Raw genomic sequence first — 72,089 nt, forward strand, 5'->3', positions numbered from 1 at the left:
AAAGGTCTACGGCATCCAGTTAAAAGAACTGAAATTTTAGACTATTTGGGTGCATCTAAAGCTGACATATGTTTTATCCAAGAAACACATGTCGATGATACCATTTTGCACTATATGAAGAAAAAGTGGGTGGACAATATTGTCTCATCGCCTGCCCTTCGTAAGAAAAATGGGGTTGCGATTTTCTTTGCTAAGAGATTACACTGTCAGATTATTAGTAAATTTACAGATACAGAAGGTAGATTTATTGTTGTTAAAGTTAAAATCCATGACTCGACCTTCTTTTTGCTTAATATATATGGCCCCACGGCCGATGACCCATCGTTTTGGTCTAACTTATCTACTGAAGTTCTGAAGTTGGGACAAGTTCCTTTGATTGTTGGAGGGGATTTTAATGTGATCATTGATCCGCTACTTGATAGACTTTCTACTACCAAGTTTAGGCCCCCTAAAGTTTTTCATGCTTTCAAAACTTTCCTTAGTACAACCAAATTGGCTGATGTATGGAGACTACACTTTCCCACTGAAAAATGGTTTTCTTTTTTCTCTAATCCTCATAATTCTCATTCAAGGATTGATTATTTTTTGATTTCACCCTCCTTACTTCAGTCAGCTACAAATCCTGTTATAGGCACTATAGACATTTCAGACCATGCTTTAATATCATTTGTCTTAAATATCTCCTCTACTTTTACTAAACAAAATAGGCGGCGTATGAACTCAAGTATTGTCCTTACTGATAAGCATAAACCTAAACTATTACAAGCTATACAAGACTATTTTTTGTTCAACCGTGAGGATTCTACGTCAATTGTCACCAGATGGGATGCATTTAAGGCTTACATCAGAGGTACCACGATTTCTATTACGGCTCATGAAAACAAACAATTTAACGCTAACATTAAGCATTTGGAAAAGCAAATTGCTAAATTTGAGCGTTTGTTTATCTCTTCTAATGACCCCCAGTACAAACTTACACTTCAAAAACTCCGCTATGAATATAATGCCATCCTTAGTCAAAGAGCAGGTGTTCAACTTTCAAAGTCCAATGCTAGATTTCGTTTTAACATCAATAGATCAGGAAAACTCCTTGCAAATTACTTACGAATTAAAAGAGATAAAACTCAGATTACCTCAATACGAGGTACACAAGGCAATGTAGCTATTTCTCATAATGATATTGTACAAGAATTTTTAAATTTTTATTCCACCCTTTATAGTAAACCTGACAACTGCCCTGAATCTTTAATTGATTCTTTTTTAAGTAACTGCAATTTACCCCATATTTCCTTATCAGATAGAACAGGTCTAGATTCCCCAATTACATCTGAAGAGATTTTGCTTGCCATTAAGTCACTTCCCAAGAATAAATCCCCAGGTCCGGATGGTATCCCAGCAGAATTTTACAAAGAATTCCAATCTCATCTCCTCCCTTATTTGAATACCCTTTTCTCTCATTTTGGATCCTCTGGTACTATTTCAGGCTCTTTCACGGATGCCTTAATTATTGTTTTGCCCAAACCTGATAAAGATCCTACCTTAGTCTCTAATTATCGCCCCATCTCCCTAATTAACCAGGATTGTAAGCTTTATGCGAAAATTCTTGCCACTAGATTAGCTCCTGTACTCCATTCCATTATTCATCCAGATCAATCTGCTTTCATGAAAAATAGATATTCTGCTAATAATACTAGAACTCTATTACACATTATTGAACAAAGTTCTCACCTGTCCTCTCCTGCGGGAGTGATGGCCTTAGATGCTGAGAAAGCATTTGATAAGATTCACTGGCAATTTTTATTTAAAACTTTATTGTCTTTTGATTTTGGTGCCCCTTTTATTCGCATGATTTCTGCTTTATATTTCGCCCCTACTGCTCGTCTGTTCATTAATGGTCAAATTTCTAGTCAGTTTTCTCTTTTTAGAGGAACTAGGCAAGGTTGTCCCCTTTCTCCACTGTTATTTCTTTTAGGCATTGAACCTTTTCTTAACTATATTCGCCTTTGTGATGACATTCAGGGTATTACAATCAATGATGTTACTGTTAAAACTTTAGCATATGCAGATGATGTTTTATTATTTATTAATAACCCTCTTTCTTCTGTTCCTTCCCTATTAGACATTATTGCTCAATACTCTATGGTTTCAGGTTACAAATTAAATGTAAGCAAAACTGAATTTTTTCCTTTAAATGTGTTTTGTACCTCAGAGATGCTCCCAAACACAGATATTCTTTGGCAACCAACCAAAATTAAGTATTTGGGTATTCTATTTGCTTCATCGCTGCCAGCTACATTAAAACTTAATTCTGATTTCATAATTGACTACATTAAAAACAAAACGTCCAAATGGTCTGCCCTTCATCTCACTTGGTGGGGAAGAATGGAATCTATAAAAATGAATATAGCGCCTAAAGTTTTCTACTCTTTAGCAATGATCCCCACCCAATTTCCTCTTAGTTTTTATAAATCTATTGACACACTCTTATCTAAATTCCTTTGGTCTAACAAAGTCCCTCGTATTGCTTACAAAAAGTTAAAAATTCCTAAGGCTCAGGCTGGTTTTTCCCTGCCAGACTTTCACCTTTACCATAAAGCTTTTATTTTAAAGCAGAGTACCCTTTGGTTTCACACTTCACATATGGTAAAGCCTCCAATTGGGTTGGATATTGAAGCCTCCATTGTACGACCCTTTTCTTTGCCTTCATTGATGTCAATGTCTTCCACAGCGAAGGTTGTTCATCTTTCCTCTATCATTAAGTCCTCCAGATTGATAATTAATGATTTAGATTCTAATTTTGAATTACCCCTACTTTCCACAATCCACTTGTCTTTGTGGCACAGTGCATTACTTAAATTGAACAGAAACATTACCTTTTGGTCCTCTTGGATTTCAAAGGGAATTTTATATCTTAAGGATGTTTTTAATGGTAATGCTTTTATTCCCTTTGAGCAGATACAGTTAAAGTTTGGTCTTCCAGCTACTGACCTTTTAAAATATCAATTCTTATGTAACTCTATTTTGGATTCCTTTCCTAATGGTATTCCCTCGTCCACCACAAATGACCTATTAATTTACCTTACAGCTGCAACATCGTCCCCTAAAGCTGTCTCTGTTTTTTATAAAAAAAATTCTACCTCACAGGGCTCCAATGTTCAGATTATTTCATCGTTCTGGAACAAGGAACTTTCTATCTCCCTGTCAGACGATTCATGGTCCTCTATATGGCTTGACAGTATCTCTGGCTGGCTCCCAGTGTCCCTTTATCAAACCAATGCCTATATATTATTTAATACTTTGTGGACTCCTTCACGTCTATTTCATGCTAAACTGTTACTTTCTGATGTTTGTTGGCACTGCAATGCTAGCCCAGGTTCACTTCGCCATATGTTATTTGACTGTCCAGTTATTATGAAATTTTGGTTGGAAGTTTGGAGTGTTATTTTAAAAATTTTACCTTTACAAGATGATATTTCCTTTAATTTATTAATTTGCAAATCGATTGCCCTAACTTATCCCCTTTCTGAGTCAGAGGCAAAATTGTTTAATTTTCTGATAACAGCTGCCTTAAAATCCATCACTTTCTGTTGGAAAGATGCTTCTTCTCTTTCAGTCCATGCTTGGTGGTCGTGGATTACCTTTACGAGAAGAGGTGCACAGCTATCTCTTAAAGGCGTTACTCATAATTCACAATCATTTCAGTCGTTTTGGTTTCCTATTGATTCATATGTTTTGCAATGATATTGTTAAATATTTTCTTATGTTCTATTTTTGCATTACAATTTAATACATAAGATAGAACGAGTTAATGCCTGAGAAGGTTATGGCAGCAAGGAGTCAAGGGAACCCCCTCTGCCGGCTAACAATGCAGGCCGAATACTTCAAGGAGCTACCGGCCCCTTCCCTGCTGTTCGAAAATACTGGCCGAAATATTTATCCAAGCATAGGCCAGCCTCCCCAACAGAGGTTGGCTGTAAAGAACAAGATCGGTGCATAGCACCCGGAGCAGTCCACTGAAGTCACTGCAGGCTGCTCATTGGACCAGCTCCTGCCTAAAGCCACCCTTTGGAGTTTGTGGGGTGCAGTGTATTCATTAAGCCTGTTTCACGTGGGCCTACTCGTCCCGAGATACCCGCTGAAGTTCCTTCCCTCGATGGCCCTGTGGTCTCCCTGGCCGTGCAGTGGCCTAATCATAGGCTGACACGTCGGGTCCTTTGAGGAAGGAGGAGCAGTGGGGCTTTCTGTGGGCTGAGGTTCACTACTGGTGTCATCCCTCTCCCCACCCACCACCCTTCGTGGTGAGTAGTGTCACCCATGTACACTTGTCAGCAGCTCGGTGCAGTGCAGGCTTGGATGAGAGCCACCTGCAGTAATGAGCATCAACTCCGCGGGGCCAACTCAGCACTTCATCCTTTTGAAGTTTGCCCCAAACTGGGTAATCGCACCAATTACTTACATGCGCAAAGCTGTTTTGGGTTTGTCATGCACATTGTATAAATGGTTGTCGTTATTATAAAATGCTGATGCGCTCACTGTTCCTGCATACCCCTTTTCAGTACGGCTCCCTGGGTGTGTAAAGCAGCCATGCACACAGAGTAAGAATGAGGGGCCATCGAGGCTGGCTGTTCTGGTTCAGTCTCTGACATATGATATCAAAAAAGGAGGAGTAAAGGGCTATTACTACTTCTGAAGAAGTAGAAGGTCCAGCTACAGCATGCCCTTTAAGGATACGTATATGCAAAGATTGCTGTGCTGTTCCTGATGGGAAAGGTAGAAAGTTGATACAGTCAGTGATGCGGAAGAAATGGTCGGGTAACGAGTGGTTAACCCTGGGGATCCATTTTGTTGGATTTAATGCCCTCAAACACCCTTTCAGGTGTCATGCTTCATCATTTGGGCCTGCTCCTCGTTGGGTCGGCGGTGCAATACCCAACGGGCAACACCTCATAGAGGGGCTCTTTGGCGGAGATCTTTTTCCAACTGCCGTATGGATGAAGTGCGGGTATGGGGCCAGAATGGAATAGTAGACGTAGTGGGTAGAAGGTGAATTAAAATAAAGCTAGGGGTACCGGGAATGATTTATTCAGGTGGTCCGCTGCTTTAGTTAAAAACAATATTCTAGAGGAGGTTTCTGGAGTATTATGCTTCCGGAGCTCCTCAAGAAATTATTATTGTCTGGTCAACATGTTTCTTGCTGGCGTCAATTAAACAAGCGATTTTTCAGGACCTATCTAATAATTTAGCTGGTATCTAAAGGTGAGAACTGTCTACTCTAAATCCCTAGTTTGTGGTGTGTGTACACTAGTGCGGGTACAAGAGAATACTTAGGGTTGAAGGGAAAATTACTATATTACCCTTCTTCTATTGTATTAAGCTGTCATAACCTGTAGAGGAAAGAGGAAAAGCATATCACATATGGTTTATTTACTTGAGTGGGTTCCATGCCAGTGTATTGTTCCACTAGCGGGTCTAACCACCTAACACAAGTGTGCATGCACTCTCAAAAGTGGAGACTCAGTGAGAGTGGTGTGGGAGGGAAGAAGAAATTATTTAAAAACATAATGCACAAAGAACGTGTTAAAAAATACCAACTTGGTATTATGTAGCAGCAAGCTATCAAAACTCAACTAAATTTTTAAACGGTTGAACAACAACAGTATCCAGCGGGTAAAGCTTCAGGTTAGATCTTCCACCTTAAGGCTATGTATAGGGAGGAATCTTAGTGCCTATTCATAAGTATGCCGTGGCTGATTTGATTGCATAGTATACATATCCAGCACATGTACCAATATTCTGTATGACTTATGAACATCTTGGTATATAGTGTCTATGTTGGTGTATTGTCAGACCTTTGAAATAATTAGTATACATAGAGAACTTGATCCCTTGTTATAATGACACGCTCTATGTATAGGTAAAATAGTGTGTTAAAGGTACATTCGACGGTATGGATGAGACCTGGAGTTTCTAATTATAGTATCTCCCTATAATTTACAACTTGTGGGTCGCGTCTCATAATGGTAAATGCAGTATTCTAACTATACTTTCTAACTGTTGGGGTAGAGAACAGATACTGGATTAGATCACCTGTAGCCCAGAAATGGGTAAGAGTAACAGAGTCAGGTGTCAGTTAGGCACCAAGGGAGGGCGGAACCAGTGTAACAGCGAGCAACTCATGGGATTGTTGGTTCCCCGGCAGTCTAAGGTGAAGGCCTTGCTGGTGGAAGTGAAACCTGAAAAGTAGTGGTACCCGTTAAATGAAGCTTATTCCGTTAAAAACGTATTCCAGTATAAACTTCAAAACGGTCAAGCAATCGTTCTTGTTTAGCATAGCTGAATTCTTATATGAGGCTTCAAAGTGGGGAGGTCTGTCAGGACGACTCTGTCTGACTTTTAAAGACCCGCGCATTCGAACCAACATATTGTGCTGCTGGGAACAGACTTCAACAAGGCTGGTCCGCCAAGACGAATCAGCTCAGGAACTCCCAAGTAAGTCCCCCAAACTCCTGGCCTGTCGACTTAAGCAGCACAATAATTTGGGATAATGCGCGTTTCGCTAACTAAAGTAGAGATTCGTTTCCTTATAGGACATGGCCCAGCTTAACGACTACCAGATCTGCTTCAACCTCCCCAGCAGCGCAATATTATTGTTTTTAAAGCGCGGGTCTTCACCACATAGACAGATTCGTCTTGGCGGACCAGCCTTGTTTAAGTCTGTTCCCAGCAGCGTAATATGTTGGTTAGAATGCGCAGGTCTGCATTCTGTCCATCAACTGTTGTTTTTGCATTTGTCACCCCAAGTGGGATGGGTATGCTCAGACGTGAGTCCCATGCTCTCCACACCACTGGAGTCAAGCTATCCTGGCCGAAGACGGCTGATAGACAGAAACCGGTCCTAGGATGCTTGAATCCGGTCCAGGAAAGACATGGCTTGGCAGTTCAGGATGGTCTGTTCCCATGAGGCACAGGGTCAAGGCTGATTTGCATATGGCCATGTCTGAACTGGGTTGGTGTGGAGTGCAAAAAAAGATGGATTTAGGCCCAGATCTCTGTACTGGGGTGAATGTATGACATTGTTCTGCATTCTGTCCATCAACTGTTGTTTTTGCATTTGTCACCCCAAGTGGGATGGGTATGCTCAGACGTGAGTCCCATGCTCTCCACACCACTGGAGTCAAGCTATCCTGGCTGAAGACGGCTGATAGCCAGAAACCAGTCCTAGGATGCTTGAATCCGGTCCAGGAAAGACATGGCTTGGCAGTTCAGGCTGGACTGTTCCCATGAGGCACAGGGTCAAGGCTGATTTGCATATGGCCATGTCAAAACTGGGGTGGTGTGGAGTGCAAAAAAACAATGGATTTAGGCCCAGATCTCTGTACTGGGGTGAATGTATTACATTGTTCTGCATTCTGTCCATCAACTGTTGTTTTTGCATTTGTCACCCCAAGTGGGATGGGTATGCTCAGACGTGAGTCCCTTGCTCTCCACACCACTGGAGTCAAGCTATCCTGGCTGATAGCCAGAAACCGGTCCTAGGATGCTTGTATCAGGTCCCAAAACAACAGGTTCACAAAGTCAGCAACTCGCAGGGTAAACAACAGAGGAGTTATATAGCAGCCCTGAACTTCTGGAGCAGTAGGACGTGTTCCTGTCGCAGCGCGTAGTGTAGGGATTTTAACGCGTCGCAAGTCCGTTTCCAAGAAAGTTGCCGAAGAATATTAATTGAACATTACACAAGTAAGACTGTTCTGAGTTTTCATGTAGAAAATCTGTTGTTTTAATACTGCGCTCGCTCTGAGGAGCCCCGTCTCCTTTTAGTGCATGCGCAGTGTTCAAGTTGAATTCTGAAGAAAAAAGAGGAATTCTAGAGCCAGCACAAGTCGTCGGCTTAGCGCTACCTGAAGAGTTAAAAAGGTTTTGTTTGGTTAATTTGACGAAGCTGAGTTTTCAAGTTACATCGCGACTACGAGTCAGAAGTAGTCAAGGATGTAATAAGCTGGTTCAATAAAATAATATCAACAAAAATAAATACAGAGTTCCCCGGGTGCAGTCAACTGAAAGACTGTCATTAGCCTCTCCCTTATTCAGTCAAAAAGGAAAGGGTGAGTGTTGTGAACCCTTTCTCGGAATTTGTAGGGGTACCTCACACAGGTCACCGGTTGGACTACATTTGTAATCCCACCCGGTGATCGTCCAGCGTCATCATCGGTACCCTGCCCCTGCGACAGACTGGCGGTGCAATGCCTGTCGGGCAACAATAGATGTTGCTCTTTGGCGGGGATCTTCTATTCCTTCGCCAAAGGGTGTGTGGGTGTAAGGGGCCTTCACAAGGGGGGTTTTTTGGTGTTTGTGCAAGAGTGAGCGTGAGTGAGATAAAAAAAGTCAGTAGAGTCCAAAAATTAGAGTTTTAATAGCATGGCTCACTGCTTTATTAAAAAATATAAGGGGTATAGAGGCGGAACAATCAAGGTAGTTAGCCTCATTCAACCCTTAGTGAGTAAATGGTCAACATGTTTCTCGCCACGAAGGCAATTCGTCAGGACCAAAGAGTGCTCATATAGTTGCAAGGGATCCCCCCGTGATCAGAGGGATCCAGTATACGACCTGGTATGTGTCGTATGGCAATCCTTCCTCAGGACCCTTCCCAGAACCGTATACTTTACTACGGAAGCTTCCTCGAGCCGACCTGGTGGGGCCAGAACTTGGTGTGAAACACCTTGTAGTTCTTGGCAGAGGGCGTCTAGGCACCTACCCCTCCCACTTTGGACGATACGACAAGAAAATAATAGAAAGAGAACTTCCATATAGTGACACATCAGGTACTCCAGTACGTGCAGAGAGGCAAGAATAGCCCAGCATAAGGTGACTTGCGCAGTGAAGTAACTGTAGAGCACAGTACAATTTAGACTTAAGTTTTGAGTGAAGCAGAAGAATACTTACCATACACCTAGAAGCAGTTCTTGGATACGATAGGTGAGGACCCTGTAGAAAGAAATAATAAGAGTTAAACGCAGGAAGCATTGAACAAGAAAAAGACCATATTAATAAGACTAGTTATATTGCAGCCAAGAACAGATAGAAAAAAGAAGAATAGATTAACGAAAGAAGAGGAGCAAAGGCACACCAACACATGGGTAGGTTCAGGAGATAGGAGATAAATAATAGAGAAAGAGAGGAAGAGAGGACAGGTGGAGAATTAACATAATATTTATTTTGCAGCAACGCTAGCCAGACGAGAAGAAGATACAGAAGCTAAGAAACAAGAAGAAGTCCACATAGGTGTGCAGTCTCTTCTCTGTCCAATTCCCCTTCCCCCCGTGGGGCTCTACTGGCTACTCATTCTATATTGTGCATGGCTGGAGAGTCCTGTGGTGGAATTGGGACCCTGCGTCGTTCTGCTCCTGTGTCGAGTGCCGGCAGTGGAGAAAAGGCTGGTTCTGACAGCTTGAATCCGGTCCAGGAAAGACATGGCTTGGCAGTTCAGGCTGGACTGTTCCCATGAGGCACAGGGTCAAGGGTGATTTGCATATGGCCATGTCTGAGTCATGAGTGCAAAAAAACGATGGATTTAGGCCCATATCTCTGTACTGGGGTGAATGTATGACATTGTTCTGCATTCTGTCCATCAACTGTTGTTTTTGCTTATAGTGAATACAGCATGTCTTGAAGAGACAGCGCAATCTAGGCCTACGTGAGACCTAAAAAAGAAAAGATCAAGCTGCCTAGCCCAACGCAGTCACTATGACTGTAAAAATGCCTATTGTGGGTTTTGCTAGTGTTTCTACGATAGTGTGTAGAAGTTTGTTTTTATCCTGTCTGCTTTTCTTTATATACCAGGTATTGACATTTGCCATTGTATAATTTTAGGTAGATACATTGTTATATTATAGTGTTTGTTTTGGTTATTTATTAAAAAGGGGAAGATGTTGTGGTAATGTGTTCTAGTGTTCCACTTTCCATGTTCCTTGGGTTCTCTCCATGGAACATGGAATGCAAGTTGAGGGGGGTTGGAGATTCCAGGAGGGACAGTTATTCATGGAGGTGGCCAATAAACCTACAGCGTAAGCTACTTGTTGATAGAGTCATTCATTTATTCACCACCATGTCTGCCCAAAGTACTTTGCAAGACTGCATGTCTGCTGTTGCACTCTGTATGAGTACTAATTAGCTAAAGTTGACTTAGGAAAAAAATGGAAGTCCCTGCTTTTCCAACTGTCTGTTCCAGTAGCTGATTGATTTCTAATCTTGGCGCTCCCATAACCATGTGAATAAGATTTGGAATTTAGGTATTATGTTTGACCATTCTTTGTCGCGTATCCTACAGATTAAAAGGTCACTTCTACATGTTCCTTCTAGCTGTGTATGCTCAAACAATCCTTCCTTAGTATAATAACCCAGGATATCGATCTAAAAATATATCAAAATTAGCAGTTTTATAGAAGAGAGTCCAAGCAAATATCTCCGGCATCAACATCCTCCTAGCCGCTGTCCAATGGTCACTTCGAATCCCCAAGACAGAAGGTTCCGAGGGCTATGTTGTACCATTTATACCTAATTACATTAATATGGTCTTACATAAAGCAACATATAACACAACAATTAAATGTTCATGCTAATTTACAGTAGTCCACGAAATATTCGGATCTTGCCTGGTATCCTGCAGTAAGTTCCATCTTGGACTGAGTACTGTCTTGACCCACCACTTGAGACCTGTACAAAATGCAGCAGCTCGACTCTTGCCACTGACTGTTGCTAGGCTTCCCATGGCCAAAAGCAGAATCTTTAAGTTTTGCCATCTGTTACAGAACTGTAAATAAGAGAGGACCGCTTTTTTTTTCAAAAGTCCCTCGCCTGTATGTCCTTGCAACATCACTGAGCGCTACCTCAGCTAGACTTCTTAGACTTCTTTAATCAACCCAATCTCCGCAAGCAGACAAACATTATTGCTTATTTGATCGTACAACACTGAAACTCACTTCTTCTTGCTTTATTGCTAAATCGAACCATTTGCTCTTTCCAAACTATCTGAAAACTTGGATTTTTTTTGGCCATCTGGTTGCCTCTGTCTTATTTATAACCCTGAGTTCATCTAATTATACCAGCACCAGGGAACCTTTGCAGATAACCCTGCCCTTGACAAACAGAATCATTACAATTTGAAAAAGCAATCAAACAAAATGTTCCATGCTCCATGCCCAGAGGGCACTTTGCCAGTCAGTTTCACTGGACTGGAAGAGGAAAAGAAATCTATCAATTGGCACATTACGCATGAGCACAGCTCCTAACTGATCCTCAAATATGCTAAACCAGTATTTCGAGTTCAGCTGTTGTGCAACAATTTTTCAAACATATTAATAGTTAATAACTTATTCAGCACAACAATTCTTGTGCAATATATCTTTTAGGCATGAAGAAATTCACATTAAGGAAATGATGACTGTGTTGAGGACGACCATGGTAGTAGTAAAGAGTGCCCAAAGTCCTCCAGTCCAGTCCTTTCAGTCTTATGGTATTCAATGTAACGCATACTTGTAAAACAAGTGGTTACCAGGCGCTCTTGAGTCAATACTTGGGTAGCAGCTAGAGTTATTAGGGTCCGAGTAAGGATTAAATGGCAAAGGTTTGATTCACAAAGCTAGTTAGTTGCTCGTGGAACTTCACCTATATTTGTATTATTAGGTTATTGCTTATGATTAGTTTCTAACTTGTTATTGACATTTTATTACCCTGGAAACAAAGATTCGTAAAATATAGAGTAAGGTAAGTGTAAATATGAAAGACAGAGGAAAACTGCTAAAAACTGGACAAGAGATTTCAAGTCAAATTAAGTTAACTTAACCCGACATATACAATAGCGTGACAAGGTTAGCTATATAATTGTGTCAGGTACTAATGATAAAAGCTACAAATGACTTATAGTAGTCAGATATGTGTCAGAAAATTAAGCACAAAAATATTGTGTTACAAAAATATTGCAGCCAGGCTATCGAATACACCACATTCTCCGTGCTAAATTTGTAAAAGAATAAATGCCGAGGCCCAAGATATTACTCTGAAGCCAGCGGCCTGTGCTATTGAATGTCAGAGTGCTGAATACCTAGGCTGCGTAGTCTTGATTCCACCTCATGCCTCTTTAGTCCAACACTAGATACTGCCTGACCCTTTTTCTGACTTCATACAGGCTAGTTTTTATCCCTGCTTTCTCGCTTTATTACTGTTTTGTCATGTTTGTTTTCCTCCTTTTTCCCCCTTTTATGTATCTCTCTCTATTGCTGTGGGTCAAAGTGTGATCAAGAAAAATAAGTTCAGATTCCCAAAACTGAGTGCTAGTGGGCCCACCTGCAAACAACCACTCAAATTAAGCACTGCATATTGTGAAGGAAAGTGTAGATGTACTATTCGTATTGAGAAGGTACTTTTCAATGTACAATTCTAGCTGGTTATCCCCACTTTTTGCTCTATGTAATGCTGTTTCTGACTAGTCTGACTGGGATTCTGCTAATCAGGACCTCAGTCTCTGTCCTTTCTCCCCTAAATTGGTTTGGTAAGTACTTAGGTACATCCCAGCTTGGACACTTATGCAGACTTATCAGTTCCTAGTATATGGTGCTAAGGTACCCAGAGCATAGGTACACCTGGGTTCCCCCATTGGCTGAAGCATGCATTATGCCACCCATGGGAGACCACTCAATTGGTAACTATAGGTCTGCCATTGCAGCCTGTGTAAGCTGGTGCTAGCACCACTTACAAAAGATATAGGTTTACCTATATCTAAGGTCACTGCACTTAAAATCTATAAGTCACCCCAAGAGCAGGCCTTTCAATCCTGAAGGCAGGTGATTGGTTGTAAGTGTGAGGGTGCCCCTGTATGAGCAGGACAACCCTATGACCTACGGAACCAATTCTCCTGGGTTGTAAGTGAGACAGCCATATGTCATATAGAGGGGCACCGGGTCATTGCGCGGTGACCATACCAAAACTGGCTGTAACTAGTCCTATCATGTTTGGTATCAAACATGTTGGAATCATATCCCCCAACCGTAAAGCTCCTTTGGGAGGCCCTCGGTGCTCCCGATACCAGTTTTCCAGAACCGGACAGAAAGCCAGGACTGCTGCTGCCCAGAGACACGTTTCTGCCCTCCTGCTGCTGAGCCAAGCTTGAGCAGAGGATGGTGGAACAATAGGTATCCTGTCACAGGGAGGTGTGACCACCTCCCAGACAGGATTTAGTGTTTTGGGGCAGGGTGGGAGCGCTTGCCAGCACCACATAGTCTGCGTGTTGGGCACACTTGGTGCCCTCTATGCATAGTCCAGTTCAAACCAGTTCAGGGAGCTGTTGGCTCACACTCTGGTGCGAAACTGGACAAAGGGCAGGGGAGTATCCTCCCCCTTGTCCAGCCTCTCCTTTGGGAGGGATCCCTGAATCATTCCAACCCTTTCCTTAGGGTATTTAAGGGCTTACCTGCGAGTGGGTCCCTAGATTCGTCATGGGACAAGATTCATTTCAGACACCACTTCTTCTTCAACCATCTGGGCACTCTAGACTTCGCTGGCTTCGCTCTGGGCATCAAGGCTGCAACCGGGAAGACTCCTGTTGCTCCTGATCTCCTCGCCCTGCTCATCTGCTGCAACGTCTATACCTGTGCATCATACAGGAACCTTCCAAGGCCTGTGGGCATCCAAGACACCTGAAGAAATCTCCCTTGAAGTGAAAGAGTCAGTTCCCTGCATCCACAGACACTGCAACTAAGCTGAAGGGTCTGCTGATCCTGAGCTCCCAGGGACTCCAAAATTCTCAGCAATACAGGTGGTGGTTCTTCACATCTCTCGAGGCCTGATCTGTCCTCTCACCAAGTTTTAGGCTAGTATCCCTTGTTGGAGTTGCAGGAACCAAGCCCCTGTGCACAGGGTTGACTTGCAGTTGCAAAGGCTTGTTGACTTCCTTCTACCAAGATCTTCGGACTTCAAGTGGCCCTAACCACAAGCATCTCCAATGACCATGATCTTCAACCTTACTACCACACTTCCATTGTTGGCCTGCTTCTTTGGTGAGCTGCTCAATGTCCTCTCATGGCTCTAGTCTAGTGCCTCCGGCCTGTGGGTCCTTTTGAGGATCATCTTCATTTTCTTTGGACTCCTCTGATTGCTCAGGGCCTTCCCTGACTCCCCTGCTTGTGACGAGTCACCTGGATCTTGCTGGTTCAGACACTGCACCTTCTTCGCTTTCCCCGTTGTTTGCAGTTGCCAAGGCTTGTTGGTGCTCCCGACGGACACCGACCCTTCAGGTCTCGACGTCCGACGTGGGACAGCTCGTGAATGGCTCCTGGTCTTCCACAGCATCACATTATATGGGTAAGCCTTATTTTTGAATGTTTGCCAATGGTTTCAAGACTCGTATTTTAAAGAAAAGAGGTATATTATTTCCAACAATTCACAGTGTTGAATGAATTTGTTTGATATTTAGTTTCCCCAAACAAATAGGAAGTGAAACACAGCATTTTATCTTTCTTTCACTGCTGGGAAGAAAAAGTTTACCCTTGCCGGACCATCCTTGATGTAGGCAGCTACTAATGAATCCACCAAGTGTGCGAAAATAGACATTGTAAATTCAGAACCCTGTTATCAAAAAAGCTACACTGACCAAAATACACTTTATTTTTCTTTCTTTATATGTCTTTTTAAACCTTTGTAATACAAATGAAAATCACATTTTAGAATGCATGCTTTCAATTTCTTCATAGTGTGCTTTTCATTTAAAATCTGATTTATAAAATACATATTGTTGCATGAAATACATTTTAGATATTAGCACATTATCCTCAACAAAAACACATATTTCTCAAAACCTTGACAGCCTCAGGCAATCAATGAATAGTAAATAGATGACGTTCAAATGCTCTAAATCTTTCCAATGAGTACATTTAAAAACTAAGAGGCCGAAGGCACATTGGAGCAAGAGGCTAGCTTTTGCTTCAATCAGTTCTTGTTTACCAAACATCATTGGCATTTAAGACCTCACAAGGTGTAAGGCCAGTGCTACATAAATACCAATACATATAATACATCAGTAGGTGGTCAAAACGAAGCATCAAGACACTTTGATCTCCCTTTGTGGTTTTTAGGATGCTCGTAGTACCTCACACAGTTCTAAGTAGCGGGTCCAAGTAGATAGCACAAACTAACAAGTATTGGCAAACCCAGCAAGATGTCTTGCATTTTTGGTTCTGACTAAAACATTTATCATCTTGCTTTCACTATGTGATGCATTTATGAAGGGAAGACTTTAATGTCAAATAGTTCAATATACTTTTGAGACTTAAAATAGTGCCTCATGCACGCGCAATAAAAGCACATCAGAGGAGGTGAAATGGCCCACCAAACCGCAAACAGCATAAGGTGAGACTAATGCTACACAGGGCAGAGTCAGAGCACAATATAAATATATTTTAAAGAATTTGGAACAATATTTCATGCAGATGGTGCATTGCCACATCTTAAAATAAATAATAAAATGAACAATTATATAATGATTAAATAAGAAATATCAATAAATAAAACACAACGGTGATATGGATCTTAACAGGAGCCATCGTGGTCCGCGCCTTTGGTTTCACATTATAGTAAAATAAAAATATGTCTCCCCCCCCCCCAAAGAAAAGTTCTCATTCACATTTTGGTTCAGCACTAGTAGTCTTTTGTTTTGTAGAGATTATAGTAAAAATGTAATGTACTAACCCTACAATGATCTTAGATGTTTCAATTGTTGACAGGGCTGCCAGCCAATTCAGGGGTAGGATGTACATGTACAGCACATTGGAATTACACCCATTGAGCGGACAGATAGTCCCCCATGGTCGTACAGCATAGCCCCCTTGGTATGGCACAAACATTGCAGTCCTTTGTGGCCATTCAGAGGACTGAATGTAACCACCTGGGGCCATTACTATCAGATAGCGCCTGAAAGAGGAATGGAAGAATGTGCCACCCTTCCACTTTGACCAAAGGACCTCTGTGTGAATACGCGCACGCCATGGTTCGGGGGGGATATTTGGGATGCATGCCAAGCTGAATTCAGCACTGAGGAAATAGGTAATAGCTCCAAACGTAACTGGTGCTATGTAAAGCGCTCTGATACTCGATTCGGGTCAAGTTCGCGCTATAAAAAACTGTGTGGAAATTTAAAAAATCAGACTTCATGGGGAAGAGCAATAATGCTTTGAACAGGCAATCTGTGCTGGCAGTGCAGGCAGATCTCAGCCACTACATTTCCAAAAACAGTAGTCATTCAAAGCACCTGAACTGTGCACCAATGTTAATGGCATTAAACGTCTATTGAAACTGGCGGTGTTGACCCGCAATACATAAATACAGGTCAGATAACCATACAGGTAATAGTGCAGGTCCTTGGTGCAAGCAGTTTCCACCCCTAAGGATTTCGGTGCTAAAAGCAACCACAAGATAGGAGGTGGCATCATGCTAATATCACCGAAGTTCTGATGGCAGCGACCCTGGATGAAAGTAAAGGCGCCCCATTAGTCCCACGGAGCTTGCCTGGTAATGCGCTACCTCTGTGCTTCAATTCATTTTCTTGGCTATGGTATCCAGACTTTGGGAGAACCTCAAAGACTCAGCACCAGATGCATTTCTGACGCTCATCCATCAGGTGGTCCGTCAGTTTAGGTTACGTTGTCGCTTGCTGCACTTGAATCTCCCAGAAGTTAACCCAGTACCTTACCAAATACAACTCCAGCATACTTTACTCCAAATAACACTGGTGTGGTTTCAGTCATTTGCTAGTGGTCCGTTCCTTTGCATGCAGTTATTCGGTTTGTGTGCCCCTGTACTGTTCTTGTATGAAAGCTCAGGTAATTAATGCGATCATTTCACATCTCTGTGTGTGTAACCAGAGGGTCGCTGATTTGAACCCTGATTGGTGCACAGGACAATACTAACATGCAGTTATAGTGCTACGAGGTTCTATCGTGTGGCAGAAAGCACTGTGAATATTTAAGTCAGTTTAAAAAATATGTTACACATAATGTTGAATAGACCATATACAGTATAAAATAGGCTGCTACAAAAATGTCTACAAAGAGATCTAATTTTAGAGCTTACAGTGCTTTCAAAAGTTATACGATTAGCATAGTTGCCAACATTTGAAAAAAATTCCTGGGACACTGCTGCACAGGGCTGCTGCAGATAGAAAGTTCTTGTTTGCGTAACTGTGTGTAATAAAGAGGAACCGTTTCTGCAACAATATTACCCTGGACAGTCTCCAACTTACTGGGACTGTCCCTGCAAAAACGAGACTGTTGGCAACTATGGTTTAGTAGTACGCTACCAAGCTCTACCTAGGTAGAACCTTTTTTATAGGTTTTCATTATGGATTTAAGTTACATATTGCATGATAAGAACGCGTTCCAGGACAGGTAACGCTCTTATAGTATCTCTCAAAAAGAATGACTCTTTGTCACCATGAACATTAAGATGATGCTTTCAATTAAAGCTCCAGGGCCACTTTTAGGTTTGCTGATTAACCAATTGCACATATTTTCCAGTTCTTTCAGATAGCAGGCAGTCTGGAGTGAAGTGTTTTTGTCTTTAGCTGTCTGTAATAACTTCTGTAATAACTTCTCCTTCACAATACAGGAGGACAGCCCCACTGCTTTTTCAGACAACCTTGATGAAACTCAAGCTTGGCATAAACCCTTAAGGAACATATGATTTTTAACAAAAAGTAAGGGAAACTTTTCTGTAAAATTAACCCTTCAGGGACATATTTTCTAACAAAAAGTAAGGGAACCTTTTCTATAAAATTACAGAAAAAAGTTGGGAATGGGATTCTCATTAGACCCTATCCACTCCGACCCCTGTACCTAACTTAGACTGATGTAATCTGCGTAACAAAGTTCAGACAGTGCTCTTTGGAGAGGGGAGTCTAGGGAGAGGTTACTTTTTTATACCCAGGGATAAAACCCTCTACTACACTAGTTAGGGACGGAAACCATACCGAAAAAACTCATCCAAGCACTGAGCAACTAAGCCACAAGCCCAGAGCTTAATAGGAGCAGTTGGCTTCGGGTGGGGCTCACCAGCACTCATTTGTGTTGCCCAGCATGTATTTTTCCTTATTAGACTTTGACCCAGAGCAAGAGAGACACAAAACAAAAGGGGGAAGTGAAAGAGGGAAATACAGTGATAAAGCAGGGAGGATAAAGAACTGAAAGAGAGTGATAACGGGGCAGGGTGCGTCTGCTGGTGAGCTTGTGGGGGGGGATTTGACACCTCCAAATAAATCCATTCTTAGCCTGGTAGTTAGGCCTGTGGGCCATGAGTCAGATCTGTATGGTTTTTCTCGTCGTCCTCATTTTATTAGAAGGTTTTAACTTGTTCATAGTTTTAATCAGGAGCTTAAGTATATAGTGACAGGTTTACCAAAAAAGTAGTAACTCTGTACCCGTTTCATTTGCAGTAGTAAACTTGAAATCTGTGCTAGTCTCAGGTTTCCAGGTGTTTACTGGCAATCGCACACCCAATTGGTGATGGGTTGTATGCTTGCGTACACTACAGTCTAACCAGTGACAGCTGCTTGGGGTTGCATTCCAACCCATCGTTTTCCACCCACTGTGCCACTCTAGACAGAGGCCCACCTAACACAGTACTCACCCCACTCATGGGAACGGTCCACCCCAAACCCTGTTCATCTCACCTATCCAACCTGCGGGTCGCTGCTTTTTTAGCTGGGAAATTTAAAATTGACGCCTCTCTAATCTCACTCACTGAGTGAGCTACATCTCGGGGGCATAAGATGGAATCAAGACTATCCTCATTGGTATTCAGCCCTCCTGGCATGCGAGGAGGGCTGAACATTCAGTCAGTCACAGCCTTCTGAACAAAGGTTTGGGCCCGGCCCTTATTGTTTTGTTAATTTTAGGCACTGTACAGGCGTAGCGCGGTGGTGCACATTTGCTCATTTCTGTGTAACCTGCCTGGGCGCGTGTGGGGATTGTCTCTGGCTTCGGGCCACACGTGAATGTCGAAATGCATCAACACGACCTTCGCAAAAGGCATTTACAGCGCCTGCCTGCACTGGTATTGATTGTTGTGACTGTTATCTCCACGCGGGAACAAGTAATATTAGCTGCACCTGCTCTGAAGCTGCCAGGCTCGGAGCACCCTCGGGCACCGACCGAAGCGAGCTGTGAAAATCACCTGCGAAATGGCCTCGCTGGTGGTCGTGGCCGGCCTCCTCCCCGCCCTGCTGAGCTGTCTGGGACCCTGGGCTGAAGCGAGTGACGGTAAGAGCCAGGGTGCCCTGGGGAGGTGCACAGGGGGCGTGAACCCCCACCTGCTGCTCACTACAGAACCCGGCGCGCGATGCCTCCCGGAAATGTTCGGTGCCAGGGATTCAGTGGGAAGTACATTTAATAGTCTTTAACGTGTTACATGCGCTGCTTTAACACTTCGCCAGACCCCTTCCATCTCCTACAGCCGGCCCTCTGCACACCAACGCCCCCCCACCCTCCCCCCCAACAAACAACTTTGCTTCAGGTGCTTTTGTTCAGAGTCCAGTCACTGCTGTATTTAGACAAGGGCTTATTTTTTATTTAATTTAATGCATTTTCATAAAGCGCGGACTTTACCCGAAGGTGTCAGAGCACTGTGCAATAGAACCAGTTACGTTACATGAGAGAAATGTTACAGGAATGGAACAAACAAAAATAGCAGGCCATAGAATCAAAGCGACGCAGGCATAAAGCACACAATCTCAAGCACAGCAAGCACAGACTGTACAAGCAAAAATATGAATATATATGACAAATTTTACAATGACTAAAGAACTTCCTGGCGAAAAATAGCAGGCCATAGAATCAAAACAACGCAGGCAAAAGGAACACAATATCAAACGCAGCAAGCACAGGATGTACAAACAAAAATATAAATATAGGTGACAAATTTACAATGACTATAGAACTTCCTGGCGGGGTCTGAGAAGGAGGGAATTAGTTCTGAAAGTGTCTTTGGAATAAAAGAGATTTGAGGTACACTTTGAAGATCTGGATGGAGATGATGGGAGCTGTGAACACGAAGGGGGCTCATTGCTGCCTCAGCAGCAACGGGGGCGCCACATATTTTTCCGCCCAGGGCGCTATCCTCACAAGGGCTGGACCTGCATCCAGGTGAAGATTTTAGGGCCCCCCACTGAGTTGCTCTAGATGCCTGACAGTGGGTCAAAAGGTGTTCAGAGCACATGGACATCCGATTCATAGCCTCTATGTAGCACGCCCAAAGCAATGCTCACATATGCCAGTTAAACTTGTGATTCGCTGCAATTGTGTGGGTAGGGTGGGTGCCAATCTATGGAAAATTTAGTGCACATGGTCAAGCCACGTCCTTAATTGTACAGGTCACGCCGTTTTTAGAAACCCCACCCTTACTTTTTGGTGAGACGGGAATGATTTCTGCAAAGGAAGATAGATTTCGTGACATAAGAGTTATCAAGATGGAAGTGTACATTCAATGAAGATAGAGTGTGCACTGACAGACATTTGGAGTAGGTATTAGCAGTAAAGAATTGTGAGGAAGGTGAAAACAATGTACATGAGAATGCGGAGATTAGATGGTAGCTCAGCTCTGAAGGAGAATAGATAAAGATTAGCAAAAGGGGTAAGATTTCAGGACAGACAATGAATTGAACGATAAAATCAGGGGATAGAATGACCCAGATGACTGATCAGAAGGTGTTGCTTCTATAAACTCTCGTAAAGCGGCCGGTGTGTACGTGTACGTGGGTGTGCCTGTGTGTGTGTTTTCATTTAACCTGGGGACATTTAGTGTCAGGTTTCCTCTTCTTCTCGGGTTCCTGAGACGGCCAGCTGTCTTGGGTATTGGCACAGCATGGGGTCACTTTAAATGTAATCCATGAGTGTACCACGGAGTGGATTTACATTTGTGAGCTCATTTTTGGTAATGGAAGGCCGGGATTGGCTCAGGATTTTAGATGGTGGCACTGGAATGCATGTTTGGCTAGGATTTTAAAATAAGACCCCAGTTTGAGGTTCTTTTCTAATATATAACAAAGGGTTTTGGGTGAGTCAGCTATCTTGGGGTTGAAGCTGCCCTCCTCTAGCGCGTTCAACCAGAGAGGCAATTTTTGTGTGGTGAGAGGAATAAAAATCGATTTAGCTGTCATCCACTCTTGGATGCTGGCTTCTCATCCATTGATTGATTTTGAAAATGAGTTTATCAGGAATCCATGATGCTTGTCTTGGCATACATGGGTGTAAGGTTTGGCATTGGCAAATTATATTAAGATGGTGACTCTTTCAAAATAGTAGAAATCACAATAAGAAATCATCACATAAAACAATAATCCAAATAAAATTTAGATAAAAAACATTTTTTCAAAGTGCATTCAACAGATCTTCTTTTATATCTATAATAATATTATTTTAAAAAAAAGAAATCCTTTAAATTATGAAGCTGCCCTCCTCTAGCGCGTTCAACCAGAGAGGCAATTTTTGTGTGGTGAGAGGAATAAAAATCGATTTAGCTGTCATCCACTCTTGGATGCTGGCTTCTCATCCATTGATTGATTTTGAAAATGAGTTTATCAGGAATCCATGATGCTTGTCTTGGCATACATGGGTGTAAGGTTTGGCATTGGCAAATTATATTAAGATGGTGACTCTTTCAAAATAGTAGAAATCACAATAAGAAATCATCACATAAAACAATAATCCAAATAAAATTTAGATAAAAAACATTTTTTCAAAGTGCATTCAACAGATCTTCTTTTATATCTATAATAATATTATTTTTAAAAAAAAGAAATCCTTTAAATTATGAATAAGCCTCCACATATAAATGGGGGGGTGCATAGATGATCGGCTCAAACTTTCTTATAGATATACAAGCAATATATAGACGTGCGCTTTGAAGTGGAGTGGTATGCAGGTGTGTAAGATATAAGATGTGTATACTGGAACACTCCTACAGGATATGTATGAACTTATACACTGTGATTTCTTTTTTTAAATAACATTTTTATAGATATAACAGAAGATCTGTGGAATGCACTTTGAAAAAATGAATTTTTTTATCTACATTTTATTTGCATTATGTTTTATGTTAGGTTCACAAATTGATATTGAATAAGGAAGGAATATCATTGTTAGTCCTGAAGAAGGTGGTCTTATCCATTTATTCCCACCGAAACGCGTTGACGCAGAAAGTTTGGTTACATTTGAATTGGGACAAGAAGAATAGAGATCAGGGACAACAGTTCTCTGTCAAGTCTTGTTTACATTTGTTTCAAATTAACACTGTAAAGGCATATTTTGACTGCCTTGTATATGCCCCTTCCATGTGGTGCTCCTCTCGTTGTTTTTTATGATGAGTTATTAACTGTATGAATCATGTATTTTTTATTATGTTTTTTTAATCTTTGCAGGATACTTCGTTACCTGTAAGCCATTTTTTGACCTTGTCATCAATTTATTTCCTTTAATTGACAGTTGATACCCACAGTGCACAAGTATTCATCTACTTCCCATCCCCATTTCATTTGGGCTGTGGAGAGTAGAAAAGCAAGTAGTCCCAGTTCTGCCTTCTCTAGCTGCTACACTGAATTCCCACAAAAAAACTGTAAAATAGGGCAGTACATACTTTTTTGCACCAATGTAATGAAACGATTCAGGTTCTTGGCTCTAACCCTCCATCTGTCAGCGCACAAACTTATCCTAAAACCCCACCCATGCGGCACACCAACAGTTAGGACCGGTAGTGGTGTAGACCCTAATCAGACGTTGGCGCTCCGCAATTGTAGTCATCGCTAATTGTAATTGATCAAGTCCAACTGAAAATGCTAGAACGTTCTTGCAAGAATGATAGACAAGCGTTGTCATTTTAAACTTTTATATAAAGAATATATATGCATTTACATTAAAATGCCATAAGTTAAAGTAGCAGCAAAATGTACAGATCATAAATACAGAGAACTCAGTACAGTTCTAAGCGAAATCTGACATAGATTTGCCTTCTAAAGGTGGGTAACAGGGGCCGCTTAGGTACAGAATCTACATGTCCTTTTATAGGACGTCAGACAAAGACTATCATACATTCTACATGGGTACATGCTTCTCAGGATGTTCACCAATCAGGAACGAGCAAGAAGAAACATTTTAATACAGAATACATTCAAAGATTCTCTCATGGTGGTAGTACATTGGATTTCCAATCATTCTCACAGTTTTTTCATGCAACTCAAATGATACATTGTATAGCAGTAGCTCGAGACAGTAGAAATGTCCTTAGTACAGTGAGAGAAAGTCTCTGTGAGTGCTCTCTGTTTATTAGTGTGAGCCTCACAATTCTTTAGGTAGAACAATAACATCGGGAGTAGTCATCACATGATATATTGTGACATCGGTGCAAGATGGAGGACAGTGTAAGCACAATCTAGTTTAGCATAAGCTTAGCTCCCTTGCATTTAATGTGAGACACGAAAAAAACAACTAGCACAGTACCTTGTTTGATCCTTTATATTGTTGCCATAAATCTTTTTTTCTGTCTTTATCTTCTAGATTCACATACTTTCCACATGAAGAATGCCATCAAAGTGATACATGATCTCGAAGTTGGTGACCCAGCTGCATCTGCCATTAATGTGATTGAATTTCTCAGAAAGGCCAGCAACAGAGGGACACCATCCACACATGTGGAACTCCCACTTTCCGAAGCTGATTTCCGGTTTGTCACTCATCTCATGAGTCATAGCGTGGAAGACCCCACTGAGCACGGGGTGGTCCTGGCGGCTGACGGCACAACTGTAGCATTTGCTCCTCTTTTGGCAGGAATCGAAGCTGGGTTGAAGAGACACCAAGAAGTTATCAGTACTTCTCTAAAGAATGGTCCAAGTCCAAAGGATCAGAAGCCGACTCGCCATTTGTCCTCTCCTGCAGAAGGCTATGTTGCTGGAGAAACAGGAGACGCGGCATCAAGTCACTTTGCGGAACGCTTATGTAACAAAAATCAAAAGCAGTTGCAAACAGTAGACCATCTTTATGGTGCGGTACTAGCCAAATCCTTGGGGTATGCTTACCTGCAGCTCCATGTCAACAAGAAACAGCCCTCAGTAGGGGTTGATGGATGCTGGGACAGCGTGTCCATGCCACAAGTATTCACCCTGACTGGGCCTCCTTCGCCGCTCACCAATGCCTTCATCAATGGTGCACTCGATGGAGTCATACTAGGGAATTACTTGGCTCAAGAGACGGCCACATCAATCAAGCTGAGCCTCTTGTTGAAAGAGTACTACAACGGACAGGGATTGGCTGAGCCAGCACGAAAAAAGAGCAACTTCCGGCGTCAGAATTTTCTAACTATCTCTGACATTGGGAGATTGGAGGAGCTGGTGAAGGATGCGCTATGTAGGTACAAGGCAGCAGAGACACATACCTCCACTCACGGTCCAGCGGAAGACAGCCTGTTCCCTTCTCTTTCCAGGAGAGCAGTGCAGGACTTTCATCAATACCTAGGTAGAGCGCACGCTCTCTCTGTGCACCAATGTAAATGTAAATGTATTGCGACTTATATAGCGCACGTATCACCAGAAGGCATCAAGGCACTTGCCTTGGGAACCCGTCCTGGCTTTTCCCTGTGAGATAACCCCAGCAGGGTATCCACAAGGTGAAAGCCAGGCATCCCGCAGCGGGTGGGCCGCCGTAGTGGAGATTAAGCAAGCTATTGCCCAGAGTTGCAGCGTGGGAACCCATGATTAGAATAGGCACCGAGGCGAGAATTATCAAGTCCGTGGACATTTTTGGGCTCAGGACGCTGCCGCGTCGGGAATTGAAACTTGGTCCCGGACCAGAACTCTGCATCAGGGTCTGCCGCTCTAATCAGTGAGCCACTCTCCTCCACAATAATAGGTTCAGTGCACACTCCTTGTATGCACCCAAGTTCCTTGCACAGACATTTAATATATTTTTATCTTCTTAAACTCTATATAAGGAAGTTTGAAAAAAAGAATAATTTACAAGCAGATACATATTCTCAGGTTAATAAGTATGCCATACTGTAGGGCCTCTTTAAACACTGGACCTGAAATCTAACAAGAAATGCATGCATCAGGTTCTTGCTAAACAAGCGCTAAAGCACATTTAGGACCAGGCGCACTTAAAAGGCCAGGACACTGGATCTTCTCGGCATATGCCAAGATACATGTTTCTGCTCAGCCTGAGTGTATCATTTTCTGGTGGATGTCTCTGTTACAGGGAAGAGCACACTGTGATTAGATACATTGAGTCTCCTGTTACTTGATAGAGTAGAAGCCACACTGGGGCCTTGCATCTGGAGCGTGGAGTATCAGGCAAAGGTTTATGTCGGTTGTCCCATGGGATGCTTTCCCTAATTCTGGAGGGGACCTGAAGTAATAGGTAGTGCCTTTTATTAGCTGATAGCCACAACACACTTGGAGAGGGCACTCGTTCCCATCAGAATTCTTACATAAGCGTAGCCTTATATGGCATAAGGGCGAACTTTTATCCAGTAAGCAGGATCAGTGCCAGCTGGTTCCCCAAACAGTTTAGGGTCTCCAAACTGGGAACATCACAAACGAGCCTGGATTCACCTAAGCCAGGAATACGTTCTTGAACGCATGTCAGGGGTGCCTGGATCAGTTTGGATCACATGGGCAGGATAATCCTGGAGGTAGGAGGTGGCATGTCACCCCTTCATAAACAGGCTGAACCTTTTCTCTCTCAAGGAAGGGGGTTACCATGTGACTCCACGGCACCAGGAGTACCATGTTCCAGCTTTGGGATTCTCACTGGCAAATAATTTAATTTAACATCTTTAATCCAGTTGGATGCAATTGATAAAAACTGAGATTACTGCTCACAGAAAACAATGTCTAGAACTGGAAGGTGGTATGCCCGAATAGTTGGAGTTACATGGTAAACTATTGTGAGAAAGATCGACTCACCTGACGAGGGCTCAGTTTGAGGACTTTTACACTACTCTGCACCTCAGATTAGGTTTGTGTTAGGAACACACATAGGGGCATATTATCAAGGCTGGTGATAGGGAATTTTCGCCGCTTTAGCAGCCTTTTAGGCCGCTAAGCGGCGATAATTCTATCGCCCTATTAGCAAGCTGTCGCTAACAGCATTTAGCAACAGCTTTTAGGTGATAGCGAGCGGTTTGGGGCCCGCTTTGCATGTTAGCGATATTTATCGCTAATGACATGCAAAGTGGGCATACCCAAACTGTTAGCGACTGAAAACAGTCGCCAACATCGCTATCGCCTATTAGCAAGGCAGGCGTAGCGATGGAAATATTCACGCTAAGCGCGAATATCTCCAAATACTAACACCTGCCCAGACCAGTTCTTAGCCATGTTATCCAATGGGAGGTGGATAACATGGCTAAGAGCATTTTGTTGCTAATGCGTGAATATCGCTGTATTCTCAGCGATATTCACGCATTTCGCCACTATCGCCGGAAAATGTATCGCTTTGGAGATAAACGTTGATAATAGCACGTTATCTCAGCGATAAATTTCGGCGATGCTCAGCGATAAAAAAATCGTCGCTAAGCCTATTTAGCGATAAATATCGCTACTTGTTGGTAATATGCCCCATAGATACTAATGCCTGTGCATGATACATTAGCAGGTTGAGAGGCAGAGGGATGGAATCGGTGGCAATTACAATGTTTTATAAGAGGTTTGATGGCTAATGTTCTTCAGCAACTAAGAGATGCTGTTACCCTCGAAATAGAGGATATTGAGCTGGTGGTTACGGATCTGTTAAACAGATATCCACCACTGGTTGATAAGAGAGAGTGGAATCTCAGAGTTATAGGATAACCACTTATTAAGTAGATTTTAGTTTAGGGTTATTGAATGTAAATTTAACGGTGGTGGATATCCTGATAATCTGTCCTGGATCCGCACTCCGAGGCCTACCCTGGACACCGCTGCCCTAAAGTGAAGGGGACAACAGCTGTCCCAGGAAAGAGAAGGGCCAAGAAAGTATTTTGTGGCAGGTGTTGTGGGATAGTTTATATTTGGTGTGGACAAGCAACTGAGAAGTGTAGGTCAAAAAGTAGAACTATCAGACCAAAAATAGTCCAGGTTGAGCAACACTGGGATATCTTGGGATGGAACCTTCCCCAAGAATGGCTATAGTGCTCTGTGAACAGGTGATCATAGATCCACTGGTTTTAATATAGGAATCTTTTATTGATCAAGATTGAGTTCAGTGAAGGCAGGGAATGAATATATTGTCAGATGGGGATGAGAAACTCAGTTGTTTCCATGTAGTGTGGGCATCTGACCTCCCAAGGGTCAAGTAGTTCAGGGTTGAGACCTTATCACTGCCCTGTACTGTACGTACTTCGTATAGATCATTTTGGTAAAAACAAATTTAAAATCAAAGATCCCCATGCCGACAACCCTAGGTTGGTGATCCTCCATTTTGTTGAAATTCAACAATTAGGATTTTTTTGTGTGTAGGGAACAAGAATTAAAGGGGAAGAATGTACAGCAGCAATGTGAAATGCACATGTGGTACTAGGACAGAAGTGGAGTACTAGGGTATAGGAAGGGTTAGATGTACTAGGGCATAGGCAGGTATTAATGTACAGGCACAAGAGCATAGTCAATAGAGGTACTGTGGTATAAGTAGGTGGTACTGTGTTACAGGTGGGATTAAGTTACTGGACTTTATGCAGGAGCAGAGGTACCTGGGTATAGGGGATGGTGGAGGTAGTATGGAGTAGTTGAGGTACTTGTGCAAAGGTTGGAGTAGGCTACCAGGGTGTAGGGAGGAGAGAGATATAATGGCAAACATAAACCAACAGGATACTGGTACAGAAAAATACCATAGTAGAATGAGAAGAGTTTACTGATAGGAAGAAGGATAAGGAGATTACGCTAAAAACAGGGCTACCGTGTACTCATCCTGCAAACAAGAGAGGACAGGAAGGAGGACAAAGTGCATCCTGGAGAGATGGGGCCGGAGAGGATTTTCGCATATGAATGAGAAACATGAGATCTACGTGGTCCTGTAAAGACAGTTTTTTTAACATGCACGGGATTCACCGGGATGAATATAAGAGCAACGGAATGCCCTCCAAGTGGAAAATTTGAGGAAAGTCATTTAAGGAGCGGGTTCCTCCAGAATAGGTCTCCTTGGTACAATTTCCTCCCCACTCACCTAGTGCCATTCATATGACAACATCAGGTAATAGAGAGCTGTGATTATTACTCTGAGGACACATATCTGACCATATCCATATAGGTAGATTCCCAGAACTCACCATAGCAGGTCTTGGGCCTTGTGTCCCTGAAGGAGGATGGCGTTGCCTAATCCTCCAGCTGATTGACCTTTGCTGGGGGTGAAAGTGCATGTTGCTCAACCTGATGACCTGTACAGGGCTGAAACACTGACGATATTTCAGAAGAAGTGGTGTGGGAAAATGAGGAACTATATTCAGCGAATGAACTATTGTTTAGTCATAGCCAGTGAGAAGTCTGCGTCGCTGCAAAGAGCGCAGGTGGCCAAGAGAAACCAACTGGTTTAGATGGGGCACCTGGATCTCTCTATACGTTCTTCTCTGTCCAGTCACCACATTTGCTCACCATTGTATAATCTATTCATGTTGTTTTTGCAGAGTGTCCAGCTGTTATACCACGGTGCATGTGGGAGGCTAAGCACTACAGAGGAACTCCAACTCTTCTCAAAACGCCATTGGCCTTTGTGTACATCCACCACACCTACGAGCCCGGCCAGCCATGCCTAACATTCGCAGAGTGCGCGGCGGACATGCGGAGCATGCAGAGGTTCCACCAGGATGACCGCGGCTGGGATGACATCGGCTACAAGTGAGAGGGGGGCTGGTGGACATGGGTCTGAAGGGAAACACTGATCCATAAGGTATTGTGAGAGCAGAGGTTAAGGTTTTCATTGCATCTGAAGCTGAGCTCCTTACCTGGCCAAGGAGGAGAACATGATGCACATTGATGAGCATGGAGCACGCCTACGGCTTCTGTCCAACAATGCAGCCAAGGAGGGAGGGGGGGGGGGGTGTAATTTCTTGGCCTGGCAAAATCCTTGACCCAAACAATCTGCCAGGACAATCAAAGAATAGCAGAAACCAGACATGTTGGTACTGTCTGTGGCCACTAGCCTTCTTTAGTAGACTGGCGTTACAAAAAACTCCATCTGGAAAGATGTGCATGAAACACGCTAGTAAAAATTGAACTTGAATTATAATAGGGGGTACTTTGTCCAGCAGGACAATGTCATTTTCTTCAGGGTTGTACCTACTGAGATAATTTTTGTCTTTGTTTACATTATTGCATACTCAGCTCCTTTCGTAACTCTTTTTGCTAAACCCACCTGGAATCACGTAATAGGGCATCTTCTGCGTATGGTGAAATTGATGCATAGTTTTTAGGGTGGAAGCAGCACTGGTTTAGAAAAAAAGGTTCAAGTGAGTGTGCAACCCCAGCGAAGACCATTTAAGGTCTTTGTTTTTGACATCCTAACTGCCAAACACAACTGTTGCTAACAATTTACATAGGCCCCGACTATGAGTAAGTCGGTGTTTTCCATTCCCTGTGCAAACTCAGAGTTGTGTGGTATTTAACACAGCCAGTAATTATTAAGTGTGTTAAATATCAGACCCTTCCTTAAATTTCGACATCTAAAAATTTAACAAGTGATAAGTGTACGGTACTTACTGTACCATGCAGATTTTGTTGCACCAAAATCCAAATGTTATTTCCTAAACACTCAGAATAGAAGCTATTTATCGCACAGATAAATAGCATAACCTGGGGTATTGTCATTTATGAGGTATGATAAATTACACATTAATTCCGATAAACTTGGATTCCGGGCCACAGAGTGTGGTTTGGGTTCACCCTTTTAAATTATTGTTTTTCTTCTACCAGCCTCTTTCAACCACTGGCTTGAGAGTTTGACAATCATTTCTTGGCTCAGTCCAATGGACTATTCATATCTCACCTAATGTTATTGTCTGTTTGTGTGTCCTTCCTCCTCCACTTCAGCGCTTACACAGAACTGCATGAAGAAATACTTTCCAACTATACCCCTCTCTGTCTGCTTCTGCTGACTCCCTTCCTAGTGTCTCGCTTAATCTACTAACGCTGCATGTGTTAGCACATTAATTGTTGACTTTGCCAATGCTTGTTAGAGGGAGACAGACCTTTTCTTATGTTCCTTCTATGTAATCCTTCTCCTATGACTTAAGCCAACCAGAAAGTTTTCTAGCAAAAGTCCAGAATTTTAACGCCAAGGCCCTCATTCCAAGTGTTATTTTGAGTTCTGATAGCGCTGGTAACAGGAGTTACTGACCCCATCAAAATTATGAGAGCCATAGTCGCTCTAAGGATTTTGTGTACTTCGCCAGAGGGGTCCACCTGGTAAAAACCTTTTAATTCACATAAGACACATAACAGAAGTTACTGGCCCCTTGGAGCTGTGAGATCCATGGTAATTCTGCTGTTCCTTCAGGTGGAGTTCTTGGGTGGAATACCAGGGAAAAATGAGGAACTGGTACTGAAGTTACAGATTCCCCTTGTAATTCCTAATTTCTGAGAGGACCCTCACCATCCCACTTGTATGGTACAGTAACTCCTGGGGCAGTGTTGCTGGGGGAAATATGGGTATTCTCTTATTGAGGTCATTAGTGTCTGGTATAGTACTACCATTGCCCAGTAGTCGGCAAATTAGGGCAGGCCTAGGACTCCTGCATTCTCTATTGTGCTGTATGGCAAGATTTATATGGCGCTTACTACCCCTATGTGAGTCGATGAAGTGCTTGCCTATATGGGTATCATGCTACACTGACTAGGGTGCTTGGTTGAAAGGGCGGTGTCTTTGATCCTTTATGGGAACCGCATTGCTGTTGTGCATGAGGACCATTAAAGTGCGGCTATAGTGGGTTGTTTGGCAGGGCAACACATGCCGAAACTACTTGTGCCTTAACAACGCAGTCTGACCAATGACTGCATCATTACACTTTTCTTTAGCACGTAAGTCATTACAACAACAAGCCTTAGGGAAGCGCTGGACTTTGTAATAGAATAATTTACTATTCCAACTACAATCTGTATATCAGTAGGGAAGGTGATGGACTTAAAATCCAACACCAGTCCTGCACTGAGTTCCCTAAACCAAGTTGTTGTAATGACTTGAGTGCTAAAGGAACGTGTGGTGAAGACACAGTCGTTGTTCACACTGCGTTGTAAAGGCACTATATGATTCAGACTGCGTGGTAAATGATGTTTCCCCTATAGTGCTATGGGACGCCGCACGTAGCAGTGTGATGAAGGAAGTTTTAGAGATAGGTGCTAAATCTATTGTTTTCAGTAAGCTTACAGCTTTAAACAGGTATGTAAGTCTCTTAATGGTATTTCTTAGGATCACAGCCCACTAAGCTGGCAGCCACACCATGTGGTCCATTCTGAAATTTTTACTCTAAAGTTTATGGTCCTCATCAGGCATAGTTTGGAGGGAGAAATGGGGGAGAGATCTGCTGGGATAGTCTTTGTTCATATCATCCCATAACTGCGTGTCATTGTGAGATGTCAAGAAGCGATCATAGAAAGTAGATTGTTGTAACATGCAGTGTGTAGTGCGGTTAGCACTCTAGCAGACGCACGTACGCATCCACGCATCCGCAGGCCAGGCGTGGCCTGCGGGGTCCAATAAAAGAAGGACGCGCGCTCGGGCACGTCACTTCCGAATGAGACGAGTGTGTGGGTTACTGGCTGATGCTCCGCGCCTCCACCCCTGCGCACGTGGCCATGCTGGTCGCTTAGGCCTACCCACACACCCACACCACATTGGCGACGAGGGTGGGATACCAACCCTCGCTCCTTTCATCGGGTGGTACCATCGACACCATCCCGCGGTGCCTACCGCGAAGAGACCAACGTGCCCTCATTCTGGCGGGTCCGCCCCAGTGACCCGAGATTGCCTGACACACGCCGAGGTAACACCGCGGTTTGTCGACCCACTAACATTCGGGCACAGCCGCCATGGTGGACGAGGCAGCAGCGGCACCGGTCATCAACATCCCGTTCCAGTATGCTGCTGCTGGAGTGCTGCCGCCTTTCAGCGAAGCGAGTGACCCATCCACAGCATCACCCCGATGGAAAGTGTGGCTAGAGAGACTTGAAAATTACTTCGTGGTCACCAGAGAAACGGACGACGCGGTGAAACGATCGCTGCTCCTTCACTACGCGGGGGATGAAGTATTCCGACTCTTCAAACATCTACCCAATTCGGCGGGAGTAACCACATATGCTGCTGCGGTCACCGCACTGAACAACCATTTTGACCCGCAACTGAATGTGGACTTCGAAGTCTTTAAGCTGGGACAAGCCCGCCAACGAGAGGGTGAATCGATGGATCAATTCCACACTCGGGTCCGGGAACTGGCCAGTTCCACGGATGAAGACCAACCCAAGGCCATCAGGCGCCAGCTAATACAAGGGTGTCGGGACAAAACGCTGAGGGGCCACATCCTAAGAAAGCCCGGGATCTCGCTCGAGGACATCCTTGTCCTGGCCAGAGCTCATGAACTGTCAGATGCCAGGGCCACGGCCATGGAGCAAGCACTGCATAAGATTCCCGCCAAACCGGAAACGACCAGGAATGAGCGGGCTGACGCAGTACGGGCACGACCACGTGGCCCAGGAAGAAAAGGAGCCCGGCGAGACGCACCACAGGGCCGGTGCGGATATTGTGGACACGAACCCCATGCGGCCAGAGACTGTCCTGCCCAAGGCCAAGTCTGCGGGAACTGCGGAATCCCAAATCACTTCGCAGCGTATTGCCGCCGGAGGAACAAACCCCCAAACTCGCAGAAATCATGGACAACCGCCAAAGCGGTCCGCCAACTATCCATTGCAGAATCACCTCCAGGGAGGACAGACAAATTCCTACCAACGTCGCAGGCTGACTCAGACTCCGAGGACGAGGAGGAGGCGTATGTGGTCTCCTTCGCCGGGGAACTAAAAATCAGACGACGGCCGCAGCCAACATGCGTGATCCACGTAGGTGAGAGCGAAGTGAAGGCCGTCATTGATACAGGAGCCACCGTCAATGTCATGGGCCTACAAGAATTCAACAAGCTGCGCCCTCGCCCGGAGGTCTTAAACTCCAAGACCAAGATATTTGCGTATGGCGCCGACACCCCGCTTCCCCTGAAAGGGAAGATAGTCACACCCATACGGGCCGACGACGTGGAAGTAACCGCAACGATCCACATCATTGATCGAGAGGCCGACACCCTAATAAGCAGCCACACGGCGGAGGACCTGAAGCTCATCGCTTTTGCCAACCACATACGGAACCACCAGGTAGAAGAACTTCTGGAACGCTTCCCCGAGCTGTTCAAAGGCCTGGGGTGCATCAAATGCGCACCGATCAAACTGCACATTGACAAAACCGTCACTCCCACCGCCCTCCGCCATCGGAGAATCCCATTCCACCTGCGGCCGTTGGTGGAGAAGGAACTGGTGAAACTCGAGAAATTGGGGGTCATCGAGAAGGTAACCGGGCCCACCCCGTGGGTGTCGCCCATGGTCATCGTCGAAAAACCCAAGCAGCCGGGCAAGGTCCGGCTATGCATAGATATGAGACTGCCGAACGCGGCAATCAAGCGGGAAAGACATCTGACCCCGACGATGGATGACATCATAGCCGATGTGAACGGCTCGAAGTGGTTTTCCAAAATCGACCTTAATGCGGGGTACCATCAACTACCGCTCGCTGAAGAGTGCCGCTTCATAACCACCTTCAGCACTCACTTGGGCCTCCGGAGATACAAGCGACTCAACTTCGGAATATCCTCGGCCGCCGAGGTGTTTCAGAACACCATCAGGGAGCTACTTTCAGGGCTGCCAGGAGTCATCAATGTGAGCGACGATATCCTCATACACTCAGCCACGGCCTCCGAACATTACAAACACTTGCGGGATGTATTGAAGAGACTCAGTGCACATGGAGCAACACTCCACAAGGAGAAATGCCAATTCTTCCAGTCCTCAATTGAGTTCTTTGGCTACGTGTTCAACCAGGAGGGAGTACAGATCGACCCGCGAAAGTCGAAATCCATCAAGGACGCCCCAGCACCCCAATCGCCCACGGAAGTGAGGAGCTTCCTCGGAATGGCCACATATTGCGGCCGTTTCATCCCAGGACTGGCCACACGCAGCGAGCCTCTCCGAGCGTTGACGAAGGCAGATGCTGCCTGGACCTGGGGCCCCAAAGAACAGGACGCCTTCCGGAGCATAAAAGAAGCGCTTCTGGAGAACGCCACCCTCTCATACTTCGATCCGACCAAGCGGACTGAGGTAATCGTGGATGCCAGCCCTGTGGGACTCGGGGCAGTCCTGACACAAGAACATGAACCAGGGAAATGGACCGCCCTAGCATTCGCGAGCAAAGCTCTAACCCCCACCGAGGCTAGATATGCCCAGATTGAGCGCGAAGCGCTAGCCATCAAGTGGGCCTGCGGACACTTCCACCTTTACTTACATGGACAAGCCTTCGTCATGGTCACAGATCATCAACCCTTGGTGCCACTCTTCAAGGGCACTGCCCCCCATCCACCGCCACGAATCAAGAGATGGGTGATCCAGCTCCAAACTTATGACATGGAAGTCATCTACAGACCCGGAGCCAAAAACCCAGCCGACTATTTGTCACGGCACCCACTGCCGCGAGAACTGGCAGCCACTGATGAGGAGTGTGATGGTTACGTTCAGTGGGTGGCCCTCACATCCTGCCCCCAGTGCATGACTCTAGATGAAATCAAGGAGGCAGCCACAGAAGACCTCCCCTACATGCGGTCACTCCGGGCGGTGCAAGAAGGGTCCTGGACGGAGTATCTCCGGCCCCCCCCGAATTGGTCGGCGGAGGACAAGGAAACCCTCACCAAGTATTGGCAGATCCGCCATGAACTTAGCGCCACGGAGGAGGGCACACTCCTAAGAGGGACGCGCCTCGTGATACCAAGGCGACTCAGACATCGGGCCACCCAACTGGCACACGGAGGTCACCAAGGGGTCACCAAAATGAAGGCGCGCATGCGCGAGAAGGTGTGGTTCCCCGCACTAGAAAGCACTGTGGACGAGTATGTTAAGAACTGCATGTCCTGCCAGTTGACCAGTGATCCGGAACGTCCAGTCCCCATCATTACGGAGGAAGCCTGCACAGCTCCATGGGAAAAGGTCAGTGTGGATTTCGGGAGCTTCCCCGGTGAGGGGCACACTCTGGTGGTCATAGATTCTTATTCCAAATACCCCCTCGTAGAGAAAATACAATCCACGGCTTTTACCCACGTGGGGCCAGCACTTGAAAAGATGTTCTCCCTATTCGGCCTGCCTGGTGAACTCAAAAGCGACAACGGCCCTCTCTTCCAGGGAGCGGAGTTTGCCACCTTCATGACGACGCGAGGCATCATCCACCGGCGCATCACTCCCCAGTGGCCACAAGCCAACGGGGAGGTGGAGCGATTCATGCGAACACTTAACAAAATGTTCAGGATCGCAGTGGTCGAAGAGGCTGACCCCGAACAGAGACTGCACGAATTCCTGAGAGATTACCGGGGAACACCCCATTGCACCACGTTGAGAAGCCCGTGGTCGTTGATGTTTCAAGGCCAACGAAGGGACTTCCTCCCCGTGCCGCCGGGGCCAAGGCGGGAAGATGAGGAACCGGATGAGATGCAGGAACTCGCACAAAGACGCCGGCGCAGGAATAACATGCGGGCGAACAACCGCCGCAGGGCCACCCCAAGGCAACTACATCGAGGGGACCGGGTCATCATCAAGAATCGACGACCCGGGGGAAAGTTTCGGACTTTTTATGAACCAGGGCCGTGGACGGTCACCAACACGAAGGGCACCATGGTGACTGCCAACAAGGAGGGAGAAGAAGTGTCAAGGAACTCGTCGTGGTTCAAAGTAATCACTCCAGCCGGCAATGCAAGTGCTGAAGCCCAGGAGGATATCCCCGAAACACCCGGAGCGACAGCACCAGAAGCGGCGAGCAGCTCCGCAGCAGACGGCGGGGGCCTCACGTCGGAGCCTGAAGCACCAACACACTCCACCCCTGTCCGGAGCCAGGCTCACCCCGGGGATCGAGGCTCGGGCCGCACGCCTCGTTACAGTCTGAGGCCCAATCCCCGCCCCAACCAGAAACTCAATGACTATGTCTGCCACCTGAGCTCCTGAACTCTGCAACCGGGGAGCACGCAAGTACCTTTTCATCATTGTATATTCGATTCATGAACAGTTTAATGAACATCTTGAAATTGTTGAAAGTTGGATAGAGATGTAGTGCGGTTAGCACTCTAGCAGACGCACGTACGCATCCACGCATCCGCAGGCCAGGCGTGGCCTGCGGGGTCCAATAAAAGAAGGACGCGCGCTCGGGCACGTCACTTCCGAATGAGACGAGTGTGTGGGTTACTGGCTGATGCTCCGCGCCTCCACCCCTGCGCACGTGGCCATGCTGGTCGCTTAGGCCTACCCACACACCCACACCACACAGTGGTCCTAAATTAAAGTCCTCCATCAGCCAGCGACTTGTGGCAGATCTTTGTCATTTGGGAGCGTAAGCAGGTCAAGCAGCATTATTATGCAGCCTGAATCAACTACAGCCCGTCCCCTGAGTGTTATGGTATTAGTGAAGGCCAGGAGGGTTATACCTGAATTGACATTACTATATGCTACTTAGGCTAAATATAGGACACCCTTGCACAACTTACCTGGACATAGAAAGCAGTGTATACTTCATCTTTCACCAGCTATAAAAAACACAACGATACATTTAAGGTCAATTAGCTGTTATTTTTTACAATACTGAGTTCTGTAAAGCTGGCAAGGAGTTCCGTTGCATCATATAGGGTGAGGTTGCAGTCCGAGTGTAACGCGGCATGAGGCCGCAGCCTGAGTGTGACATCATTGAGGTTTGGGTTTGCGGTCCTCATGGAACATCACAGATGATAATCCCACGGGCCACGCCCTCTGAAACACTGCTGAGTCCTAGATAACAGATGCAAACTGATCTGGGGTTGTATGACCGTAAGAGCGCACTGTCTATGTGCGCCGGGGACAAGCAATGGACAGTGTGCCCCATTACTGATAATGTGCTGCTCCCAGAGCAGCTGCAAACTCACACTGCCAAGGGGGCAGCACATCAATATAGACCGAAGCAGCCGGTCCACCTTTAATAGTGCAGGCGGCACCTGGACTGGAGTATTAAAGGGGACAGGGAACCCCTGTAGGCGGGTACAATGAGAGAATTTACCCCCTTGAAGAGAAATGCCTGGGGGTAAAGGGACTACAATTACTTCCATCTGGAGTGGCGCCCTCAGGTGGCTCACTAACTGTATGCCACCTCTTTCTGGTGCACAGTCAATGCCCCTGTGCCTCTGCGCCAATGTCCACAATACAGCACGTCGCAGAGACAAAACATTCAGGGCCTCATTTATGAGAAATGATGCATCCCTGCGTGAAAACAGTGATGCGTCACTTCTCAGTGCACACTCCTTGCGACATACCTGATGCGTCATATTTAATGTATGGCGCATCATGTCCCAAGGAGTTACAGATACGTTAGTATTTCTGACGTATCTGTAAGCACAAAAGTGACGCATTGCTGGAGTGTGTCACAAAAGTGACACAACTCCAGCAATGCTTCCTTTCACATGGGGCAAGCCCCATGTGAAAGGGTCTGCGTCAGTCTTACGCCTTCTGTGAGGCAGGTGCAAGATTTTGACGCAACGGCGTCCTAGAAGTGACGCCGTGAAATCTCATAGATTTCACTGCGTCATTTCTTCGAGGCTTTTTGCGGGGGAATGCCCCCCCTGCATACATTATACCTGATGCAGGTATAATGTAGCGCAGGGGTTTACAAAGTGACGCATCTGCTTAGATGCGTCACTTTGTAAATAGCGCGCAACAGGAGGCATGTTTTACGCCGCCGATGCGTCACAAAAAGTGACGCATTGGAAGCGCAAAACTGACTTAAATTAGGCCCTCACTCTTTTGTGTAGGGCCATGCTCCATGCAAATGAGGGAATGCCTTGTGTATAATACACCATGCTCACAAGGACCCTCGTGTGAGTTAACAAGTGAACACCCACATGCATACACACAAATTTAAATTAGAGATGCACATTTCACACATCAGTGCCAGGGGCGTAACACAGGCCCCCACATCGATCAATGCACGTGAATAAACAGCCATGGAGAAGTGGCTGATGCATAGTAGGCATGCTCCCTAGCAGAGCCAGCCTTTTACCTAAAGCAAACTGTGGGATGTGTGGAAGAGTGCTTGTGCCTTGTATGCATAGCCCACCCCCGCCTGTCAGGAAAAGGTCGAGAAGGATTGTGTGGACAAGCAGAAAGCTGTGTAGCTGAGTTATGTAGACAAACAAGGACTTGCGACGACAAAGAAAGAGCAATATACTACTCTGATTTCACAACTGCACTCAGCTCAGTTTCACCAGCTGTGATTTCATCTTGAAATGCTTTTCACAATGTTATTATGTCACAATAACAGAGTATTCATTTTTTGCAGCTTTGTGGTAGGGGCTGATGGGTACCTTTATGAAGGCCGCGGCTGGACATGGCAGGGAGCCCATACCAAGGGACACAATGCTGTGGGCTACGGCGTCAGCTTCATTGGGGATTACACCTCCCAGCTCCCTGCCGCCTACGCCCTGGACCTGGTGAGGGACCACTTCCTGCAGTGCGCTGTGGGCGCTGGATACCTACTTCCAGGATACACCATATATGGCCACCGCCAGCTGGGGCAGACCACCTGTCCAGGAGACGCGCTCTTTCATGAGATCCAGACTTGGAAGGGATTCCAGGTGAGTCCATCTCCAGAGCAAAGACAGAATCACTTCTGGTACAGGCCAGGCCATGCAGAGCCAAATGGTTGAGAGTGAAATGTTTTCTGAGGTAACATACACATAATCAAGGTATTGTTTTGCCTTGTGAATGGTGACGCCACACCTACATTGCAGCCATTTCCTTTCAAAGGACGAACTGCATAGTTGCCAACATTTGGAAAAACATCCTGGGACACTTTGCAGCACAGAGTTGCTGCAGATAGAAAGTTCTTGTTTGTGTACCTGTGTGTAATAAAGAGGAACAGTTTCTGCAACAATATTACCCGGGACAGTCTCCAACTTGCCAGGACTGTTCCTGCAAAAGGGGACAGTTGGCAACTTAGGGACGGGGCTGGGTCTTATCATGATTGATGATCTGCTGTGTGTGCATCATAAAAGTACTCACTGCTTGCTGGTCCAAGCAGCTAGGAAACAGATAATTGAATGAACGAGCAAAGGACACAGCACCCTAGAAGAGCAGGAATAGCATGTTTTGGATGTATGTCATTACAACGCATGCTTTTACAACGAATGCCATTACGACGCAACTTTTACAACGCAAGTCGTTACAACGACTTGCGTTGGGGGGCGCTGGATAGTGAATAGTTTAATTTACTGTTCCAACTCCAGTCACCGTGGATAGTAGGGAAGGTGTTGGATAGTAATTAAGCTATTCCCTATCCAAGAGCAGCCTCCAGCGCAATTCGTTGTAATGACTTGCGTTGTAAAAGTTGCGTTGTAATGGTAGTGCGTTGTAAAAGTTGCGTTGTAAAGGATGTTTCCCGCATGTTTTGCTTGTTTTGAAGGGCATCAGGCGTTTTACTACGTCCAGTTATGAAGTAGACAAAAATAGATCAAACTACTGCTTTTAGACAATGTTCGCAGTTTACAAAGCAAATATTGAAGCAAAAAAAAAATGCCATTCCCATTTCAAATACGAAGGACAAGTTTAGGTTCAGGCATGATATATTTTGTCTCTTCTGTGTTCAACCCGATCCACAATCTATTGTTTTAAGCTTTGCCATGGTTTAAGACTGCATCAGGTACATGCCCTGATGCTTGCCTCCATTCTACAATCAATGCACCTACATGAAAATAATTAGCACACACTCACCAACAGTTTGACCGTTAGTCAAGGGCACAGCCAATTTTGTGACTCACTGCAAAAGGGGATACACCCTTTTCTAACCAGATACAACAAGAATAGAAAGAGGACATGCCAAGCTAATGTATCACATGCTTGGCGTTAGTGCTGCTTCTCTGAGTGTTCCTAAAGGTAACCTGAGGTGAGTAATATAAGAGACTATGTACGACCTGAGCCTCATTTGGTGAGTTGATCTTTCCCAACCTCTTCTCCTAAATGTTCAAGTTGGAGGGCCGGGTCTTCATAGCAGCAGCTGGCGAGGACAGGAATCTTCCTGTTATCACTGGCACAGATTGAGCCCTTTAACAATGCCAGAGGCTCCACTGACCTTAATCTGTGACCGCTCCCTGGTCCCCACCTAACCTTCACCTATGATACAAAACCAAAACCACAGAAATTCACCAGTTATAATTACCTTAATTAACTGTAACTCACGCCCAAGGCGATCATGACACGCTCCCACCGCCATGCACAGTCTCATTATCAATTATGTCATTTCAGATGAAAATGTCATGCTATCAATGAAATCGTTGATCATGCCATGAGTGATGTAATATGTGGGGTAATTTGAAGTGCATGGCAGGGGAGAGTTGTAGTTATCTTTGGGCATGAGTTATAGTTGTTTGTGATAACTATAACTGGTGAATTTAGAGATTCTGTTAGTTTCAAATGGTATGTTTTAACTGACATGTTCATTTAACCAGAACGTCCCTATAACCTTTGTTTTTTCAGTGAATTCCTAGGGTTTTTACATAAAACGCTCGAACTTACCTGCACCAGGACCTGTGTCCAATCCGTGGGGTGCCAACCCCAATCCGTGCACACCCTTTGTCTGTGCATAGCACAAGGGTGTACACACGGCTTAACAACACCACCCCCAGGGAGCCTCAGGGTACCCACTGCTACTCCGACTCCCTTGCCAGCACTTATCCTGGGTGTCAGCAAGAGCCAGCAAATCTTTTTTTATTTTAATATTTTAGCAGAGGGGCATGTGGCCCCCCTCACTCAAGCGTTTACATGCCTAGGGGACCCCATCTCCCGCAGCTGTATTATTTTGTTTGAGGAGTAGGGCATGCGTTCCCCTCCCCGAGTCTTTAAGGCCCTGAGGTCCCTATCCCTCTGCCTTTTTTATTTTTATGGGGATAGGGTAATCAGGAACCCTATCCTCTGGGGCTTTTATTTTAAAAAAGGGGAGGGAGCATGCAGCCCCCTCCCTGAGCCACAGCATGCCCCAGAGACCCCATACCCCAGGTCCTTTATTAGGTCTCGCCTATTCCATTCCGCAAGGAATGAATATGCGAGTCTTATGCAGCTAAACCACTACTTAAACCCAAGGCTCTCAAAAGGCTCTCCAAAGCGGATTTTCAACAGTTCACGAGAATCACGTGACCACAAGCTCCTCGTGCACGAGCTCGCATTCCATCATCGAAGGCAGCCCAGCCAGCCCAGCCTCCCTCACACAAGCTTCTCCCAGCAGGCAGCCGACCCCCTCCCTCTCCATATGGTCGCTCGAGTTGCCCACCCCCTCCCTCTCCAGCGCCTGCCTTCTCTCTGCCCACGCATCGCAACTTGTTTAAATTTCAGCTCCTTGAGGTTTTTCGCCTTAAAGTGCTTTGGGTCCACACTACCCACTCACCCTCTTTGTCATTCACATTACTTGCGGGCTACTCTTTTATTTAATACACAGACTTGCTCTTCACTTCACCTTTCACGGCCGCAGGCCATGACTTACATTTCTACTCTCCTCAGCCCATGTAGACACCACACCATGACTCGCATTCTTGAAGGCAATCTCCGCCCCCCTGGTGTTTCTGGCTTTTCTCGAGAGCTTCAAAGGCTTCACGGGTGCCAGGCGGTGCAAATCACTACATCTCAATGTGCTTGTTCATCTATGTGCACTGAATTGTGGCTTCATTCATACTAGTCATGCCTTACTCCCCAGTTACGAGAGTAATTCACCCAAACTTTACTCATTCAGCCATTATCCCGTAACAGCAGTCAACCTGTGTCTGGCCTCCCCCAGCAGGCAGCCCACCCCCCTCCCTCTCCATATGGTCGCTCGAGTTGCCCACCCCCTCCCTCTCCAGCGCCTCCCTTCTCTCTGCCCACGCATCGCAACTTGTTTAAATTTCAGCTCCTTGAGATTTTTCGCCTTAAAGTGCTTTGGGTCCAAACTACCCACTCACCCTCTTTGTCATTCACATTACTTACGGGCTACTCTTTTATTTAATACACTGACTTGCTCTTCACTTCACCTTTCACGGCCGCAGGCCGTGACTTGCACTTCTACTCTCCTCAGCCCATGTAGACACCACACCATGACTCGCATTCTTGAAGGCAATCTCCACCCCCCTGGTGTTTCTGGCTTTTCTCGAGAGCTTCAAAGGCTTCACGGCCGCCAGGCCGTGCAAATCACTTCATCTCAATGTGCTTGTTCATCTATGTGCACTGAATTGTGGCTTCATTCATACTAGTCATGCCTTACTCCCCAGTTACGAGAGTAATTCACCCAAACTTTACTCATTCAGCCGTTATCCCGTAACAGCAGTCAACCTGTGTCTGGCCTCCATTAGGATTCCAATCTTTCGGCCAGTGTCCCTCATCAGCAAATTAACTGTGCCGAGCCCCCATTATCCTCTTCCCGCCCTTGACAAGCTTACTTCTTCAAGGGTCGGTGTTGCCTTATCACGTGGGGTTTATAAATGAGCCTCGCCGCATTAAGAAACAATCAAGAAATACTACATTTCTTTAAAAATGTATAAACAAATCAAAACAAAAGATAACCCTTTATAATGCCGGTAGCTCATGTCGCCATCTCCTATTTCCTTCTGACTATTTTCCAGAGTGGACGTGCCCGAGCCGCATGGGGAGCAGCAGCCTTTGATGTGCCGGCCGGCCATGCAGTGAATAATTAGGGGAGGAGAAATGCCATCTGTTTCTTTGCGCTCGGCCTCAGGCCGGCATTTCTACGCCCCTAATTATTCACTGCATGGCCGGCCGGCACATCAAAGGCTGCTGCTCCCCATGCTATGTCGTCAGTTTCCTCTGCCTTTAACTGTGCTAGCAAAGATGTCAGCATACGGCCTCTGAGGCTGGCTGCTTCACCCCGTTGTGTTCCCCAGAAGTATCAGACTGTCTCACAAGTGACTGACTCTGTCCCAGCCTTATTCTGCCCATGTCACTCACTCTGCCCGAATATTACCAGCCCTTCAGGAGCACCCAACTGTCTCACAAGTTACCAACTCTGTCCCAGCCATGCCAGCCCTTTAGAAACACCCTCTCGCCCAAGTCACTGACTCTGCCCCAATATTACCGGCTCATTTGAAGAATCAAGCTGTCGGAGGAGGAGGAGCCAAGATGGCGGACGGGACGGACGCTTGAGCTCCCGGCTCCTCGAGCCGCCTGGCTTCCTTCGACAATCCTGCTCACTTCTCCTGACCTGCGCCGCTTCAATGCCGTGGGAAACTGGCGCTGAAGTGATTGGCGTTCTTCCGACACCTTTGCCGGCGGATTTGGCAGCATATTCGGCGTTTATTCTGACCTCCAACGCTTCCCCCGGTACCTGTGTTGCTGGCTGCCGCTGACCGCCGAGGGACGTGGACGGCAAGACGAGCGGGGGTGCTGCTGCAGATCACGGGGGTATAATGCGCTGTCCGCGCGATCGGGGTCGGACCCTTCTGTCTGGGCCAGAATCCCCCCTCGCGCTGCCTATGTCGTGCTGAAGCTGGAGGCTCCCGTGACTGGTTCTTCTCTGCCACTCTGTCGAGTAACGGGCAGACTCCATTTTGGTGCATCTTCCTGCGGGGGACGGCCGGTTCTCATGATCAGCGTGGAGTGCCTCTCCCGGTGCTGTTCCCGGCTTTTTTCGGTGCTCCCCCGGTGGCTGGCTCCTGGAACTTGTGGCTTCGTTGGACACCCCCGTCTTGCCACGGATTGTCTGCAGCTGAGGCGACCATGGCGCCTGATCTTCTTGTTGAGACACAGGCTGACCCTGTGTGCAGTGTACTTGCTTGCCTACATGCCCCGGTGCCACTGACAGTACCGGGGGAGCGGCGGGATTGTGGGGACCGGTGTCTGCAACTGAGTGACCCGACCCGCGGTGAGGTCCTGGCTGCCCTAGTGGCGTTGCGGGTGGAGATGCGGAGCACTGCCCGGGCACTGGCCCGGAGACTCGATGACGCGATGACTGCCACGGAACAGCCCCGGCTTGAGTATCTTCCTCCGCCCCTGCTCTCTCCTGGAAGAGAAACAACGTTGCCGAGCGATGGGACGGTGGTGCGGCGTCCTTACGGTTACAATGTAACTTGCCTGCTCATCGACGAGGATACAGTAGCGCAGACGCCCTTCACTTTGAAAACTGTGATTTTGCCTCGGAGCTCTCTATCGGAACCCAGTTTCTCACTTTCCTTGCCACATGCGACCTTGGCTGTATTTTTCCCTGAAACAGCAGTGACACGTAACTCTTGGTCTTGGGACCCTGCGACACGATCCGTCTTCATTGTTCTCTTCCTTCGTGAGCGGCCATTTTGCTTCTTTGTCCCGGTTGGAGGTGATTCGCAGCGATGGACAGGCCTGAAACATTTCTGCCGGTCCGGACAGGGGTGATGGTATGGTGGTCGTCGCTTTGGATAGATCGGCTGGCGGAGACCTGGACTGGCACACATTTTGCAATACTGGCTGAGTACTCTATAATATCCTGATGTTTGCTACATGTCGCTGTCGAACTCTCCTGAGGTTCACCTCTTAAGCTGGGGGGAGGACTTGTGCTGTGGTGGGGTACTGGATGTTCTTGATTCGGGTCCACCGGGTTTATAGATTTTGACATTGTGTTGTACAAGGCGCAGGATGTAATGGCGGCGAGGGAGACCGGGAATTTGGTTGTTGGGTGGGCTCCTCCCCGCTTTTTCCCCTTTTCCCCTTCCCTTTCCTGGGAGTAGTTGGGTAGTGTACTCTTCTTTTTCTCCCGGGGCTTATGTGCTTTGTGTCTCTTTTTCCCTTCCTTTTCCCTTTTCTTTCTTCTTCTCGAATTCTCTTCTCTTACTGCATTTCGGGTTTTTGGGGAGATAAAACACTCTGCTAGGGGGGGGCAGGCCGTAGCCTCTGCATGTGTGTAGGGTGGGGGGGGGTATGTTTTAGTTGGTGTTATTTTCTATGGTGCCTTTTGTTCTTTCTATTGTTTCTTTTCTAGGCCCGTGTTAGGCAGACTGGGGGATGGGTGGTGGCGCGGTGTTGGATGGGTATGTAGCGTCCTCCTTGGGGGTGTGCAAGCTGTGTGACCGTCCTCTGGCTGGGACTTACATGTCGCGAGTAGCGCTGATCTAACTGACTGTTTGCTGTTGAGTCCCACCTACATGGCCCTAGTTTTCTCTTTTTGTTGGTATCGGTGCGGACTAGTACGACCTGACTTTAATTGTCGCTATGAAAACCTTAAAATTAACCTTCACCGATCCTGAGACATGGTAATGTGCTAATTACAGTGTGACCCCTTGAATGCTTGCCTATAACGAATGATATTACTGTGTCGCCGTAAAGTTGCATTGATGCACAGATGTTTTCGTGGCCGGCCGGAAGGTTGTAGGCCCGTATTTGTTCTGATTTGAAGCACAATAAAGGTTTTCAAAAAAAAAAAAAATAAATAAAAAAGAATCAAGCTGTCTCACGAATGACCAACTCTGTCCCAGCCCTATCGGCCGGCCCTTCAGAAGCACACTGTTTACCAAGTTAATGAATCTGCCCCAATATTTCTGGCCCTTCATCCACCCGCCAACTCCACCATCCAACTCACACCATCCAACTCCACCATCCAACTCCACCCTCCAAATCCAACTCCACCCTCCAAATCCAACTCCACCCTCCAAATCCAACTCCACCCTCCAAATCCAACTCCACCCTTCAACTACAACTCCACCCTCCAACTACAACTCCGCCCTCCAAATCCAAATACACCCTCCAACTCCACACTCCAAATACAAATCCACCTTCCAACTGAACCCTACAACTCCACCGCCTCCTTCTCTACCTCCTTGTTCTCTTCTCTTCTCCTGTGCTGATCTGCTGCTCTCTTCCACCCGCCTCCTGCTTTAACTCCCTGGTCTGTTCTCCCATGTTGATCTGCAGCTCTCTTCCACCCGCCCCCTTCTCCAACTGCCTGTTCACTTCTCCCATGCTGATCTGCTGTTCCCTTCCACCGCCTCCTTCCCTCACTCCCTGTTCTCTTCTCCTGTGCTGATCTGCTGCTCTCTTCCACCCGCCTCCTTCTTTAACTCCCTGTTCTCTTCTACTGCGCTGATCTGCTGCTCTCTTCCACATACATCCTTCTCTAACCGCTCACACACACACATACACACACATACAACCACACACACAACCACACAAACACACACAATCACACCACACACACAATCTCACACCCAACCACACCCAACCCCACACCCAACCACACACCCAAACCCACACACAACCACACACACAACCACACATACAACCACACACAACCACAACCACACACCCAACCACACAGCCAACCACAACCACACACACAGCCACACATACAACCACACAAAACCACACAACCACACACACAACCACACCACACACAATCTCACACACAACCACACACACACACACAACCACACCCAACCACACACCCAACCACACACACAACCACACACACAACCACACCACACACACAATCTCACACATAACCACACACAAACACACACACAAACACACCCAAACACACACCCAACCACACACACAACCACACACACAACTACACACACAACTACACACACAACTACACACACAACTACACACACACACCCCACACACACAACCCCACACACACAACCCCACACACAACCCCAAACACCCCCACACACACAACCCCACCACCATACACTCATACAACCACTCACACATACAACCACTCACACATACATCCACTCACACAACTACACACACAACCACACACACAACCACACACACACACAAACACACACATCTGTCGCCCTCACTCTATCTATCTATTCCCCTCACTTTATCTATCTATTGCCCTCACTCTATCTCTCTATCGCCCTCACTCTCTATCTATCAATCTATCTATCTATCGCCCTCACTCTATCTATCGCCCTCACTCTATCTATCGCACTCACTCTATCTATTGCCCTTACTCTATCTATCGCCCTATCGCCCTCACTCTATCTATCGCCTTCACTCTATCTATCACCCTCACTCAATCTATCGCCCTCACTCTATCTATCGCCCTCACTGTCTATCTATCGCCCTCACTCTGTCTATCTATCTATCACCCTTACTTTGTCTATCTATCGCCGTCACTCTGTCTATCTATCTATCGCCCGCTATCTATCTATCACACCACCACAGCATCACTCAGGGGCACCACAGCATCACTCAGGGTCACCACAACATCACTCAGGGGCACCACAACATCACTCAGGGTCACCACAACATCACTGAACGTCACAGCATCACTCGTCGCCACCTCAACATCCCTCCGTGCCACCACAGCATCAATCAGTGCAACCATTCAACAACAACTAGTTCAAATATGTTCTCTCAATGTTTAAAGCTTTATTACAAATGTCACAAAAAGATGTTAATATTTCACTTCTGTTCTTGGATTTTCGTCACAATAAAATACACTGAACATAATCTTCACAAAAGGTATTTACAAAAGTTTAAGCTATTGCCATTATAAATTACAATAAATGTTATTTAAGTATTAATTATTAAAAATTAAAAGCCATTGTTATTTGTAATATCAATACATCTAAGTCACGTAAATACAAAACATGTTGCATTACAAATGCTATGTGTCACATTTGCAAAAGTTAAAAGTACTGGCATTGTAAATGACAAAGCTATTAATTTAGCTATTTTCAAAACCAACAGATAAATATAAAATGTGTCATTTACAAGACCAATAGCTCAAACTTTCCTAATGCGAGACCTATTGCATTGCAAATGCTTGTTTCTTTAAGGGGAGGGGAGCGTCTGGCCTCCCCTTCTCCTAGACTTTGGGGGCTCAGGGACACCATCCTCTATGGCTTTTATTTCTTATTAAGGGGAAGGTGCACACAGCCCCCCTCCCCGAGACACTAGGGGCCCCTTGGTATGCCATTACTTGGGGCCTCTCTTATTTATTAAGGAGAGGAGGGTTCAGTAGTGCCCCTTCCCAATCCAATACTGGCCCCGGGGCCTTAGGTGGGTGCCTCAGTGCCTAGCTGGGGCTCCCACAAAACACTACGTTGGACGCTCGGGGGGGGGGGAGGGAGCTCCAGTGCCCCAGCGGCCCCACCGTATCCCTGCATGCACCCTTTTGTAGTGCATCGGGAGCTGGCACAACTCCCCCAAGGCAGGATCAGCTGTTTTTCTATGCTCCCACCGGGCAGGAGCAATCTTTGTTTCTCTGCCTGCAAGAGCGCGGGCAAGGAAACACATATCTGCTCCCACCTGGTGGGAGCATTTGCAATGCTCCTGCCGGGTGGGTACACTCATGCCTTCTCCGTCCGCACGCTCACAGGCAGGGAAACTACTGTGTCCCATGGGTGGGCACACCTGAGCACAATTAGTGAGCCAGCCACAGGGATGGGGTCCCCGAGGGCCGCGTACCTTGCGTACCTCTTTCGTACACCGTCCTACACTTCATGTATTATTAGCAAGCTTTTGCAGTCTCTTTTTCATTCCTTCCTTCTCCTCTTATCACTTTTCTTTGATTTTCTCTACTTCATTCTGTCACTTTTCTTTGTTTCTCTTTTGCTTTGAGTCAAAAGTTTGCTTATGAAAAAGAAGCCTTCATCCCTAAAAATTAATCACAGGGCCCATCACCTGTAACCTCCAGCACAAATTCAGCACTGTGTAAGTCAGCTCACCTTGGCATGTATATGGTCAGCAGAACTGCAATAAAACCGATAAAGGGTTCTCAGATGAAAGCGCCAGACCTTCAACGCTCTTATTTTGTGCATTTCTTGTGATAATGGTTGCCTTTTATTTCTGCTGCAGGAGGTGTGAAGAATTCAGAAAAGTATCCCCAAGGCGAGAACAAATCCCATCCGACTTGGACTCGTTGCCTCACCCGCAACCGCTCGATATTTTATTAAATGTTCCGCTTTCTGAAATATCTGCTATGTACTGATCTGTGCAAAGTAAAAATGACTTTGTGACAAAGACATTGAAAGAGTATTTTTTTTAAGGCCAATAGTAATCCATGCTAATCCAATGTTTCATAATTTAGAAATGAAATTTCTAATAACAATAAATCTATTTTGCGCATAGGTTATTCACGCAACGTACTAAAACAGCCCAGCAAATAAACACCACTTCAGAGGGGCGCAGGCAAATCAGTCCCAACTGGTAAAACAAGCATTTACAATGCAACGGTTTCGCCTTTGGAGAAGTTAGAGCTATTGGCATTGTAAATGACAAAATGTGTACTTATGTGTTGGTTTTGAAAACAGATAAATAAATGGCATTGTCATTTACATTGCCAATAGCTTAATATCTCGCAAATGTGAGAACTATTGTACCCTATGGACGAGCTCAGCAGACAGCAATTACTACCACACACACACACACCCAGAGCCACACACACACACCCATAGCCAGCCCCACACACCCAGAGCCAGCCACACACACCCAGAGCCCCACACACACACAACCAGAGCAGTCACATTCACACACCCACTGGAGTAGTCACACACACACACACACACTGGAGCAGTCACACACACACTGGAGCAGTCACACACACACACACACACACACACTCTGGAGCAGTCACATACACACACCCTGGAACAGTCACACACACACACACACCCAGGAGCTCCGGCAATGACGGGCAGATCTGTCTTCCAATGGCTAGCCTCCATTTATGGAGCTATCCAATGGAAGACAGAGGCGGGAGAAAGCTCCATACTTGTTTACAAAAGTTTTCGCCTGCGCGATACTGCTTGCGCAGTAAACGCCAGGCGAAACCTAAAAATGACTAAAGCATGGTAAGTCTCCATATGTCCTGCTAGTAATACTTATTTACACACTAGGACTATTGTTAACCAGACATATTTGAAATAAGAAACAGGATAAGAAGACCACCAAAAGGTCAAATATGATTTACATTCACTCGAATTCTGTACAATGTGAACAACAATTAAATCAAAAAAGAAAACGCACTTATGAATTATGCCTCTCTGTGGACCAAACTAAAACAAAAATAAAATGCACTATTTTAGTGGTATTCCGAAACATCAACTTGGACAATTCTTCCTTGATGCTTTGTACATCCACACAGTGCTATTTAGGGCACCCAAAATGCATTTGTGAGAACCCATATTTCTGAAAAGAAAACATGATTCTGCTTTACCTTTATCCATGGCCTGAAAGTAACTGAATCAGTAAGTTGTTCCCTACACGCAAAGTCGATTTCTGTGATCATCATACAGATGCTGATTTAATTGCCCAAAGTTTCAATGCAAAGGAAGAGAAAACAAAGAATTTCAGTATGTCCCAATACTTTGGAAAACCTTTTGAAATAACACAATCTGCCTACCTTAATAGAAATTCAGTAACCCTAATAATCTCCCATTTAGCTGATCATAACAACGCACAGTGTTTTAAACACACACACACGCTCGCATGTCACACAATTCTCGAATAAACGGAAGCACGCACACATTGTTATATACCTAAACGGATACACACACACTAGCATGTACATACACTTCTTCCAGCATACATGCAATGCTCTCTTCAGACATGGCTTTTCTCTAACGCTCATGCACAATCCCCTATGTATGGATAAACACACCCCCGTGGAGCTGCAGTACCCTGGCTCCCCCTACTCGGCGTGCCCATCCGCGGCTGGCAGAGTGTGTCCTTTTAGGGCACGTGTGCTGTGACTGACACCTCTTACCAGTGACAGCCTCTGAGCTGTGGAGGGGCCGCCGTCCCTCTCAGCGAGTGTGGCTGACACTAACCGGCCTGCCTGCACTTCACCCACATCCTGCAAGCGCCTTACCCTATCCCACGATAAGCATGAGCGGGGGGTGTGGTGCGCAGCCCACTCACCCCAAGAAATATCACCAAACTTCTTAAACTGCCAGGCAAGCTTCCATGAAGTGCCAAGCTCGGCGTATCTGCGCCTGCACACACATCGCCAGTTGACCGCAGGTTCGAATCCCACCCGGCAATATAGTGCGAGGGAACATTGACACACATAGCACATGCTGACCTGCAACAGTCCACACACAGCAAGACAGTGTTGTAAAAGCGCGGCGAACCACGTCAGACTGCCTCTGTTGCGCAGTAGGGTTGGCACAGGGTCAGTCTCGCGCCAGAAGGGGCCCGAGGAGCTGTCAGGGGCAGGGCTGGAGTAAAGTCATGTCACTGCCTGAAAAGCGAAGCCGGTAGGGATGGAACAGTCGATTGCATGTTAGACTTCTTCCAGGAAGAGGCAGTCCATTCTGCCAAGTGTTTAATTTGAGCAGGTGCTCAGCACCGGCGATTGTGTCGCATGATTTCCCCTGGACATTGAGGCACGCCGAGACTCGAAACTGGTTCTCCAGCTCCGAAATAGGCAGCTTCTAGCCATTTGGCCAAGTCCTCTCCAGAATAACGAGTGCTGGGGCTCTAGTCGGGAGGCAGATTACACCTGCACATTTCTACGGTTAGCGCTGTCTCCTGATGAGAGCCCCGGCACTTTTTATTTTACAAATTAACCACTGAGTTTCTAGACAGCTGAGGTAGTCAGGCACTGGCAGCGTTTTCTCAGAGACAGCCCTACAGCCCGGAGTGATTGACTTGGCGCGGGCCTGCCCCGTGACTGACAGCCTGCCCCGTCCCCGGCACACGTGCAGACGCGAGGTGTGGGGTCGCTCACCTAGTAGCAGCAGCAGTAGGGCCCCCCTGCCGGCCGGTCCAGGGTCCGAGGTGCTGCCCCCTGCAGGCGACGCCATCTTCATGCAGTCCAGCGCCCAGAAGAGGTGAGTCAAGAGCCTGGGCGCCGAGTCAGATGGCAGGAGACGGTCAAAGGCGAAGGATAAAAATAGTGCAAGAGTAGGTAGAGGCCGGAGCCCGAGCAGTCCGCAGGGCGAGTCTGTCTAAAGTTTTAACAGGGAAATCAAGTCCACGGGCCATCTCCCTTCCCCCAACTCCTCATTCCTGTCTGGTGCTCGCTGCTAAGCCACCTCTCCCTTCTGTCCCTCCTCCTCTCTCACTTTCTCTCTTTCCTTCTCTTTACCCCTCCCCCTTCCCCCCCCCCCCCCCCCCCCCCATCCACTGCTACTTTGCTGCCCCTCTTTCTGTCTCTTCCCTATCTCTTTAGGACTCTGTTTTTTCTCTTATCCTTCCTTTTTCTCTTCCTTATACTTGCTTCTCCCCTCGCCCGTCTCTTCTCTTTTATCTATACTGTCGCTATCTCTCTATGTTCCTACATCAACATTCTCTTTTAACTCTGTATTGCCATGCCCCTCTTTCTCCTCTACCGACCTCTCCTCCCTCTTTTTCTACTTTTTATTCTCTCTCCACTTGTCACCTCCCGCTTGCTACCCTCTAGCTGCCTTTTTAACCTGACAATCTGTCGTCGCGGCCGCACGGGAACCATGTAATGAAGGGCAGATGTCAGGGATTGGGCGTAGGGATTCTGAAAGAGAAAGACAAGCAGTCTCGGTTTAGCGCTGGAAATGTCAGCGGCGCTCTGCATTTGCAAACACAAGTTTCTTCGCCGGGCTGGCGGCGCGCGCAGGAGATAAAAATGTGCAAATAAACAAACGTACTCTTAGAGCAGAGGAATGAATTGCAGATAATGCCTGACACTAATGAAGATAATTACGAGAGTAATTACATTACTATCTCAGTGGGAATGACAGATAAACAAGTGCTTTGGTTTATAGGATTTTTCAGCGCAAGCATCTTCCCCAGGAGGATATCCGCTCCACAGCAATCATAAATCAGTCTGATTTGACCTCATTAAGCGGTGATATCTGCTTTCTGTTAACCTTTCCTTGCTTGCTACAAGATACTCTACGAGCACCTCTTCACAAAGCCCTGCCTGCCAAGCAGATGCAGCATAACGGCGAGCTGAATACAACAGCAATGTGCAAAAAGTATTACCTTACAGCTCTTTCACGCAGGGAGATTCAAACATAAGCTTTGCGAGCATTTACCATTCAAAAACAACAATTAGAAATTCATTCAACTTTCTCAGAAAATCAACTATATTTAGCTAATGCCCAATAAAATTAAGGGCTCACAAACAACAAAATGTTTTGCTAAAACAACACGATTTGTTCCAAACTGAGAGCACACTGTTTAATATACACAAGATAAACAATTAATTATGTGTCATGTTATTCAGGGAACTTCCTGTGATCTGTAGTTTCCAGGAATGTTCCTTCTTTTTACGTTTATAGTTAACAGCGGCCCCTAGGCCTGTGGCTTTCTAGAGGCAGGAGAAAGCGAAAATAAATAGGGTGCCTGGTTAAAAACAAGATGTATGGAAAGACACGTTCTTGGGTGCGAGCTCTAACCACTGTCAAATTACCTGAGTGCAGACCAAATCAACAAACAAAAATATGTTCTCTCCTCTGCACATCAAGCAAATCATACCCCCCCCTCCCCGAACACCAGGAGTATAAATCAGCAGTTAACACACACCCTCACCCTCTGATGTTGCCATATCGTGATGTTTCCAAAATAATATCACATCCCTGCAACCACTCCCCAAAACTCTGTTCTTTGCCATCACCATCTCTACCCCTTGGAAAACCATGTCCCATTCCTGTGTTGGCAACCTGGATTTCGCCTCATACTTCTGCTCTCTTCGTTTCATTATCAGGCAGTTCCGTGTCACTGTCCCCATCATCCTTCCATACCCTTCAACTGTTTTTTCTCCCTCCATTCGGTAAATCCATCGTGCATCCAATACAAGATACCTTGCCCTCAAAGCATCTTTCTCCTCTACCGACCTCTCCTCCCTCTTTTTCTACTTTTTATTCTCCATCCACTTGTCACCTCCCTCTTGCTACCCTCTAGCTGCCTTTTTAACCTGACTGTTCTCCCTATCATCTCCCAAAGCCATCGTTGGAGCCCCTCACGGCTCTGCTGAAATGCCCGGGGACTTGGAAACAATGTCCGCTGGGGGAGCGACCCACTGCCTTCTGGGGCCACTCTACCCCTTCAGGAATGCCCTCGTGAGCCTCTCAGGGCTCAAGACAGTGACACCCTGCCACACGGAGCCTCCCCTAGCCCTTCTCACTTACCGGGCTACTCTGGCGGAGGCTCCTGGCAGGTTTCGCGCTGCTCCTCTTCTCGGGCTGCGGGGCTCTCCTCGGCCACGGAGCCCTGCCTGCCGCTTCCCTCTTTGCTTTCCGGGGCGGCCCCGGCGCTCTCCCTCACTCCTGGGAGCCCCGGGCCGCAGGGATTCGGCCGGCATTCTTCCTCTATTTTCCCCGGTGGCAGTGCTGGCCAATCACAGCGCGGCGGCGGGCGGGACTTCCTCCGACAAACCGGAAGTCCCGCCCCGCATCAGGCACCGTCGTGCCTGACTTCCTGTTTTGCGGCGCTCGGGCCGTGGCGGTGAATCTCGGGGGCATTTCAGAGGGGTGGCACCCTCGAGATTAAAATAAAGCGGCTTTTTAAAGAGCGTCCCAATATAGCGCCACAAAAGGAGTTTGCAGTAGCCACAATGAAACTTTCCATGGTCGACAGCTAATTGAACAAGTCAGGTCCCGGGCCGCGCTGTGATTGGCTGACGTCACGGGGGTGTCCCGGGCCGGCAGCCAATCGCAGCGCGGCCCGGGACAAAGGGGCGGGGCTTAAAAAAGCACCAGAAACGCCCCCGAATCGCGTTTTCGAGAGAAAGCGCGATTGACAGCCTCTGTCTTCCAATGGCTAGCCTCCATTTATGGAGCTAGCCAATTGGAAACAGGGGCTGTCCTAAGCTCACAACTAAGAACAAAAGATTTCGACTGGGAGGGGCTTCGCCCCTCGCCAAAAGTCGAAACCTAAAAATAACCTGAGACACAGGGAGGTAGACAAGGCAATTGATCTGTGAGTGCCTGGGCACACCTCCATTTTATTGTATCTCTTTTTTGCAGTTTTATATAGTGAGAACTTGAGCCGCAGTTGTTGGAGAGCTTTATATGAGCACCCGTACATTGCACAAGGACACATTATGGGGCATATTACCAAGGGCCTTATCGCCGCTTTAGCGGGAATTTTTCCCGCTAAAGCGGCGATAATTTTATCGCCCTATTACCTAGCTGTCGCTAACACCAGTCAGCGACAGCTTTAAGGAGATAGCGATCATCTTGGGGCCCACTTTGCATGTCAGCGATAATTATTGCTAATGACATGCAACGTGGGCGTGCCAAGATGTTAGCGACTGAAAACAGTCGCTAACATCGCTATCTCCTATTATCTCCTATTATCTACTTACTACTAAGCGCGAATATCTCCAAAAGCTAACGCCTGCCAAAAGCAGTTCTTAGTCTTGTTATCCAATGGAAGGTGGATAACATGGCTAAGAGTATTGTCACAATAATGCATGAATATCGCAGATTTTTCAGCGATATTCATGCATTTCGCAGGATTTTTACCGCTTTTGAGATAAACCTTGATAATATCAAGGTATCTCAGCGGTAAAAATCCTCGGTGCTCGGCGATATAATTTTACCCGCTAACCATGCATAGCGATAATTATCGCTATTGCTTGGTTATGTTTTTAGGCACTGGGACACAAAGTAATTTGCCTAAAATCACAGGATGTAGAGCCAACAGCGAGACTCTAACCTGGTTCCCCAGTTCGAAAGCTGGAAGCTCTGACCATTAGGCCACATCCTCTCCCCTTCTCAATGATTTGGTAAATAGGTGCTAACACCAGTCCAGGAACATCTGTATGCGTAGATGTGTGTATGTAAAGGTATATATTTAAATCAATCCTAGATGGGTTCAGTGGAGCACTTCGCAGGTCCGGATTGGGGTATAGGGAAGGGATACAATTCATGGATGTTGACTAGGGGTCACCAGGAGTATCAGCTGCTTGCAGTGGCTTACATTTTTGTACTACTGGCACTGCCCATGCTACCCCAAAAACCAGGGGTCATGAAGGCAGAGGCAGGAACAGAAACAGCGATGTTTACATTCTATAATCCGCACCCCCTGTCTGTTTAGTCCTTCAGTAGCACACAAGACGATGGAAGTGCCAAAGATGGGGCATAGGGTCAATTCCGTGATGTCACCAAAGGGTCAAAGAGTAATTGGTGTCACTGCTGCTATTCCTGCCATTTTGGTGAATTGCTCTATGCAAGAGAACAGGACGGTGAATATTGCCATGGGGAAGAGAATATGGGTTAATAGCAGCATATTAAATGTATTTTGTGCACGGAAGCCATGCTGACCAAAGTTACTGACGGTCTCAGACTCGTCATGGAAGGTGGAGTGGCAGCCCTGATTTTATTGGACCTATTGGCAGCTTTAGATACCATCTCTCACTCCATCATTCTAAAATGATTGACGAATGCTGGGTTCTCAGATCAAGTGTATGACTTTTTCTCCTTATTTCTGCCAGGAAGATTCCAAATGATGGCTTAGTCGGAATATCATTTCTCACCTAGACTCATCGACCTCGAAGTTCCTCAGGGCTCTGTTCTGAGTCCAAGTCTCTTTAATTCATATGTTGCCCCTCTTGCTCCTCTGATTGAACCTTTCAGCATTTTGTTTTCTACCTATGTCGATGGTATACAGATGATTGTTAGACTGGATGGTAATTCAGTCGATGAAGCACTTAACCTAAGATATAGGCTCAGATTCTCGTGACTGTCAGGCAACGCTGTGCAGCACCCAAAAGAGGCTGTACTGCGTTGCATGACAGGGCAAGAGCAAGAGAGCACCATATTCACAGAGATATGGCAATCTCTTTTTGTTATATTTCATATCAGTACCCTGATAAAGGTCTAGGGATCATCGTACACTTTCCCTACATCATCTCCCCGTCATTTCATATGAACAAGCCTTATAAGGACATAACTCCAAATAAGGACAGACTGCTTTGTATGGACATAAACTCTTATAAGGACTGTAGGCTTTTATGGACTAAACATTTCACCTAGTTCCATGCAGAGGGTTTTTTTTTCCCAATCGATATTGCTAAGACGTCATCGTTAGCACATATGAATAATTTATGAGTACACTCTACAGGACGTCCACTTCACCTCTCCCATCAACGCACAAGGTTTTATCCCCAACGTTATCGTCATACTAAATAATGGGGAACATACGCACAAAGACTGTATAAAAACAGCACATCTTGCTATCAGTAAGCAGGAGGGAACCAAGACTTCAATGCTGACACACTAACTAGAGACGCTGCGGCACCGGCATGTCATCGATCCATCTGACAGTGGTCTGACGATCCCTTGCGGGGTGTCCAGCTCAAGTCCAGGATGAAGTCCCACACTCTCACTCTTCAGGTATGGGGGTTCAACTAAAGCCTAGTGGGATTCTTGGCTCTTAGACTTAGGCTCTTAGACTTAGACTCTTAGACTTACGCTATTTCTCACCTACTTACATGCAAGGTGCACATAGTAACATCTATACAGACATCTTAGGAGTACGCACTTTATTTTATGAATGCATTTTATATTCATGTATCTGTTCATGACTATTGTTAAATGGTAGAACAATACTATTCCTTTTTATTCACTGTACTGCTGGTTCTATATCTCTGCTACTGTGTTACAGTTGTAGCAGCACACTTATTTTACATGAGAAGAACAGCGGTTCAATAAATTCTTATTGTAAACACGCTCAACTGTTTCTTCTGTGAATCTCTCTGATAGCAAAACAAGCAAGCACGAGTGACTGGGTGAAAAGTAGTATATTGTTTCCACGAATCTGAGGTTATTATGTTCTGAAGTTGCAAAACCGAATCTCTCTGATAACAGGAGATTCTAGTAGCACTTCGAGCTAGCTAATGCGAAAACATAGGCTGACATATTCGGTGGGGGTGTACCGACTCAGTTTGCCACCAAGCCCACAGTATATGTTATCCGTAAACAGCGTAGGTCCTGCATTAAAAGGGTACTATAGGAACTATACTATACTCCCCTCTCCCTAACGTTGGTGCGGATTTCAGCTGCCATGCACAGGCACACACCTAAGTGCCATAGCTCTAGGATGAGTGCCTGAGCCTACCATAGGTTTGGTACTGGAAGGGTAACCTTCCAGTAACAAATACTATGGGGGAGATTTACCAAATCTCCACGCAATGCAGTGCAACCTCCCACGAGGCTGTGCTGCATTGCGCAACAGGGAAGGAGCAGGAGATCGCCATATTTTCAAGGATATGGCTCTCACCTCGCCTGGCGCTGGCGCTGATTACAGCTGCCGTGCGCCATGCATACACCTTAGCAGCATAGCCCTAGGGTGTGTGTGTGTGTGAGTCTAGCATAGGGTTTGTACAGGAAGGGTACCCTTCCTGTACAAAGTACTATGCCTAGACATGAGAGAAAGCTTTTCACACTTTGTATGAGTTCTGTACAGTGCACCATTCATGCAAAGTTGGAAAAGGAAGGAAAAATTAAAACAGTTCTCCTTCCTTATGCCTAGTTTTAAAGGGCACAGTTTTCTCACACTAAACCCAATCTACTGAATTTAGTAAATTGGGTCTAGCATGGGAAAGCTTGGGTGGTTGCATGGGAACACCCATGCACCACCCTTGATAGGACCCCATGGCACAAAGTAATGTGAAGCAGCACTAAGCGCCGCTCCGCATTACTTTTCCGTTATTTCCAGCATTAAACAAGTTTAGCGCTAGAAAGAAAGATTAAAAAAGATTTTGCGTCACTTTTGTATCACAAACACAGCACAAAATCTTAGTAAATCTTCCCCTATGTGTAGACACACTTCAAGTTTTTCTTACTTTGTATGTGTGCTACACAGTGTAGCACGCATGCAAAGTCAGAAAAGCAAAAAGAAATTACATATTTCATTTTAACACCTGCTTTCCAGCTGTGTTAAGGTTTGACCCTAAACCTGTATGCCAATGTTAGTAGCTAGAGTTGAGCGTAAAAAAGCATAGGTGGTGGCATGGGAAAACCCATTCACCACCCATGTAATTCACCAGTGACACCAAGTAATGCTAAGCAGCGTTTCGCGCTGCTATGCGTTACTTTTCCATACAAAGCAATGCAAATACCAATTTTTGTTGTTTTGTTAATCCCAGAACAGGGTTAGCATCAGGTTTGCATTAAAAAGTTACACTAACATGAAGCTAAACTTTTGAGAATCTGAGCCATAGTCTCCAGGAAGTGGCACCCTTGGATGGACCTTAACTCCCTAACTTGGAATGGTTAAAAGGCGTAAATCATTATATTCTGATCAGAAACTACCTGGGCAATGGATTGGTGGCCAGAAATGGTGGGACCTTTGCCATCTTTCTCATCCCATGCTCCTAACCTGGGGGTGATGACGGATAACAAATTGAATTTTACATACCATTTTAAAGCCATCTGTTCCACTGGTTTCCGTCTCATATACAATTTTGAAAGTCCTCCCTCGACCGCCAGAAAGGATTAGATGCAAGTACTTATTATATCAAGAATAGATTACTGTAACTCCTTAATGGTTGGTTCCCCCAAACATCTTATCCTGTGCTTGTAGCTACTCCAAAACGCCTCGGCCAGGGAAGTCTTGGGATTAAGAAGAGACTCATCTATCTCAAAGCATTTAAAAAAGATGGATTGGCTGTCAGTTCAAAAGAGATGCTACTTCAAGACTGCATGCCTGTGTCATATTTCCACAAGTCAGAATACCTATATGACATGTCTTTTTCCCTGGTGTTCGTCAACCCAGGATTTAGGATCCAAACATAGTTGTCTGGTTAAAAGTCCTAGAGTATGGAAATCTAGACAACGAGGCCGCTCTCTGGCGACAGTCACTTCTAGAGCAGGGATCTCCTTGAAGTTGGATCTTTGTTGGCAAACTAACCTGCTGATTTTCAGGAAACAGCTTAAACCTTTCTGTGATGGATGAGTCGGAAGACTTTTAAAGATAATTAAGATGAAGTTTATTCAAGAGAGAAACTCCACCCGATCACGGAGCGTCTGACCAGCGGCAAGTCAACGGTGACAATGGCCAACCGCGGATCAGACATCCATGCGCGAGTAACATTACATTTAAAACACAACATGTTAATCCACGAGCAACAGCACGTGTAACAGAACGGTCCTACACCGCGTGGAACATCACGCGGTGTATGACACACAGTATACATTACATTACACCACCTTCCCCCTTACAACAGCGCATAAAAAAAAATCACGAAATAAACATTCAGAATCTAATAAATTCATTATACCTCTCCGGTACTCTGATACGCCTGCCAAATAAAGAAAAAGTTTGATTATCAGCAACATTTCGTGAATTTGCAACATTTCTGACAGAAAGCTGGTTACCAGCTTGGCTAGGAGAAATATCCGTGGATTCATCTGAAACATTAGGTACACTCAACCAAAAAACTCCAATCCAAATTATCTGAACTATTTTCTCTAAGTTTACCTTTAATGATCTCAGCTTGTTGATCTGTCACTTTTACTAACTGACGCTTATTCCACCAACCCTTTTTACCAAGGAATGCAGCTCCCTTGCTAACTTTCAAAACCTGGACCGGTGCAAAAAACTTCGAACGGCCTTTGATTACTCTCCCAGGATTCTTAATCAACACCCAGTCACCAGCCAGTATATCCACAACTTTACCATCCGAACCACCATCAAAATGCAACTTCATTTGATTTTGTTTATCTCGTACAGCCTTCCTAACCGAATCTAAATCAGTTGTTTTCCCAACAGCACTTTGACACAACCACGAAGGAAACAAAATAGAACGATTCTCCCTCCCTCTTAGAAGAGAAAAAAGAGACACTCCGGTAACACAATGAGGGGACGTATTATAGTGCCAGACTTTTTGTTTGACAAACTCCCCTACCTTGTAGCCACATGACACTGCGGTCTGGATACCCTCTTTAATTACCTTGTTCCCCCTCTCAACTAGACCGATGGAGGCTGGAGAATATAATGCCACCTTCAATTGCTTGATATCCAACTCCTTCAAAAATTTACACATTTTATCTGAAACAAAATGTGTCCCATTGTCTGTTACAATTGACTTAGGGGACCCTTCCAAATCAAAAATCTTTTTGAGAAAAGTTATGGTAGAATCCGAATCTGGAGATTTTACAAAATCAAAATACATCCATTTTGAAAAATAATCGACTAATAAAATTACATACTTATTCTCTTGTTGCAAGATGGAATACGGCCCTGAAAAGTCGATACCAATTTTTTCCCAGGGTGAGTCAGGAAACTCAGTAGGATGCAAAGGTACCTTTAAAGTGTGCCAATGTTTGTCAGACAACAAACACTCAGGACAAGAGTCAATCAAATTCCTGACTTGAATATCCATTGAAGGCCACCAATAATGTTGTTTAATACGCATAGCCGTTTTAGTCACCCCTAAATGACGTTAGTGTGCCTTATTGATGATGGATTCACAAAGTCTGAAAGGAGGAACAAATTTCTCCCCTCTCCGAAATTATACCATTCTCCACTGAGAGTTCCTCCGCAACTTGAGCGAATCTACGCAGATCACCGCTCAAACCTTCAAGCCAACAATGGGTAGCAAAGTCCATAACTTTCAACAAAACATTGTCAACTGCGGCAGCCTCCTTCCAATCACTCTCAGAAATAACATCACTCATTTCATTTACAGCGTCCACTAGAGTAACACACTCTACATCTTCCACCAGAAAGTCTTCTTCATCATCCTTGACCATCGCCATCCTGGATAAACAATCAGCACGAAAATTCTTGCCCCCCAAGATATGTTTAACCATAAAATTAAACTCTTGTAACTTCGAAACTAATCTCATAAATCTCGCTGACATGGAAGCAGAGTTAGACTTATTGAAAATATAAATTAGAGGTTTGTGGTCAGTAACCAACTCGAATTTCCTCCCCCAAACATACATCTTAAATTTGTGGACCGCCCAGGCACAAGCTAGAGCTTCTCTCTCTATTGTACTGTATCTTTGTTCAAAATCTTTAAGAGCTCTAGAAGCAAATGCGACAGTCTGCTCCTGACCGTTAACTTTCTGAGTGAGAACCGCACCCAGGCCAGAAATACTTGCGTCTACTGTAATAACAGAAACAGCATCCTCCCTAAAAGCGTGTATAGCTTTAGCTGAGACAATCATCTTCTTAACTTCACAGAAAATTCTGTTTAACTCATCAGTCCATATAAAACTGGAGCCTTTCCGTAGAAGATGTCTTAAAGGCTCGACCAACTGAGAATAAAATTGCACAAACCTGGCAGATCGTAAAGCATCTTTATCTGAAGGAGGTTTTGCATCCTCAATGGCCCTGATAACTGAGAATTTAGGAGTAATGCCTTGGTCAGAGACAGTATGACCTAAATAATCAATTTTGTTCACAGCAAATTTACACTTATCGCTGCGGACTGTCATGTTTCTGGCCATTAAAATTGAAAGTACATGTCTTAGAATCTTATTATGCTCATCTAGAGTTTTAGCAAAAATCAAAACATCATCAAGATATGCCTGTACTCCTGCTACTCCTTGAAATAACAAATCCATGAGCTTCTGAAAAACACTACCGGCTGACGCTAATCCAAAAGGAAGACGTAGGAATTTAAAAGCCCCAAAGGGGGTGATAAAAGATGTAAGTTCTTGAGACTCCTTAGACAATGAAACTTGATGGTACGCTGATCTAAGATCGATCCCCAATGTTCGCCAGAAGCTCATGAATCCTAGGAAGCGGATGACAGTCTACGATAATATTCTTATTCAAGGAGCATAAATTCGCACATAGCCTAATGTCTCCTGTCTTTTTGCGGGCAACCACAATCGGAGCCACCCATTGCGAAGATGTTATGCTAACATCCTCAGGATCGGTTTGTTGAATAGTATGCCCACCTCTAGATCGAATCAACGCCTGACTAGCCGTTATGGCACAGAGCATTGAGAGGATCAAGCGAGGGGTAAAATAAGGAACATATCAGGGAAGGAAAGGAAGGTGACAGCAGGGAGGGAGATCTGTAAGACACAATCAGAGCATATGTATAAGATATTGTTAGCACAAGAACCAAGATCCCCTTACTTCCACCGTATAGGATATATACCTGGGAGGGAATATATGATGCTTGGAGAGGCGCAGAGGTATCTGGCAGCTTAGAATTGTTGAGGTGTGACTGTAGCAAATACAAAAACATATAACAGGTATAATACAGGCAGTCTTATCCTTCCTAAATCCCCAGATATCATGCCACATAAACCTGAGAACCTACCTATGTATCCCTCTATATATGCATCACAGGGAATGAGTGTAACCATACACCATCAAAAACCCTGTTAATAAAGAGGTAACACACAATTATAAACACCTAAATCACAATGTTGCATGCACACTGTCACCTCTGTATATTGCATTTAAGTTCCAAAAGAAAAACAAACACTGTTATTCGCAGGTATGAAGTCCACTCAGATAATGCCCCTTATCTGGTAATGGTTCCTGATCCTATAGAGCCAATCCAGCAAACGAAAACAAATGGGATCCTGTGATCCTGTCACAACGGTAAAGCATCCCCAGAACCACTCCGTTGGCCAAAAACACCAACCGAGTTAATCCACATTAGTATGCAGAACACGAACTCACAGTAACAGCCGTTACCGAATCCACAAAACACAAGTTCTCCCAACACACAGCAAAACCGCTGCGTAATCACGATGGTGCCAGGCACCCTTACCCCACCAGGCACGACGAGGTAATGCCGAAGAATGATCCCCAACTCTGGATGAATTCCCGACACTCGCCCCCAGATGCCAGCTTCATTTAATGTCTTCCGTGACTCACGGAACCGCGAAGGATCACGGGAACGGTAGTTTTTCCCCAAGGCATGCCGGGAAATGTAGTTCGTACCGAGTGCGATCATGACAGAAGAATTAATAGGTGTAATAATGCCTTGATCACATAAATCATTCAACATTTTCTTCAATTCTGATCTCACACTTAATGGGATCGCTCTAACCTTATGTGCAACAGGCTGAGCCCCAGGTATCAACCTGATCTTGTGTTCGAATCCTTTCACGCTCCCAACCATTTCCTTAAAAACGGGTTTGAATTCAGAAATAATATCTTGAACATCTGTATCAGAACATTCCACAATGGAAACAGGAAAATCACTGGAAACAGGTTTTGGTTTAGGCAATTCCCCCACCTTGATAGGGTTATCATCTCCAGGGACTAGATATAGCCCCATCCTAGCAAGATCTTTCCACCCTACAATGTTCTTACCTTTTTCGGTGACATAAATCTTAGTTACTGTTTCCCTCCCAAGACATTGGACCAACCCTTCAAAATAACCCATCATGTTGATATCCTTCTCACCAAATTCCTTGGGATTTACATCAGATTTGATTAGTTCAACTCTTCTATCCCATTTTTCATAAAAAGTTGAGTCTCTGAGGATTGTAAATGGCAAGCCCGAATCCGCCATAACCTGTAAAGGAACGGTATCTATGATAGCGGAACATAAAGGACCTTTGATAGAATCCACATCGCCATTATAATCTAAAGTCACAACAATGTTCTTTAAGGAATTAGAACAAGAATCCACATCAATGAAATTTACATATGGAGGTTTCTTAGCAAACCTACAGACTCCTTGAAAATGGCCAATTTTCTTGCAAATAGAGCAACGTTTCTTAAGTGCAGGACAGTTTGGAGCATTACCTATGTGGTCTTTTGAACCACATCTATAACAGAAAATAGTCTTTTTCTTTTGAAAAGGTTTATAGTTAAGTTGAGTTTTGCCTTTAGAATTGATTGCATAAACAGCTCCTTCCTGATCAGAATCAGAATAGTCCACTGCATTAATTCCTTGTTTGGCTGGCTCCTTAACCACCTTACTAGTCAAAGTAAAGGAAACATCTGTCCTGTCTGCTGTACGCCGATGATTTGGTAATCTTTGACCAAACAGAAATCGGATTGCAAAGGAAGCTAGCTGCCTTCAATAAATATTGCTTGGCTAAACGCCTGACGGTAAATATGGATAAAACTAAAATTCTATGTTTTGGGAACAAAACCCTGAATTTTAATTGGTATCTGGGAACTACTAAACTAGAAAGTGTGAATGAGTACAGATACCTCGGTATTTGGTTTGAAAAGTCTTTAAAATGGGATATCCATTTAGTAGCCCAGACTGCCAAAGCCCATACATCAGGATGCGGGCAAAGGAAATTTAGCCAAGTTTACGGGGATATGTCACATAGACCATTACTGAAAGCCTATAAGGCAATGATACCCCCACAAGTGCAGTATGGAGCCGAAGTTCTATATTTGAGCGGGAAGAATAATTGGGACATTGAGGAGGGGAAATGTGTAAAACCATTGATGTCACTACCCGGCTCCTCCATGATTCAGGCAATCCGCTTGGAATTAGGCGTGACCTCATGGAAAATACAGGTACAAGTGGCCCTTTTAAGATTTTGGAAAAGATTGGGATCCGAGGAAGTCACAAAAGTGTCACAATGGTGTAAAGAGGAGATCTTGCACAGTGAATTAAATTGGGCCAGCAGGATCAGAATGAAATTGTGTGCACTGTGTAAAAACTTAAATGTAAAATTTGACCAGGCGACTCTGTCGGTTGAAGCCTCCAATGCGGAGCTTAGAACAGCAGGAAGAGAAATATCCAGGCAAAATGATATGATATATTTGAAAAAGAAAGTGTCAGTCCATTATATGATAAATAGCTGGGAGAATGATACATGGTATCCCTATTTGGATACACTACCTAATGCTGGATTAAGAGCTGAGGTGCTCCGATGGAGAATAGGGATTAACTGTTGGGTTTCTTTGAGAAACAGAAAAGCAGAATTGGTACAACCGGATGGTAAATGCCGCTGTGGATTAGGTACCAAGTGTGATAATCTACATATCTTACTAGACTGTCAAAAATGGGTGTCACAGCGGAAACTGTTTTTGCGACCCTTGTTTTTAAAATATGGTATAACTGAGCGCCTCTTAGCAATTAACCTACTTACCGACATGCCAAATCTTGATATAGCAATCGCCATGGCAAAATATATGAAGGCGGTAAAAAGGACTCTGTTGGATCCAAATATAGTTGGATAGAAATTGGCATGAAGTAATAGTAGGTCACGCTCTAGAAAATTGTGTCTAGGGCGGAACGCTATCCCTAAATTAAAGCTTCATTGTATTGCTGATTACAATATGGGTGTAGTGCTGTATGAAAATTTGTCTCTCTTAAAGTATTTGCGGAATTTTTTATACATGTTTTTAAACTATTTATTGTAATATGTATTCTGTTTGGAGACCAATGGTCTAATAAACATACTTTTTACTACTAGTCAAAGTAGACCGTTCAATACTTTAAGCAAGGTCAATAACCTCACTTAACAATCGGTTTTTGCATCCAAGGATCCTTTGTTTAATTTTCCTAGAAGCGCAATTGAACACAAATTGATCTCTTATAAAATTATCTGGTGAAGGTTCAAAGTTACATGTGATAGCGAGGACTCTAAGAGCAGAAATGTATTCCTCTACTTTCTCTTCCTCTTTTTGTTTCCTGGAATAAAAATTGTGGTGCTCGAGCATAATATTAGGTTCATCACAGAACGGTTTTTTAAGTCTAGCAATGGCTTCAATATAAATATTCCAAGGGTTATCTCCACTTTCATCTTGAGAAATAGGAGGAGCTATAGGGGTAATACTTTTAAAAATCCGCTGACCAGCTTGACCTAAACATCCAAAAAGAATTGCGAATTTACGTTGAGAGGAATACTCAGAAGCATCGATAGCAATCAAATGATTTTCGAATAAACCAAACCATTCAGTCCATATAATGTCAGGAGCTCCTGGTTTACTCAAAAATGGTGGTGGTTGCGTAATTTGATGCCATTGATTGTTACAAAAACAACAAGTGATGGACTGAATGTGGATCAATGTCACACACTCCCCCAGTCAAAAGATCTGGGCCCAAATCCATCGTTTTTTTGCACTCCACACCACCCTGGGTTAGACAATGGCGATATGCAAATCAGCTCTGACCCTGTTGCCCCATGGGAACAGTCCAGTCCGAACTACAAAAGCCATGTCCTTCCCAGAACGGAATCAAGCATCCGAGGACCGGACCGGTTTCGAGGTAACACCTCTCATCAGCCCGGCTAGCTTGACTCCAAGTGGTGTGGAGTGCCTGGGACCCACGTCTGGGCATCCCCAGCGCACTTAGGGCGGCAATTGCAAAAACAACAAGTGATGGACTGAATGTGGATCAATGTCACACACTCCCCCAGTCAAAAGATCTGGGCCCAAATCCATCGTTTTTTTGCACTCCACACCACCTTGGGTTAGACAATGGCGATATGCAAATCAGCTCTGACCCTGTTGCCCCATGGGAACAGTCCAGTCCGAACTACAAAAGCCATGTCCTTCCCAGAACGGAATCAAGCATCCGAGGACCGGACCAGTTTCGAGGTAACACCTCTCATCAGCCCGGCTAGCTTGACTCCAAGTGGTGTGGAGTGCCTGGGACCCACGTCTGGGCATCCCCAGCGCACTTAGGGCGGCAATTGCAAAAACAACAAGTGATGGACTGAATGTGGATCAATGTCACACACTCCCCCAGTCAAAAGATCTGGGCCCAAATCCATCGTTTTTTTGCACTCCACACCACCCTGGGTTAGACAATGGCGATATGCAAATCAGCTCTGACCCTGTTGCCCCATGGGAACAGTCCAGTCCGAACTACAAAAGCCATGTCCTTCCCAGAACGGAATCAAGCATCCGAGGACCGGACCAGGTTTCGAGGTAACACCTCTCATCAGCCCGGCTAGCTTGACTCCAAGTGGTGTGGAGTGCCTGGGACCCACGTCTGGGCATCCCCAGCGCACTTAGGGCGGCAATTGCAAAAACAACAAGTGATGGACTGAATGTGGATCAATGTCACACACTCCCCCAGTCAAAAGATCTGGGCCCAAATCTATCGTTTTTTTGCACTCCACACCACCCTGGGTTAGACAATGGCGATATGCAAATCAGCTCTGACCCTGTTGCCCCTTGGGAACAGTCCAGTCCGAACTACAAAAGCCATGTCCTTCCCAGAACGGAATCAAGCATCCGAGGACCGGACCGGTTTCGAGGTAACACCTCTCATCAGCCCGGCTAGCTTGACTCCAAGTGGTGTGGAGTGCCTGGGACCCACGTCTGGGCATCCCCAGCGCACTTAGGGCGGCAATCGCAAAAACAACAAGTGATGGACTGAATGTGGATCAATGTCACACACTCCCCCAGTCAAAAGATCTGGGCCCAAATCCATCGTTTTTTTGCACTCCACACCACCCTGGGTTAGAGAATGGCGATATGCAAATCAGCTCTGACCCTGTTGCCCCATGGGAACAGTCCAGTCCGAACTACAAAAGCCATGTCCTTCCCAGAACGGAATCAAGCATCCGAGGACCGGACCGGTTTCGAGGTAACACCTCTCATCAGCCCGGCTAGCTTGACTCCAAGTGGTGTGGAGTGCCTGGGACCCACGCCTGGGCATCCCCAGCGCACTTAGGGCGGCAATTGCAAAAACAACAAGTGATGGACTGAATGTGGATCAATGTCACACACTCCCCCAGTCAAAAGATCTGGGCCCAAATCCATCGTTTTTTTGCACTCCACACCACCCTGGGTTAGACAATGGCGATATGCAAATCAGCTCTGACCCTGTTGCCCCATGGGAACAGTCCAGTCCGAACTACAAAAGCCATGTCCTTCCCAGAAAGGAATCAAGCATCCGAGGACCAGACCGGTTTCGAGGTAACACCTCTCATCAGCCCGGCTAGCTTGACTCCAAGTGGTGTGGAGTGCCTGGGACCCACGTCTGGGCATCCCCAGCGCACTTAGGGCGGCAATTGCAAAAACAACAAGTGATAGACTGAATGTGGATCAATGTCACACACTCCCCCAGTCAAAAGATCTGGGCCCAAATCCATCGTTTTTTTGCACTCCACACCACCCTGGGTTAGACAATGGCGATATGCAAATCAGCTCTGACCCTGTTGCCCCATGGGAACAGTCCAGTCCGAACTACAAAAGCCATGTCCTTCCCAGAACGGAATCAAGCATCCGAGGACCGGACCGGTTTCGAGGTAACACCTCTCATCAGCCCGGCTAGCTTGACTCCAAGTGGTGTGGAGTGCCTGGGACCCACGTCTGGGCATCCCCAGCGCACTTAGGGCGGCAATTGCAAAAACAACAAGTGATGGACTGAATGTGGATCAATGTCACACACTCCCCCAGTCACAAGATCTGGGCCCAAATCCATCGTTTTTCTGCACTCCACACCACCCTGGGTTAGACAATGGCGATATGCAAATCAGCTCTCATCAGCCCGGCTAGCTTGACTCCAAGTGGTGTGGAGTGCCTGGGACCCACGTCTGGGCATCCCCAGCGCACTTAGGGCGGCAATCGCAAAAACAACAAGTGATGGACTGAATGTGGATCAATGTCACACACTCCCCCAGTCAAAAGATCTGGGCCCAAATCCATCGTTTTTTTGCACTCCACACCACCCTGGGTTAGACAATGGCGATATGCAAATCAGCTCTGACCCTGTTGCCCCATGGGAACAGTCCAGTCCGAACTACAAAAGCCATGTCCTTCCCAGAACGGAATCAAGCATCCGAGGACCGGACCGGTTTCGAGGTAACACCTCTTATCAGCCCGGCTAGCTTGACTCCAAGTGGTGTGGAGTGCCTGGGACCCACGTCTGGGCATCCCCAGCGCACTTAGGGCGGCAATTGCAAAAACAACAAGTGATGGACTGAATGTGGATCAATGTCACACACTCCCCCAGTCAAAAGATCTGGGCCCAAATCCATCGCTTTTTTGCACTCCACACCACCCTGGGTTAGACAATGGCGATATGCAAATCAGCTCTGACCCTGTTGCCCCATGGGAACAGTCCAGTCCGAACTACAAAAGCCATGTCCTTCCCAGAACGGAATCAAGCATCCGAGGACCGGACCGGTTTCGAGGTAACACCTCTCATCAGCCCGGCTAGCTCTACTCCAAGTGGTGTGGAGTGCCTGGGACCCACGTCTGGGCATCCCCAGCGCACTTAGGGCGGCAATCGCAAAAACAACAAGTGATGGACTGAATGTGGATCAATGTCACACACTCCCCCAGTCAAAAGATCTGGGCCCAAATCCATCGTTTTTTTGCACTCCACACCACCCTGGGTTAGACAATGGCGATATGCAAATCAGCTCTGACCCTGTTGCCCCATGGGAACAGTCCAGTCCGAACTACAAAAGCCATGTCCTTCCCAGAACGGAATCAAGCATCCGAGGACCGGACCGGTTTCGAGGTAACACCTCTCATCAGCCCGGCTAGCTTGACTCCAAGTGGTGTGGAGTGCCTGGGACCCACGTCTGGGCATCCCCAGCGCACTTTGGGCGGCAATTGCAAAAACAACAAGTGATGGACTGAATGTGGATCAATGTCACACACTCCCCCAGTCAAAAGATCTGGGCCCAAATCCATCGTTTTTTTGCACTCCACACCACCCTGGGTTAGACAATGGCGATATGCAAATCAGCTCTGACCCTGTTGCCCCATGGGAACAGTCCAGTCCGAACTACAAAAGCCATGTCCTTCCCAGAACGGAATCAAGCATCCGAGGACCGGACCGGTTTCGAGGTAACACCTCTCATCAGCCCGGCTAGCTTGACTCCAAGTGGTGTGGAGTGCCTGGGACCCACGTCTGGGCATCCCCAGCGCACTTAGGGCGGCAATTGCAAAAACAACAAGTGATGGACTGAATGTGGATCAATGTCACACACTCCCCCAGTCAAAAGATCTGGGCCCAAATCCATCGTTTTTTTGCACTCCACACCACCCTAGGTTAGACAATGGCGATATGCAAATCAGCTGTGACCCTGTTGCCCCATGGGAACAGTCCAGTCCGAACTACAAAAGCCATGTCCTTCCCAGAACGGAATCAAGCATCCGAGGACCGGACCGGTTTCGAGGTAACACCTCTCATCAGCCCGGCTAGCTTGACTCCAAGTGGTGTGGAGTGCCTGGGACCCACGTCTGGGCATCCCCAGCGCACTTAGGGCGGCAATTGCAAAAACAACAAGTGATGGACTGAATGTGGATCAATGTCACACACTCCCCTAGTCAAAAGATCTGGGCCCAAATCCATCGTTTTTTTGCACTCCACACCACCCTGGGTTAGACAATGGCGATATGCAAATCAGCTCTGACCCTGTTGCCCCATGGGAACAGTCCAGTCCGAACTACAAAAGCCATGTCCTTCCCAGAACGGAATCAAGCATCCGAGGACCGGACCGGTTTCGAGGTAACACCTCTCATCAGCCCGGCTAGCTTGACTCCAAGTGGTGTGGAGTGCCTGGGACCCACGTCTGGGCATCCCCAGCGCACTTAGGGCGGCAATTGCAAAAACAACAAGTGATGGACTGAATGTGGATCAATGTCACACACTCCCCCAGTCAAAAGATCTGGGCCCAAATCCATCGTTTTTTTGCACTCCACACCACCCTGGGTTAGACAATGGCGATATGCAAATCAGCTCTGACCCTGTTGCCCCATGGGAACAGTCCAGTCCGAACTACAAAAGCCATGTCCTTCCCAGAACGGAATCAAGCATCCAAGGACCGGACCGGTTTCGAGGTAACACCTCTCATCAGCCCGGCTAGCTTGACTCCAAGTGGTGTGGAGTGCCTGGGACCCACGTCTGGGCATCCCCAGCGCACTTAGGGCGGCAATTGCAAAAACAACAAGTGATAGACTGAATGTGGATCAATGTCACACACTCCCCCAGTCAAAAGATCTGGGCCCAAATCCATCGTTTTTTTGCACTTCACAC

The 72,089-nt window shown here is 45.9% G+C and overlaps 1 protein-coding gene across 1 annotated transcript; it reads left to right on the forward strand.

The window, feature by feature from the left end:
- Positions 1 to 19,066: 19,066 nt before the first annotated feature.
- PGLYRP2 (peptidoglycan recognition protein 2) lies at positions 19,067 to 49,285 on the forward strand. Its single transcript, XM_086960644.1, has 5 exons — positions 19,067 to 19,298; positions 23,586 to 24,539; positions 28,681 to 28,891; positions 38,637 to 38,931; positions 49,121 to 49,285. Exons 1-5 carry the CDS (start codon positions 19,220 to 19,222, stop codon positions 49,127 to 49,129), a joined length of 1,548 nt encoding a protein of 515 aa, XP_086816770.1. The 5' UTR covers positions 19,067 to 19,219; the 3' UTR covers positions 49,130 to 49,285.
- The last annotated feature ends 22,804 nt before the right edge of the window (positions 49,286 to 72,089 follow it).

The sequence above is a fragment of the Lissotriton vulgaris genome, chromosome 1_1, assembly GCF_964263255.1.
Source record: "Lissotriton vulgaris chromosome 1_1, aLisVul1.2, whole genome shotgun sequence".
In the NCBI taxonomy this organism is placed as follows: domain Eukaryota; kingdom Metazoa; phylum Chordata; class Amphibia; order Caudata; family Salamandridae; genus Lissotriton; species Lissotriton vulgaris.

Coding starts and splice junctions, on each gene's coding strand:
- PGLYRP2 (XM_086960644.1), top strand. CDS start 19,220: ATGGCCTCGCTGGTGGTCGTGGCCGGCCTCCTCCCCGCCCTGCTGAGC. Junction 24,540..28,680: donor GGACTTTCATCAATACCTAG/GTAGAGCGCACG, acceptor TTGTTTTTGCAG/AGTGTCCAGCTGTTATACCA. Junction 28,892..38,636: donor TGGGATGACATCGGCTACAA/GTGAGAGGGGGG, acceptor CATTTTTTGCAG/CTTTGTGGTAGGGGCTGATG.